The sequence below is a fragment of the Homalodisca vitripennis genome, chromosome 3, assembly GCF_021130785.1.
Source record: "Homalodisca vitripennis isolate AUS2020 chromosome 3, UT_GWSS_2.1, whole genome shotgun sequence".
Taxonomy (NCBI): domain Eukaryota; kingdom Metazoa; phylum Arthropoda; class Insecta; order Hemiptera; family Cicadellidae; genus Homalodisca; species Homalodisca vitripennis.
Window position 1 is genome coordinate 111,454,641 of NC_060209.1, and position 72,089 is coordinate 111,526,729.

The following is a 72,089-nucleotide window of genomic DNA, read 5'->3' on the forward strand; positions in this document are numbered from 1 at the left end:
CTGTGATTGTATGCGAAATGATCAAAATCAACATTCGTTTTGTAGGTTAGGTTTTAGGTAGCGAACTAGCGAGTAGTGATCCGTGTGACAGCTGGCTGGCTTGTTGACTCCACACCCAAATTGTGCTACAAGTGGATTCAGTCAGTGACTGAGCTCCTTTTAGCATGAATTGATTACGTCTATGCACTGGTTTCTGTAGTAACCATGCATCAGACTGATCACCTTTTAGCGTGAAAAGATGTAATTTGGTCCTAGGAATACAAATTCATTGTTATCTCAATTTTCATATTTTTTGGCTGATCCCCTTTTAGCATGACCCGATTCAAATATGAATTATATATATATATATATATATATATATATATATATAATATATATATATATATATATATATATATATATATAATATTTAATATTTAATAAACGATTAATTCATTATAGTAAAAAATACATTTCAATTATAAGAAAAGACACGTGTAAACACACGTAATATAAACCCTTTTATTTACTTTTCGTTTAGTTTACAATTTTGTACTTGTATTAGTGATCGTTTATATTGCTGAAGTTTCATTTTAAATCTTATTTTCTGATTTCGAAAGAAAGAAACTGCTTAATTGAAAAATTTCACTGTTAAAGGGTTGCTGACCTCTAAACAATCAGATTGTAAGTTTTTTTTCCTTTATTATCCTTTATTCCTATTATAAGTTCTTCCCTATATATATATAAATATACTTCTAACTATACTGGATAAATATTTGTAAAATATAAAAATCAACTGCTGCTCAAGATACAGAATTGCTATTGAACTTACACCTATACTGTACACCTAGTAGGAAAAATCACTAGTAGGATGTGATATAAAACTACCGATGATATAAAACTGTGATGTTTAAACTAGGATTCTCAAGGTATAAAATAGTACTTCATGATGTGTGATCTTTTATTACAGCCGAGGATATGATATGCCGTATATTATTAATGAACAGGGATGTGTTGTAAACTATTTAATATTATAACTTATCTGCAGTTATTAAAAAAAATCAAAAATGCATATTGGGGCCTCATGTATAGTTAAAATACACAAGCAATGAGTAAGAAGAGAGGCAATTTGTTTGTTTACAATGTTTGTGGTGGTTATTGAATTGAAATTGAATGTTTGATTTATGTGTTGATAAGTAATCAGAAGTGAACCGTGTTATATAAACATTCACTAATAGAATTTTAGTAACCGCAATAAAATAACTAAGGAATTGGTTAAAACCCATATTTTACAAATACTTAACCATAAGATTATAGATAAGCCTATACCCATTTAGTAACTTTTAGGTATTTTTTACAACTTTGCAGCATAATTCTGAGTATTTAATTGTAGTTGCTCTATAGCTTGTAGGTTACTATTGAAACTTGTTTTGTATGGTAAGTAACTATTTTATTATATTACATTAATAATTGTTAAGGCCTATAATTTGTTGGTTTTGGCCTACATTGCCTATAAACTATCAATTCAAACAGAAGTAAAACTGGTGATAGATTCCATCCATAGAAAGAACGAGTACTCGGACCAAGTTCCTAACTGAATCCTAACCTAATTCATCAACTTAACCCATAAAAAATATATATTTATTTAATAAAGTGAAGATAAATACTACAAATAAAGATTTTAAACAAACAAAGTCTACTTTTATGATAATAATTGTCATTTAAAGCGGCCGTTTTCAGGACTATACTCATTTAACAAGATAAGTTCTGAGCAACCCTATAGAACGTCCCATACCTTAAAAACGTATGAGTCGATTTTTATAAAACTATATACACATTTGAGACACAGTATACTATACTACAATACACCCTCATTCTTAGGCTGCGCCTATTTTCGGAGCAACGATTTTACAAGCTATGTGTTGAAAAAAATCTATGGATGGCCGTACCTCAAAAATGTAAAAGCTGATTTTGATAAAACTTTCTAAACACATTCCATACATGGTCTACTATACCGGTAGACTTTAATGAGTGGCCTACACCTGTTATTCGGTTGTTTTTATCAAATGGCTTAATGTTTTTATCCGAAAAAATAATTCGATATTACTATTTATTTAACTTAGCATTTGATTTCAACTTATTAGTTGGGATCACTTCTGGCTGATTTATACCTTACAGTTGAATCCACCACTGGGCACAGCAAAAACCGATGTGTCAGTTAAATCTGGGCAACCTTATGGATGTCCAGGAGCGGCACATCACTAACTGCAAATGTCGAGATTCTGGGGTTCTTGGGCAATTCGATAGGTCTAGTCTACTTTGGGAGATGACTGTTGGAGTTGGTGGGGTTTGTTCCCTAACCTCATAGGTTCTTGCTAGCCTCAACAAAGATGTGCCACCCCCTGCCTACTTTGACTGGAGAGGGTGGTTCAAAGCTGGCCTCTCCTTCTTCCGGGGAGACATGACTTTAAGATGTAGTGCCCTAATTCTTCCTCATGGATTTCGATAGGAGGCAGCCCTTACTCCCCAACCTTACCCATCCTGAATATCCTGTCACTCTGGAAGCAGCACAAAGGTTCTTACAGGACTAAGTGCAATTTATAAGCTTCTTGTCCTAAGAGAGCAAAAAAAAGAAAAAACTTTAGTTATATTACTTTTTATGTAAACAATAAACATCAAGAAATAACTAATATTAAGTCTTTGAAAATGGCGATGAATATGATATGTACGAGATATTTCTCTCAAGTGACGAGATTGATTAAGTGGCTTCAACATGTGGGTTTGGCTTCTGGTAACCCATGGAGAGAATTCTTTCCTCTATTTCACAAAAGCGGTTACTCATTGATATCAAGCTGGGTAAGTTATAAATATAGTAAGGTTTGATTGATATCCAAGTCTAGGCCATAGTTGGTTTTGTAATGCTAGTGTTAATTTTTGTAACTGTAATGTACAAGATTCTTAAATTTCCAACAATTACTTCTTGGTGTTTATTGCTTATATAAAAATGAATATATAACCAAGTTGAAGTCATATGTTTAAAAATTGTAACATTGAATTATTCATTCGAATAAAAACAATCAATCCATTTGATATTAAAATTTGAATAATGAATGTAGGCCGCTTATTAAAGTCTACCCTTACTAAACTACAATATAACCCAAAATGGGAAAACTTTAAATGTATTCCCATTTAAAGTTTACAAACATTTAATTCAGATTACTTAAAATTAATCTTTTCTTCTCATATTGTTTTTTCCCTAAGCTTACTATATCTTTCACACTAGGTAAAACTCTCGACTGCTTATCACTCTGATGGAAATTGAGAACTAACTCAACAACGATTTTACTGGTTATGTGCTGAAAAAACAAATCTATGGATGGCTGTACCTCTAATACGTACAAGCCGATTTTGGTACAACTTTCTATACACATTCAATACATGGTCTCCTATGTTACAATACAGCTCTCATTCTTAGGCCACGCCTATTTTCTGAGCAACAACGATTTTACTGGTTATGTGCTGAAATACCAAATCTATGGATGGCCATACCTCAGAAACGTACAAGCCAATTTTGATGCAACTTTATATACACATTCAATACATGGTCTAGTATACTACAATATAACCCTCATACTTAGGCCGCGTAATACAGTTAAGCGTTATTAACCTATTTCTATTGTCCTCCTGAACAAAACACAACAGGTATGTACCTACCTTCCTATACTGTGAAATAACAAATAATAGATAGGGATATAAAATTACTACATGTTAGCTTCATTTGATATTTTAATTATTAATTTTAGCTTATTTCATCCTTCCGAAATCTGTAATCATTTCAACTATTATTAAAAACTGTTATTTTAAATAATAAATTAAACAAATTTCAATATTAAAGAAATTGTAGTTGATAAGGTAATTGAAGAAAATCATTATAAATATAAATTTAGTTTGTTGAAACTTTTACTATTTTTGATATTATTTGAGTAAAAATATCTAAAATTATGTTGATAAAAAAAAAAAATTTTGACATTTCGTGGTTATGCTTCGTGTTAATTAAGTATAATTAATAAACGGTCAGTCTTATTACTTTCTCCTACTTTTCCGACCTTAGATCTTCAACAAGGACAATCTGGCATGGGAAAGTACTGATCAAAAATGCCCCTGGCCGTTAGTGTGGGTTTAATTCATCTTTCCAATACCTGTAATCGTATTAAATGTTATTAACTCTATAAGTGGTGATCACCGGATATTCTGTACGAAAGATTTTTGTGAATTGACGGTCCATGACTTGTGAATGCGTAGTTATTCACCAATCACATTTTTTTCCTGAACACAACTTAGCCATATGTGTTCCACTGATTCTTCTGCTTCTTCTCAGAGTCTGCATTCATCAGTCTGACTAAGACCAACATTTTTTAAGCTTAACACCTAATTTTTTTCCCAATCCTTTACAAGAACTTTGCTGTAGGAGAAAGCTACTCCGCAGCCTGACTCTGGCCCTACCATAAGGGACTCTGTACCTTTTTTGGCGAGGGTGTCTGCTTTTCATTTCCACGAATGCCCTCATAGTCCGGCACCCAACTGAGTGTAACTCTGTTTTTCTTCGCCAGTTCCACCAGAGCATTCTTGCATTCCCAAACTGCTTTCGAGTCAAACGAATAGGCATCAAGTACCTTTAGTGCAGCTTGGCTGTAAGAGAGTATTACGTATTCTGCTCCTTTTGGCCTCATTTGTAAGAATATTCTTGCGCATGATTCTACTGCCATGACTTCCGATTGAAAAACCATAGCGTGTTTTCCAAGGGCCACAGCTATGTTAACTCCTTATCCGTATATATATATATCTCAAATCGTGCCCTAGAGTCAAGGCGTGAACCATCTGTATAGAACTTCTGGATTCCTTTAATAAGGTAGGCCTCCTTTTTACTCCCTTTTTTCCTATCTTCAATAGAGAATATGTATGGTTTTTCAAAGGAGTATTTCTTAACCATTCTTTCTGATATGTTGGTTATCATTTCAGCCTCAGGAAATTCCTAGATTATTTTCATATGGCTTTCTAAGGATATAGACTTGATCACCTTTGTATCCAGAAGCTTCATTGCATTTAATGCGGCTGACTTCATCACCTTCTGCCCCAGAGGAGTGTATCCCAGGACTGTTTCAAGTGCCAAGGTTGGACAGGAGCTTATTATTCCTGTGATGTTTACGCAAGCTAGTCTCTGATGACCTCTTGCCAACTGTTTTTTGTTCTACTTTCGGCCACCACACTAATGCAGCATATGTTACCATTGGTTTTATTATGGTCTTATAGATCTAATAAATAATTTTGGGTTTCAGTTTCCATTTCAATCTAAAGAGTCTTTTATAAGCCCCAAGGGCCTTTGTCGCTTTACATATTGTGTTCTCAATATGTTGATTCCAAGTTAGCCTCACATCCAGAACTATGCCTAGATACTTGAATGCATCAGAGTGTTTTATCCTGATACTTTCCAGAACAGGTTACTAGCTGGAAATTTCTTCTCCTGGTGAAGGTAATCATACTTGTGTTTGATGGGTTAATCTGTAGACCTTCCCCTTGATACCAGTTGCTTATAAAATTTATGGCTTCGTTAGTGAGGTGCTCCAGGTGCCTTTGTTTTTCCCTTTGACCATAAGCACCAGGACCTCAGCATGGCATTGTAGACTTATTCCCCTCTTTTCTGCTTTAGTTAGAAGATCGTCAACCACCCTTGCCCACAGGAGGAAAGACGGAACCCCTACGTGGGGGCAGCATTTCCAGGCCATGATAGTGACTGATTAATTCCCGATCTTTGTTATAACTTGTCTACTTTTTAGGAGGACTACTATCTACTTGACAGCATCTGGGAAAACTCCAAACCGTTCCAGAGCTGCCTCCATGGATTGATATGCTACTCAGTCAAAAGTTCCTTCAATTTCCATAAAGACGCTGACTAGGGCTTCCTTTTCCTTGAAGGTGTCCTCCACCGCTTCCACCAAGCTGTGGAGAGTGGTAGTAGTAGTTAATTTACCTTCCACATATGTATGTTGATATAGACTGAGTGAGGTGTACCTGTAAGGTTTCGTACCTTATATGTCTATTAATGATTTTTTCCATAGTTTTCTTTTGAAGGAGGTTAGGTTTATAAGCCTCCTTCCTATAGGTTAGTACGAGTTGGGTTGAGATGGATCCCTGTCCTTTTTTCACACAAACACCACAAGTGCCGTCCTCCAGTTCTTTGGAATAAATCCTAGGGCATAACTGCTTCTAAACAGAATAGTCTAGAGTGTTTAGTAGGATATCCAACCCTTCTTGGAAAAGGGCCTGGAAAACTCCATCTGCCCCAGGTGATTTAAATGGCTTAAATTATCTTATTGCCCATTTAATCCTTTCAGATGTAAAGATTCTTTTTGGTTGTTGTCTAGATATAGTAACCTCCCACCAAGATGTATCCCCCGCTAGAGAATTAAAAATTATTATTATTAAGAGATTATATATTATTATTAAGAGATTTACCAGAAAGTGTGTCACCAACAACAGTGGAGGCAGTTCCAGTCTCCTTCTTGTTCACCGTAAGGCCTCCATTGGTCTTTACTAAGGATCCTAATGGGTTATAGTGATCAATTTGGAGAGTTATGAAGCCTGGAAATCTCTGGTAGGCTGTTTATGTTTTTGCCAACATTTCTCCAGGATCTTCTTTTATTTTTTCTAATTTCTTGTATTCATTTAGGGTATATTGATGCGGGATCCAGTAATCTGTTCTTTTTGCCATTTTAATAGTTTTCAGTTTTTGTTTTTGAGTGTTTCTAACCTCCTAGTCTACCAAGACATATCTTTCTTTAATCTGTTTTGTCTGAGGGGACAGTTTTTCTCATTAGCCTTTACGATGGCTTGCTCTACAAATTGGAGTATTGATTGCGCATACTTATGCCTTTTTACAACCTCCCCCTGGTGGTCCACCCTGTCCATCTTCTTGGGGTATTTGGAGAAGGTGCCCTCTTTCACATTTTAATTCGTACAATTGTAAAGGCCAGAACCAATTTACATATTGATACTTGTTTTGTAATTATCCCGTTCCATTGGTTTGTTTTTTTTTTCTCTACATTCGTTGCAAAATACAATCCTTCTACGTCGGTAGTCAGCTGACGACAGCAGGTGTCATGGTAAAAAGTCTACATGTCATTCAACCATTATACTCATTCTTCTTTCACAAATTCTCTTAATTTAAGTAGTATGTTGGCTTCATAAATCTGATATCATGGTATCAGAAGTTTGTAAAAAAATGTAAAAATGTTTTATTTTCCACCTGTATTTATTTATTAATTTCTTAGTATTTAGTTTAATTCTTAAAAATTATTTTTTTAGGGAATATAGAGAGCTCCGAAATGAGTGAAGAAAGACTAGTCACAGAGGTTCCGAGTAGTTTAAAACAACTGGCAAGACTAGTGGTGAGAGGATTTTACACAATAGAGGATGCATTAATCATTGACATGCTGGTTCGGAATCCCTGCATGAAAGAAGATGATATATGTGAACTATTGCGATTTGAAAGGAAACAGTTACGAGCACGTATTTCAACTCTTCGGAATGATAAATTTTTACAAGTGAGGTTACGTATGGAGACAGGAACTGATGGAAAAGCCCAAAAAGTGAACTATTACTTTATAAATTACAAGGTATGACTAGTTTTAAACCATTCAGGTATATATAAATGAATGTTTGTGTGTTTGTCCTTTATGGAATCGTAAACTATTTGACCGATCATTACGAAACTTTGTATGTATATGTGTTTTTCCACGAAGAAGGTTTCTATGCTATGTCTATTAATGTAACTCGCCTCCAGGTGCCGTTGCCAAAGATAATAGTTTTCAAAGCGCCTGCACATTATAAACTGCAATTACGAGACAGTTACGAATATTTAATAGCCAAACACTATTTGAAGGTGCTAAGTTATGATGTATATTTGTCTTGAAGATAAATTTCTGGTTGAACTTAAAGCTTGAGTGTTAGACCACTTTATAATAAAACACATGTACGTGTACAATGGCTATAAACATATACAGATTTTCTTGATTGTGGCAACAAAGCAAACTCTACATCGGCGTTGGAAATATAATTTACTTGAGCCAGAAGTGCACATACACGGGTAACGCTTACGAAAAGCGTGCGAAGCCGTGGGAAACAGCTAGTAAGTTATAAATTGGGAATAAATTGATTGTGGTGTTTATCGATGCACCTAGCTTCTACTACACTTTCCAAGTAGATTTAACATGATTTTCAATCAATGTAAGAATGTAAGTGAATTTTTATTTATATTTTTTTATAATTGACATTATATAATACCATTTTTTTTCATGTAATAAATATATTAATACTACCAGTGTTTGGAAATATATGCTACCCCCATGCTACCATCACTGTCATTGTGTACTTTATATGTTATTTGGTCAATTTGGAGCTCTAGTCTATTATAGTCTACCTGTACTTTTGGTAGTTGTTTCAACAATTATTGTTATTTCCATTGAAAAGAATACATTAAAATTAGCATCCCTTGCTAAGCTGAGCTGAATGACCGTGTTCAGCCAAATTGTATCTGTTTTATACATTTTAAATTTATATTTGTTCAGTTTAATTCAAATATACAGCTAGGCCTAGAGAATTTCAACACTGTGATATAGGACATTGCCAATTACAATATTATGTTTTAGAAAATGTGTCAGGCAATTTCTCATAATTTGATAGGGTTATATATATTTAGTGTAACTACTTATACTTATGGATGTGCATATCCATGTAAATATGGATCAGATCTCAGATCTGTACTTTTTAATTTTTGTATAAAGTTAATTTATGGACAAAATATTTTTTATAAATCAATTATCAATCTTCTACATATAAAATGGAACTTATTTAATTTTCTTTTAAATACGTTCAAGTTAGAAAGAATAACCTTAAAATTAATTGAATCTTTTTAGAACAGACAGCAAAGACATTCAATTTAGGTCATTTATGATGAAGTCAGTGATAAATTCATTTACTGTCTTCCTAATTAATACCTGCATAATAATTATATAAATCTGTGTTTGTGTTTTGCTGTTTCAATTCTTTTTTGGATGATAAATACCATCTCATTTTGAATCACATTCTACCTTTCAGAATCTGTTAAAACCATTAAAGTTCCATTTAATAAATTTTGTGAATTTGGTATTAATTGTAGTATAGAAGTTTCTAGTAAAATTGGAATGCTCATGATTCCTGCTGTAAAATAAGTAAAATAAGTTTCATCTCACAAAAATCACACATTGCAGGTAAATTTGCCTGCAAGGTTCTCTAAAGCCTGCAGTATAACTAGCCTGCACTAGTTAAATAATCTTGACAACCTTTTTCTGCAGTTGGAATACCGTGAGTTGCCCCAAAACATTAGACCATGTGATATTATTAAAGAATTGAAATAAGTAAAATACACTTGTCTTAGAATCTGATGGTCAACTACACGAGACAAAGTTATAATTGAGTAGAACAATTTGCTGAACCTAATGAGCAGGGAAGCAATGTGTTGATGATGGAAAGAGTATCATTAATAATCAATCCAAGAAAATTCGATTACTTACAAAATTAAAATAAGATTGAATAAATTATGTCTGTACCTTAGAAGTCTTGCATTTGTTTAAATTAAAATTTATGAACTGAGTCTTACAAGGGACGAGTTTTAAGCTGCTTGTGTCAAACCAGAAGTTTAGTTCTTGCATATTTTGGAATAATGTTTGTGAAGAGCTATTTTGTTCTTTTCAGATACTATGAAAATATATACAGCGTACATACAGATTTTGACTTTGGTTGTGAGTTATAGAAGATCATTAGTTTAACCTTTCGAAGATCATAGACAATAACAAGACTTCACAGAACATTCATTTATTTTTTACTTAGTCCACATTTTACATTTCAATTTCCACCTGCCAATCAAGACTAATTTTAATAAATAGAGTATAACATTTAAGTGTGAGTAACTGGTAAAACTAGTTCAGATCGTTGACTTGTATGTAGTAGCATTCTAATTATAAATGTCTTGAATAAATTGTTCTTCAAGAAATTTAAATTACGTACAAAACTTAACTTGAGTTTCTAAATTACTGTGTAGGACCAATTATTGTTTTCTCACCCATAATGAGATTTCATGCTCTCATTTTTTTTTCTCTTTGTACTATTTCAGACATTTGTAAACGTAGTGAAGTACAAATTAGATTTGATGCGGAAACGTTTGGAGACTGAAGAGCGTGATGCTACAAGCCGAGCAAGTTTTAAATGTCCTCAGTGCCATAAAACTTTTACCGACCTTGAAGTAAGTTAAAGAAGTAAGTTAAGTATATGAGATAAATAAGTTCAAGTTTACTATAATTTAATTTAAATCTTAAAATATATAATGGAAGTCCAACCATCATTGTATTACTGTGACCTTAAACCCAATTTATAACATTTAATATTATTCCATCAATATCAATAAATTAAAGAAGAGTATATTTTCAACTCTCTAAACTTTAGTGAAATTATTGGCTAATCCTAATGGATGAAAATTGTAAAGAACTAGTAACAAAATGGTTCAGAATTGTGTCTCAGTTTTGTGTAAGTAAACTAAGAGTATTTTTTATTTCTCTGCATATTAAATTTACACCTGTTTATAATTTATAATATTCCAAAACTATAAGTTATTAAAACAAGACGGTTTCCAATATTATTTATGTTTTGGACGAGGCCTTTCGAAACCAAAGGTTTCATTGTCAAGCCACTCCACCAAAAAGGTCCAAACAAGCTGAAACTTGGTCTAGAAATTGATCCTATACATGTCTAAGTACCTTGACCAATATGGCAGTCACTTAAACATTAAAAAAATTCTCAACACCATTAAATATTTATGAACCTAGAGTAAAAACAAAGTGTTCTAAAAAAATGTTTTTGAGATTTACCAAAATTTGTATAATAAACTATTGTTTAGTTTTGAGATATTGAGTATAAGTACATCCCATGAGAATAAACAATAACATTTCAGCTGTCAAAAAAATCTACCTACTTCTTCTGACTAAACCAGAATGACTATTTTATATTTTGATTGCTATGTAGTTCATTGATGTGAATCATTCACTTAAATTAGGATATGAATATAACACAGAAGTATAATAATATAATATAAGGTTATATGTACAGTGAAATATGATTTGGTTAGTTTCTTGATGATTAAATTCTTTTGATGATAATTATGTGAAGGATCAGATTTGTATGTGAAACATTTATTTTGTTAAAACTATATTGGATTGTTAACTTATGTTCACAATATAATTTATATCAATTCATTTACAGATGTTTTTGGATGAGTTATAGATAAGGTTAATGTACATAAAGATACAATTGTTTTTTAAGTGAAAACTTCTTTAGGCGCGTTGAGCGTTTTGGTAGAGGGTAAAATCCTCGGTTCGCGTCACCGACATGCTAAAGTGGTTTCCATGGAAACGTTAATAATCTTTGGAAAATTTGTTTATTCTATTTTAGTCACTTTGTGCTATTTATGATATATTAAACGCCTAATACTAAATCTACGCAATGTAATATGCTAATGATAATAGTATATCTATAGCTATGGAGAGCCAGACTAGCGCACGCGCAGTAGCCTGTGTACACGTATACACTAATACATAAACTATTTCTGACTGTATTATGTGCGCGTTGGACGCTTTTTGGATAAGTATAATTTTGTGAGTCACGTCAACAATACGTTATAGTAGCAGTACATCTGTAATTGTAAATGTGACGCGTTGTACATTAAGTATTAGAGTGTAGAATACATAAGTAAAGTTAAATTGACCACGTGGGAAGTTCAACTTGTGTGTACTGGATTTTGTTTATTTAAGTGAATTTTTAATTTGACTATTATTGTAATTATTTAATTGAAGGATTACTGTTTATTTATTGAATTTAAATTCATTGACTTCAGTATAAAAGTGAGTATGAAACATATTAATATTTTTATACAGATAAATGAATAATGAAAACAACGAATATATTTTTAAACATTGATATTAAGCGGAGACTTTAATATTAACTTCGCAGATGACAAAAATTTATCATTAATTGAATTTTTGAATGAAACATTAGGTTTGACTATGTCTAATGATCGAAAAGTCAGTACAACAAAGTATAAAACGACTATCGATGCTGTTTTTATACGATATTTAGATAAATTTCAATCAAACATTTTTATTTCTTATTTCAGTTACCATAAACCTATTGTATCTTTTTCAGAATACAATGAAATGATTGAACGAACAGATAATCTAAGTATTGTCGAAATTAATGATGACAATGATGTAAATAATGAAAATAATGTTCAAATTTGAATTCATTGAAATTTGTGTAAATATAAATACTATGTATAATTAAGATAATTGTATATTAATTATTTTTTCAACCACTTTGTATTTATATTTTGTTCATGATTTGTTCAACCCATCATATGTAACTAATAAATAAAACATAAAAAATTTCATATAATTTTTGCATATAGTTTTAATTACTCTCAACTTAATAGTTCCGTTTTCACTTCTATCGGCAGTCCCACGACTGCTATTTTCGAATATTTTTTAATCTTACTCCTGTATTATCTTGGTAAAAATATGCATCCTTTTTTTCGTTTTTGCAAGTTTAATTTATTTATATAACATTTGTACAAAACAGAAAGAAAATGTTAGTGCAAAACCCAAAAAGAACAAAATATTGTTTTTTTTTTTTAATAAGTAAGTATAACCTATTGGGTAATTGAGAATTACTTTACAATATAAAACCCTGTTTATAAAACAACAAATTTTATGTTAATGAAGTGAAGAGAAATATTTTTGCTGTCTGGATGAATAGTTCATCATTAAATTATCAACCACTGATCTTGGAGTAAGTGAAATACATGAACATATAAGTAAGCTAAGTAAAGTAATATTTAAGCTGTCTGCTCCTACGTACTATTTGAATTGTAAATCTACTTACTAATGTGTATTTTCATTTTGTTCAGGTGGTTCAGTATTGTTTGGCAATAATTACATAATATAATCTACAGTAAGATTCTGAAAGGATTAGTGACATTTAACTGAAAATTTTGTTTGGTTTTAGATTTGAATATATTGTTTGTTACTTTAAATTAAAAAAGTTTAAAAAAAGGAGAAACGTTTCTAGTTTCCCGATTCACCATCTTGCTGTACTTCGCGTTGGTTGTGCTTCTGTAACAAATGGCAAAATACTAGGTGTTAGCCGTTTCTTAAGTTTTTTACTGTTATAATCTGTGTGCAGTGAGTGTTTATCAGTGATAATAATTAGACTTTAGAATAAATAAATATCTTTTAACTGAAATCTGTTCCATAAATTATTGGCTCATGATCAGCCATAGAACTCGGGATGAGTTGGCCAGCTGGTGGTGGTTACAAAAATGTTATCTTATCGATTTGTTATATAAATATATCTATTTGATTATTTTATTACACAAGGGACACGATTTCCAGAAAGCAGTTATCCAAAGTATATTTCAAGATTTTAATTTTTTTTGTAATTGAATCATTATTGGTATAAATTTATTTTAAAACAGAAAGTTATTCAACTAAAACTTTTATGAATTCTTTTATAAATGACTGCAGCAGGGTATTGTACTGTCTGACTACGAATTGTCCTCGTGAGTGTTACAGTTAACTATTCGTATGTGACTGCTGCTAGAAACCAGGCTGTGTTGTTAGCAATAGCCGTGTTTCCATGCACGGGTTGGATTATTGTCGTGATATAGCAAATAAATTAATGTTATTTTGTAAACTTTTCCGAATAAAAAAGTTAGTGCTCTCTAAACTATTAAGCTGTTAGCTTGCTTTCTGTTAGGAATTGATTGCAATCTAAGGCTGTAAGTAGTGAACACCACTTCTTGCTATAGTTCATACAAGTATACATGATCCTGGTGCTCAGTTTTAAGATATCAATAGCAAATGGAAGCGAGTTTTTGATTGCAGTCCGCCTTATCCAAAATTGAAATTATCTGCATTAGGCTTGGTCTCATCAACTTGGGATAGTCGGGTCTGTAGTGTGTTGTATAATTGAATAATTTTCAGGCATAAAGAATATTGTAAGTTACTAAGAGTATGCTTTGTATTTTGTGCATTTCCATGTTTCATAACAGATGCACGTTATCACATTTTATTTTGTAATATAGTTTTGTATTTGCAGTCGCGTAGTGAGGATTTTGGCGCCATGGAGCGACTCAGTCGCTGGCGCCCCTTCCCCAACTTTTACTTACATGATCAATCAGTGCCGACAGTTCACCTCACTACCGTAACAAACCTTTCTTGGCCATCATTTCATCAGCAATGTAAGGCGTCTTTGACCAAACATCATTTTTTATAATAACTTACAGTCTACTATTCTTTATAAAGTTTTGTTCCTTGTAAGAGACCTAGTTTACGTGTATAGCAATATGTATTTAAATCTCAATTCAATTCCATAGGGTTTGGAATGAAAGTACAAATTTCAATATATTTAATAAATATGTATTGAAAACCCTAGTTTAAATTTGAGCACATTATCTAAAACGTGAACGTAGTAGTTAAGTAGTTACAAAACCAACTCGCATATTCCACTTCCAAAAAGCCCCCGAACGCTTCTTCTATGACTAGTTGTACTGGCCTGTCGCCTTCGTCAGTTTTTATCTTTATATAACGAAACACTGTACTCAGCTGGTCGGTTTTCGCTATATCTTGAGTTGTATCAAAGATAATAGACACATAGGGACTTTTTTCATTTCTTCCTTGATTTCTTTTTTTATCTCTTTGGAAATCAGGTTGATCAGCTAATTTTGAATCTGAGGACTAAGGTAGTTAACACTACGATTTGGTAACTTAATTAAATCTGCAAGGACCTGGTCATATCTTGCTAGCATATGTATTATCTCAAGGAAATTTCCTTTCGATTTAGTTGCATCTTCATCGTCATTACACAATCTGTGCTCTCTCAGTGGTAAGTCGTTTGTAGCTAACGTAATAATGACGTCCACCACTCGCCTTAAAACTTGTCTCCAGTAATCAGTGGCTTTTTTAATCTCCTCCAGATTCTCACTATCAACTGTTAGGCCTAACTGCCAGCGATAGTATATTTCACACGCAATTGCATGACTTTGCGAATCTTCTTCATGGTCTTTTATGTTTCGACCTAAATGTGCCCAATCAGACGTACCTTTCGAAAATCCCACATCAGTATAGGCCATATTGAAAAGCCAGCATGGCTGACAATAGCAAACATTGAGGATGTTTGAATAGCATAACCAATTACGTTTTATTCTCAATTGGTTTTCTTTATTCTTTTGAAAATACCATTTCTCGTCAAATCCCCTATTTTTATTTCTCCCTTCTGATTCTTTTGAAAATGACCCTTTAGGCTGATGAGGGCCTAATTTTATTATTTGCCGTTTTTGTTTGGCTGTAAGAGTGTTTTCAAAATTACCCTTATCAGAAGAACTTATAACAGCTGTTACATTTTCTTTAAGGTTCAACTCGCAATCAGTAACTTCAGCTTTAACTAGGCCTACCTTAGAAAAAGGTTCCTGAAGAAGGACGTGGTCTTCTGCATCTTCAGGTAAGCCTACATGAACCAAGTCCGAACCGTTTGCTCCAAGTCCTCATCGCTTGTAGGTACTTGTGAGCTACAAGTGGGTTCTTGAGAAACTGCAACTACTGAAGTGTCCCTCGAAAAGTAGGTAGATAACTTCTTTACTTTCTTAAGTTCAAGATTTTCTGCGTGACCTTTCTCTAACCTTCGTTTAAGATACTCAGCACCACTTAGTTTTTTTGACATTATATACCAAAGGTAATAAATCATTACCACACAAATCACATCACAACAAAATAAATAATAAAATCAATACTTTGCACTAACGCTAAATCTGCAATCACTACGCAAAGGTAAATTGAAGTAAGTCAATCACTTGGTGGGTCTGTACGGACGCCTTTTGTCTCAGCCAAGGTCAATGACAGACTGACTGACACAAAGACACTGTGCGGCCGTGATGCGCGTGAAAGGGGCTGCTTCCCGCAATTTTATCGTCCGCCCGCCCGCCGCCCCCCTGTCGCCCCCGCCCTGGAGCGGTCGCTCCACTCGCTCCTCTGTCGCTACGCCACTGTGTATTTGAGCATAATTTGTTTTTCTAAAACAAAATAAAATTTCCAATTATCTAGATATCACAGATTTATCATTGCCGTTATAATACAAACTTCCAAAAATGTCTTATACTTCACTTGTGTTTAACATTTTGTTGTAAAATTTATAAATTATCACAAAAAAGATGAAGTATGGAATTTATATGTATTTCATTCCAAAAGAAGAAGATATGCAGTATATATATTACTAAAACTATAATTACCAAACTGTAATGTATACACCGCTTTTTGTTTAGTAACATTAGTATAGCTCCATTTAAATGTGTTGTACAATTTTATTAAATTTAATACAAATTGCTACCTTGCATTTCTAATTTTCTCACTATAACGTAATTGCATAAGTATGATTCTCACAAATGTTCAAAATTTTTTCAAACATATTTGCAACAAATTTTTTTTTAAATAAAAAACTATTAAAAATGTTTATGATCTATTTTAAATAGAAATATTCTTCTCATTCTGAAAAAATACAATATATAACATCATATATTTGGTTCCTCTATTGGATCTTAGTGAGTTAAACTACTACTTGCAAAAAGCTGTGTACAACCTACAAAATAAAATGACCTCCACTTGTAGGGCTAAAGAGCAAGATCTCCTGCCGTGATTGACTATGATTTAAATAGCAGCACAAGTTGTTATTATGTCAGTTGCGTCATGCTCATTACAGACGTTTATGAGTTATATTGGTTCTTAGTTGCATAAGCTTTACAATTAATAATGTTGCAAGTGTGAAATAAAACCTTTGTATGTAAGCATTTCTTTATTATGGTCGAATCTTCTAATCTCTAATTGTACAAAACTATAGATATTAGTAAATATTAGCATGGAGCAAACTTAAAGACCTGAAGTATGAAACGCTGGTTGGATTCTAGGCTGATCAGCTGTTTGATTTCACAACAGGAGAGTTCCGATGCACATTTTGCCGTGAAATTGTTGAAGAGGATCAGTCCGCCCTTCCCAAGAAAGATTCAAGGCTAATGTTAGCCAAATTTAACAGTCAAATGGAACCACTGTATGAACTACTGCGCCAAGTGGAAGGCATTAGACTGGCTCCAGAGGTCCTTGAACCTGAACCTGTGGACATTAACACAATCAGAGGGTATGTAACTACAGTACAGGCTGTGGATATTAACACAATCAGAGGGTATGTAACTACAGTATAAGCTGTGGACATTAACACAATCAGAGGGTACGTAACTACAGTACAGGCTGTGGATATTAACACAATCAAAGGGTACGTAACTACAGTACAAGCTGTGGACATTAACACAATGTAAGGGTCTGTAACTACAGTAGTGGCTGTGAGTTACAAAATTGATGATAAGACAGAAACATTAAACTACTGAGACACATAATATTATCCTCATCTTCAAATGTTATCCAGTAGTTCAGTCTCAATTAACTGATTCAAAAACATTCAACGTGTTGCACGTTAATAAACAGACCAATGTCGGAATCATTGAAAGTAATAACTCACTCATGAAATGTGTTTTGTGAAAGAAAATTATTCAAGTTGCAATGATGGTTTCACTCTTTAGGTATCAAGCAGCACAGTGTCTGATAATACGATTGTCGACACACTTAACCACTGTGCCCTTCAGTAGTTCATGTGTTATATACTAGTACTAATCTAGGTATAGTACACAATGCTAACATTGACTACCAAGCCAACTATTGCATACAGCTACTGTTCCCTTCAGTAGCAAATATATTAAGAGTATTTTAAATTTAATTTTTCATATAGGATTAGGAACTACCTGGTAAAACTACAAATTTGTGAATAGAATAACCCTTTCCATAACCATTATTACTAATCATTTGTCATACACGTAATTAGTATCCTTATTCACTCATAACTACTATTTGTAATTTTGTAGGACTAAGTGCAATATCTAAGTGCTCCCGCTTTTATTCTGCCACCAGATTTGTTCCTTGAAGACTTGGGTCAGACGAACTAGATGATTATATAAGTCTCCAGTAATAAATCTTTTGTTGTTTTGTCATTTCTGATTAAACCTTTAGTTTTGGAGTGGAAACACAATTAATTCAATCAAAATCAAATACAAGGTGTTTTGGTTCTTGTTTTTTAGAATAAGATGATAAATATTTCTAATCCTCTCTCTTACTCAAATTTATAAATAGAACTTTTGAAAACAAATGAACATTGTCATTGAACAATTAAAGCACATAATACACTTATTTATGCCTTATCTCTTCAGGCCTTTTTAATCAAAGGTGAGAATTCAATTTAATTCACTTGGAATTTACTTTTTTTACAGTAAAGTACTGATAATTTTAAGTAGTTGGTATTGATAGTAGCTTAAATTATAAAAAGTTCAGGTACATCCAAGTATTAATAATATAAACACTACAGATTAGTATAGTCGAGGCAACAATATAATTTGATAAAAAAGTATGAGTAGACCATGGAATATGACAATGGAAGAAAATTGAGAAACACATAATAATGTGTTTTGGCTAATATTAATGTAATTGATTTTTAATGTTGTTAATTTGTATATACAGAATTAATAAATAATTAAAATAATTTATTTTATCAGTATGACACTCTTCTCAATAAAGTTACAAGTAATTCAAATGAAGCATTAAAGAAGTTTATATTATAAACACCTTTAAAAAACAAGTATTCTGATACTTCGATTGACATCATCATTTATTTTGGTTTATTCTTCAGTTAGACCTGAACCTGCTAGAGAATAAAAAATCTAAAACCTATATTGAACATATTTTTACAGGGTTTCCCAATGACTATGCTGGAAAAGTAGCTCTGGAGCTTTCATATCATTCATCAAAATTTGCACACTTCAGTTCTGATAAGCCAATTACAAAATTTACAGTTAATTAACCAAAATTTCAGAGAACGCAATTTCAAATTTAAAAACTCGTTTGAAAAATGAAGATTGGAGTCCTCTTTATTCAGTTCCAAACTACAGTGACAACAAGTTTTTAAATAATAGATATTAAATCTTCTCAGATATCACATATAGAAAACTGTGTGTAACAAATAAATAATTAAATTAAGCTCCCAAAGGAGAAGTCCTTATGTAAAATTGAAGTTAAACAGAGAAAGCCCTATTTTAGAAACAGAGTGCAAGACTTAAAACCAAGAGAACATTTCATCTCTTATCCTTCCAATGCTACAACCAAACTTTAAAAATAAGTTTTTTATATGACGTGTAAAATTAATGATGGTTATTGTCAAGTAATTCATTATAAAGATAGAGCTTTTTAATTTAAAAAAATATTCAATATCAGAGTTTCTGAATGAAAAGTTAGTGTTTTAGAATTGTCATAAACCTAATGCAACAATTTAAAATAAAGGTTTAATAAAGGTATCTTGATGGCAATGATGCTTTTGATTATCGAAATCATTATCTTTTTGTCGAAGTTTCATATTGTTTTCAAGTGAGCAATGTTAGTTCAATATTTTATTTTTTCTTTTAAAGTTCCGAGAAGTATAATTTTGTGTGTATTTTTTTTTAGAAATATATGTATTGTATTGTGTAGCTTATGAATTGTGTTATTCCATCTATTAAAACGTTACCAACGTTACCAATAATTGTTGAGGCTACACACATTAAAAATTTTTTTTAAATATTTATTTACGATTTTTAAAATATAAAGTGTTTATTTTTATAATTAAATAAAAAATTATTATCGAAACTTTTGTAAAATGTTAAATTCAGAAGATAAGGCTATATAGTCCTCGAAAGTAGTATTTTGTGAAGACATTACATAACAGTGTACTCTACAATATACTTTAATGTGTATTTTTATTAAAGTTTTGTTAGACGTAGTGATGTATTTTGTAGACTGGACACCAAGAAGATGGGGGCAGGGCTGAGGCCACCAGGAGAGCACTGGTCGGGAGAGGCCACAAGAGGTGGAGGGTTCGCTGTCCAAGAGGCTAGGGTGGATGTCACCATTGGAGAGGAGGAGAGGAGTCAGGAGGTGGCTAAGAAGGAGCGGCCAGTATGGATGGTGGAAAGCACTGTTATAGCTAATGATCCTCAGGTAAATAAGATTCTTGTACAATTTATTGTCGTCCTATATTTTAAATAATACATTGATTTAACTATGGGAGTTTTGAAATGTATTAAAAAAAGTATTAAAAACCAGATTGAATTAAAAAAACAATTTAAATTTTATTATTTATAGATAGTAATCTTAAAAACAAATGTTTAAATTTAATAAAATAAAATTATACAAACCCTAATTTTTTCTTTTATTGACATGGCCATCAAGACGTACATTCATGGTGTAAAAATACAATATCATCTCCCTTTTATAAACATTCACCCAAACCATGCAGTTTTGTGGTTATGAGGTCTTCTCGTTCCAGGTTTGATAATATTCTGCTAATATAAATTGTTTGGAATCTTAAAAAAAGGTAGTATATTGAAATTGGTCAGTAATTTTCTGATTTGTCGTAATCTATCATGTTATGGTAAGTCTAAAGGACCTTTAAAATAAATGTTTAAAATAAAAGGACTATCCTAATATGTTGGGGATATATTTTAACCAGCTTTAGAATACAATGAATTCTTCCATTGTTCAAATATGTTATTAATTATAAATGTTACTGGTAGTGGTACAACTTAGTCTGTACAATGTTTTACAGCTTCAAACCTGCTGACAATTTAGTTTTAATGTTGAGTGACTTGTTTAAAGTTGTGGATAAGACAGGATTGTTTCCCTATTTAATCTTGTCAGCTTCAGAAAAGGTATTAAAATAATTAGCGATTTTTAAATGATGATTTTCGGTTTTCTGATCAATTTCAAGTTTGATGCTGTCCTTTTTAGTTTTCCTGTAGCCTTTTCCATTATTTATAACTTTTGATAGAGTCTTTGTATTGTTATTAGCTCTTCTTCTAATGTAGTGAGAAGGTGTGTTACATTTACCGTCTTCTAATTTTTATCGTAGCTTTGTTATTCTATTAATTATGATAGCGTTGTCATTCCTATTCCTAGTTCTCTAAAACACCTCGATAGCTACTAGTCTTATTGTATATGTCTCAGTTATAGTAATTTTTAAGTACTTTCTACACTTGCAACATGTTTCTTTTAGATCATTATGAATGATTCAGGACTTCCATAATTATGTAACCAAATTTATTAGAATAGGATTTACAAGTAATGCAAATCTCTTAAGAAAAATATATTTAAATATCCAATAGGTGCAAATGGTTAAAATTCTTCAAAATAGTCTCCTATTGCATCATTAAACCTGCGGAGACAGTTCTGCCACACCTGAAAAGCACCCTGGAACTCCTCAACTGGAATGTCTCTCAGGAATCTTATAACGTGAGAAGATGGATGTTCTCCACTAACACCCAGTGTTTTACTTTCCCTTCAGCTCTCTTTTCAGTTATGAAAACAAAAAAAGTCACACGAGCCATGTCAGGGCTGTAAAGAGGCTGGGGCATCTCGGGATCTTATTCAATGTCAGGTAGTTGGTAACGATGAAGGCCGTGTGGCTGGAGGTGCTGTCGTAGTGGAGCTTGAAGATGTCTTTGATTTCAGGCCTGATGCGTATGACCAGGTGTTTCAGTCTCTTGAACACCTACAGGCTGTGTTGAGAGTTTGTCCTTGTGGTGCAAACTCAGAACTGACAAGTCCTCGGATGTCAAAGAAGACAATCAGCATTGTTTTGATTGGAGATTACCTCATGTGTGCTTTTTTGGGTTTGAGAGAAGATCGTGTGTCCCACTCTGAACTCTGCCTTTTAGATTTTGGATCGTACTCGAACATCCAAGATTCGTCCACAGTTAGAGTAGAGTTTAAAAAGCCTGGACATTTCTAATTAATTCCAACAATTCTTTACTGCTCAAAACTCAACTTCTTTTTGCACTTCTGTCAACAACTTTGGCACAAGCTTCACACAGACCTTTGCATTTGCAAATCCTTCGTCACTATCCCATGTACCGCAAATGTTGACAAGTTCAGGGTGTCAGCGATTACCTGGATACTTAACTGACGGTCTTAAGCACACACTGGACGTTTTCATCGGTTTGGGCTGTTGTTGGGCGTTCAGAGTGTCTGACCTCGTTGGTGACCTCCTCCCGGTCCTCCTTTAAGGCCTTTTGCCACCTACTGCATCGAGATCTCGAATTACATTCCTCCCTAAAGGTCTCTTGGCATATAAGTTTGCATTACATTCTTCTGAAGCCATAAACAAAACTTGATTGTTTACTGATGTTCCAGCTAGTGCTCCATCGCGCTGTGACACAAAAAAAAAAAACAAACTTCTTGCAAAGACAGTCCTACCACTCCTACTGCTTGGAGTAAACTGAGACGGATGCGGTGGGAAGGGCAGAATCCCCACCATATTATCTGACCGGTCCGAGCATGCTGCGATAAATAGTCTGTCAGAATAAAATCATTTGTATAACTTTCATAATACACTCTGTATATTATAGTAAAACCCTGATTATCGGAACTTCGATTATCAAAAACCTGGATTATTTGAAATGGCTTGAGAAGTAACGAAAACAGTGTCAGTAGCCTCAAATTGAGAAGCTGCATACAAAAATTTGGACTAACAGCAACCCCAATGTTATATTGACAGCACTCAAAATATTTATGGCGGGGGCTCTGTCAATGGACAATATCTCAATCGCCTCGCTGACAGGCCTATGTTCACATGAAAGAGCAATAAAAATCCCTCCTCCTCAATAATATCCGAGCTTTCACTAATTGCACACTCAGTTGTAACTGTACAGTCAGTATATGAGTCACCATCCTTTCAGTCCTACATGCCACTCCACATCGCTGCCGTCCACATCTTATCTTGAAATTTCAGTGCCGCACTTGCCAATCTTGCTGGCAGCACCACAACCTCTTTCCCCATTATCGCTCAGTGCCTGTATTGCAGTGGCAAGTTCAGTATCATGTACTCTTGCCACTTCATTTTTTTCAAGAACAAATAAGTTTATATTCAGGATTGTAAATATATTATTCTGTAAAAATATTATTCTTGTTTTGTTATGAAATAATACAATAATGTTATAATTTGAGTACACTAACTTAATAGTACTAGAATACTTAATGTCTAACTACACTAAATAATGACAGTGATAAATACTATGCGGTACAGTAACATCAAAATTCTAAAACTAAAATGAATAAGAACAATTAAAACTAATCACAGCTCATTGCTACAAACATATTTGTTAAATGCATCATTAATATATAGATTACATTTTATTTCAATTTTTCAAATGTTATTTTATATTATCTACTATAAAACAAACTCTCTAAATTTTTATACAAACTTTGGACAAGAATAGTTGAACATACTTTCAGGGAGGTCGTTGTATAGTTTTAGGCCAAATTAAGAGAAGCTTCTTCCGATTTCCAGTCTCACTTTAGGAAAGTGGCGCTTTCCGTCTTGACGGGTGCTACAGTCAGTGATCTCTTGTACTGAACTCTCGCCTATATACCGTGATTCCCCAGTAGCAAGGACCTTGTGGATTAAATGTAACCCCATTATTTGACAGACGGCTTTCATTGGAAACAGATTGACAGCATCTCTATAGGGAGACACATGATCATAACATCTGAAGCCGTATATACATCTCAGAACGCTGTGGTGCATTTTTGTTGTATCTTTCTGTCCCCTACAAAGATGCTGCTACTGTATGCAGGATAGCAATATTTACATATCGTCAGTACCAGTGAGTGGATGATCTGCAGCCTTTCGGATTCCGGAAGTAGATTTCTATATCTACACAAGCCTCTCAGCCTACCTAGGGCTCTCTGAATCGTGTAAGTAACATGGTCAGACAAAGTAAGATCACTGTCGAATACAACTCCAAGAGTCTTAATCTTCTCAGAGACTGACAAGCTCTCTTCGCCGAGCATCATTGAATCTAAAACCATTGCTCTCCGATTATTTTTTAATGTTGAGCAGATCAGAGTTGATGGCACCAATTGCCTTATGCGTCAAGCTAGGCTCATAACAAATGCAATTGGCAGTCGTAAGCATACTGATGAACATTGCAGAACTGTGAAGATGAGATGTGTCCAAGTTGAACAGTATGGGCTGCAAACGATTACCCTATGAAACACCACACTGTCATTGAGATGGCCCTGATTTTTCACTCCCCAGTTTTCTGATCTGCACTCATCCCTTCAAATAAGTTTGAAACCATGCCATATTATTATCATAAATCCATAAAATCTTAACTTGGCAATCAGCATCTCATTGTTAATAGAATCTAATGCTGTTTAGTAATTAAATATCACAACTGAGCTAAATTTCCCATCATGTTTGCATTGTAAAGGTCACTGGACAAACTCAATAGTGCTGTTTCTGTACTATAATTTTTCCTGAAGCCAAATTGCAGTCTTTTTTCTACGAAACTATTTATCTGGTGGATAGCGATATTTTCAACAATTTTTGACATGGCAGGAAGAACAGTTGTAGTAGCTACTGTGTGCTAGTGGGGCTGGTTACTTTGGGCAATGGTATCACCAATTATTTTCATTGGTTTGAAAAAAGTTGAGCATTTACTTGTCAACTTCATTACTAGATCCCATATCAACAAAACATTTGTTTATCTCATCTCTAATCTAGCTTAGAAGAAAGACTTATACGTTTTGATTTATTAGCAATGTTGCATACTTTCAGACACAACCAGAACTCTTTCGGCCAATCATGTTATAACAATTTTTCAACAATGAATTAGTTTTTTGTTTCCCAAATCAACCTGTTTAGAGTGTTTCTGACTCTTTTTGTATTCATTCCAGTCCTCAATTTGTCTTCTCTTCCAAAATTTATTTTCTAAGTTTGTTATTTTCTTTAGTGATTCCACGTATTTATTCACTTCTTCATGGAGCTTTCAGTTTACTCTCATTTTTTTCAAACAATCAGCCCATGCTCATCAAAGATCTGTTTTATGTTGCTTGTTATAAATCGATGAGGAAGGATGTAGAGCATTAATCTCAGTCATGACTCCTTGGAAGAAGGGGAACCAGCCTCTCCTGTCAAAAATAGGCAGGGGATGGCATGGCCTTATGTCTAGGCTAGCAACAGCCCTTAACACTTGGTGAGCCCCACCAACTCCATCTCCCGCAGTAAACTAGACCTATCGATCTGCCCTTGCACCTCAGAATCTTATCATTTATGGTTAGTGATGTGCTACTCTGGACATCCATAAGGTTGCCAGATTTAAGTGACACATAGGTTTTTACTGTACCAATTGTAGGTTCAACTCCCGCAGTAGACTAGACCTATGGATCTGCCCTTGCACCTCAGAATCTTATCATTTATGGTTAGTGATGTGCTACTCTGGACATCCATAAGGTTGCCAGATTTAAGTGACACATAGGTTTTTACTGTACCAATTGTAGGTTCAACTGGAAGGTGTAAACCATCCTGGAGATTCTTATTCCTTGCTGATTGTTTATAATAGAAACATAAATAATGACATCCTCAAAATGTCTTTAAATAAAGACTGTTTTATCGCTATTGTATTTCTTTAAAAGGACTCAGGAACAAAATCAATATGAAGCAATTAGCTTTTATGTTTAGATAAACCAGTCTCTACGATGTATTCAATTGTTTCATGTACTATGTTTGTGTCTATGCAATGTATTGATGAGGCTGTTGTACTGGTTACTCTAGTTACTGGAAGATTAAGCCATTTGATGCTGTGCAAGATGAGAGTATGCTGGAAGTATTGTGTATAGGTTATAATTACATCTATAGTTGGCTTTTCAAGATTACCTGGAAGTCAATATACCTGAAATACATAGAGTCAAAGGAGTTTCTTTACTTGTAATGTGATATATGATACTTCATATATTATACATTCTATACAGTTAGCTCTTCCAAATTGGATATTGATAGAACTAGATATGTATTTACAAAACTTTTTTATTGGCACTTGTTTCCAAAATCCTCAATTTCCATTGTGTGTTGTGAAGAACGTAAGTTAATTCATCATATATTGTGCAAATCCTTTCTGATGATGCGTTTAATTGTTTAAAGGCACTACATAATTATGAAATGTTGAATTCTGTACTGGAATTGTTTCCCATACATTTATGATAAAGCAAATGTTTATTTATTTGTAACTTTAAAACTAATAACTATCCCACCACTACGATATCTCCTGATTCACATTGAAAAGCTGACACAACAGGACTGAAACAAAGCCCCCACCCTTACTAGTCAATATGTGGAAGAAAATTATTGATTTAGTCCATGTATCATTCATTCCTTACAAAGTCTACAGTTACAAAATGTTTTATTGTTTGTCAGAAGGCCAAATAAAACATGTTTTACTGTACTTATTGAATGATTGTTAATACTGAGAATTTTTTTTCAGTATTATTATTAAGCTTTTTTAGATATTTCAATTACATTATTAATTTAAATTAATAAGTGAAAAACAATATATCTAATATAGATCTGTTGTTTTAGACTGAAGATCTGCTGGGTGCGAGTGCAGAGGCAGAGAAGGCTGCAGTTGCTAAACCTGGAGGGGGTAGTGGGGAAGACATCATGTCCGTACTGTTGGCTCACGAGAGGAGGGGAGGTAGTGGCACAGCAGCGGTAGGGGCTGCCACCAAGGCTATCTTACCTCAAGACAGCAACTCAGAATCCAGCGATGATGACGATGCTTTCAAAGACATAACTGTTCCTTCTCCAGGTTAGTTGAACGTGTAGATTGCTTTACAGTACACTATATAAACTTAACCATGAAATAATAGACTTTATGAAAAGTAAAGTCACCTTTGAAAGCACTGTATGGAATAATCATTTTAAAGGGAAAAAACAGGATAACTATAACAGTTACATACTTTGTTCTCTCTCACTATTTGAATGAGTACATAAAATGTAATAAATAGTATCAATTTAAAGCTTATGAAATTGTTTTCATACATGTACACTAGTCTGCCTTATGTATTCGATGTGTGGCTCCACCAATACTAATCGGGTTATTTTCTAGCCACACCTCGTATTTGCAATCATACTATAAAACTATAGACTAAACTGTACCAACAATTGTATTTAAAAAGTTAATTTTTAAAATTGTTACCTAGACAGGCATGTAAATTACCCAGGTATTTACAATTAACACTTTGTACCCTGAGCCCGAGTATAGGTCGGGCCGCGTCGGCAGCGCCTGCTACCGGCGCCCGAGTATAGCTCAGGTCGTGTTATTTATTTGTATTATTTAGCTCAGTTATCTTATTTTTGGATTCAAACATTTTGATTATGTTCATTGGTTGTCTAAGTTCGTATTTGTTGGTTTTGAGATCCCTGGGTCACGTTTTAGTAATGAAATAATATATTTTTTCGTCGTACTACAAGCGAGTCTAGACAGCTGATAGTAGGCGCCGTGGCTGATCGTCGGTACTGTCAGTTTGCTTTGTAGTGTTTCACGTTGTGTGTTGTGAGTCTTAGTGATGTCTTACTAAGTTTTCTACAAATCTTTCCGACAAATACTGAAGCAAATGTTATTATAATGTATTCTAAATGTGAATTTAACTGTTTGTAAATAATCAGAACTTTAGTTTCTTACTGAATGAAGTAAAGGCAAATGCAAGCAATGTGAGGCTATACGTGTGTTTTTTTTTGTATTTACACTCGCTTTGTTCTTTCTTCTCGACTTTCCGTTGATTTTCTTTTATATTCTTTACTTATTACTTTCGAGTTTAAATAATATGGGTGATGAAATCAAAAGTGATGCAATTCACGACCTTTTGTTTGACTCCGAATCGGAAAGTGACGATGATTTTGATACACACCTGGGACCAAATATTGATTTTATGAACGATCTAAACGAAAATGTGCGAGATCCTGTATTTGATTCAGACCATTATTGTGCTTTAAAAATTACCACACTAAGGCGAACTACCTGAACTAACAAGCTATGTAGCAAAAACTTTTTTTGTATTTTTTACATAACATTCAATAGTATGCAATAATTTTATTTTGAAAACAAACTTTATATTTGTATACATTTAAAAACAGTATGTATCTCTATCTTTAAAAAGATATATAGTATGTTTTTATAACATAATTACTGTAAAAACACAGAATTTTAAAAAGCATCATAAAATCCCCAGGGAGCCACGCTGAAACATGTATTAAGGGCCCAGGGTACAAAGTGTTAAGGGACAATATGTAAAGGTCATATATTTTAGAATTTTAATTTAAGATCCCATCTTGGAGTAAGTTGAAAATTTTTAAGAAATGTATGCCAACTCATTTTTTAGACACTTAATGTAGCTAAGGTGGGAAGGGTTGATTTAATTTGAATGTTGAGTTTATTTCCAGTTCACCTCCCTCTTCATCTATGGTTGAGAGATTCAAAACGTAAATAACATTTTGACTGGTTCTTTCTAGGTTTTGTTGTATGAATAAATGTATACATATAAGTCTCAAAAGCCTAATTTGGTCAACTTCTGTCTGTTAAATTAATTTTCTATCTAAGATATTTCAAGTGCCATTTGTTGAGTGTGTCCTAATCAAGAAAATATAAACCAACTTAGATTAAAAACTGTCTGCTTTCTGCTCTTTTAATTTACTTTCTGTCTAAAATTTTTCAAGTGCCATAGTGATAGTTTGCTTTTTCATCCCGATTAAGAAAACATATAACTTATGTACAACTGGAAAAAGTTACTGCGGTCCGAAAGAGCCAGATACAACCGATTAAATTCACTTTGCTCCAATTTATTTACGGTTTCACTTTTGAGCTTATGTTGTGGCACTGATCAAAAAAGTAAACACATATGTGGGTTTTGGTTTCGAACTTAAATTTAAAAGTGTTTATTTGCGGTCTGATATTTCTGGTGCTATAAGTAATATTGATTACAATCCCAATCAAGAAAACATACACAAGCTTAAAAAGACTACTTTAGTCGAAATGTATCTATTTCAATTGCTTGTATTCTGATTCTGATATAAGGGAAAGAGTGTGCCATCCCTTTGCTTTTTCCTTAATTGCAGTAAAATTATTAAGAGAAACAACCAGTTATGATAACCTTATGAGCAAAACAATCACAGTTTTATTTATTAATGAGGGTTTTTAGAACACTGTTTAAATATTATTTTCAATGAATTAGATGGTTTATTCATAACTGGTGCAATCTAAAATAAAAATTATATGATAACTTTGCCTTTGCAATCTGCATAACATTACAGATGAAGAGCTGTATAATTATTCTATATTTTTTTAAATTTAAATGTAAACAAATGTTTCTGCCACTTTGGTGAACTTTAGCTGAAAGTGTTAACAGCTGTCTAAGGTTAGTTAAATTTGGATTAAGTGTCATAATTATTTTCCAGAATTATTAAATATTCTGAGAAATTTTTCCAAATGTTTCTCACCTTTTCAACCTTCCTTGGACTTCTGCAAATATTTCAAAACCCAAATCAGCCCAGTTGTTCTCGAATTTTAGTAAGTTTAACAAACATCATTTCATGTTTATATATCAAGGTTTAGATACAGTTGAGTCTATGTACATGTATAATACAAACCCTTATAGTTCAGCATATGGTATACTAAAAGGTTTTGCAACATTTTATTTTAATTTAAGAAAAAACTGTTAAAAACTAAAAAAAGACATCAAGTAGTTGTTTTAATTCATGTATGCTAAACATCAAATCATCAGTTGTGAAATGTCTGAATTGTTGCGAGCATGTCAATAAGACAGAAGATACACATAGTTAGAGGGAAAGTGTCTTGGACGAAGCAGTGGATTCATTTATCATCTCTAAATGACAGCGAGTTCTGATGAAGATGACAGCACCGATAGGGATTGTCAAGGGGATGTACGTTTGAAAGTTATAACGAAATAGAAGGCACTGGCCTTTGCTTTTTTACGATTTGACCAATATTAGTCACAGCTCAAAAGTAAATATACATATTGTTTTTTACCATTCACATTGAGTTCTTATTTACACACACATGTATATGTTCTACTGTTAGTACCTTTTCATTGTAATTAGAAGACTAGTCCAGTTCGTGCATTTTAGTTTGATATATACATGTTTGTGTGTGTGTGTTAAGGGTATATTTAATTATAATATATATGGGTGCAGGGCAGATGTATGCGAGTGAGATTGCATTTTGGTTTGAGGTTAGCCATACAGTGGCAGTAGCCAGATCAGGGGATAAAGTGAATGGGCGAGCACGAGCAGTGGTGGGGAGGGCATGGCATCACAGCGATGGAGGGGTATTTTCCCCACACTGCGTGAATTCAAATCACCCAGTGTCTTTTTGTAAACAGTCTGCCTAGAGTATAATATAGTAGTATATTGTAAATATTCTTGAGATTTTTGTACATTGATTATCAATAAATTTTTCTATGGAAATCAAGAGTTTTAACTTGTGTTTCTTAACCCATGATAGCATGCTTCTTATAAAGTAAAAATGTTATTTTCACATGGTGAATCCTTCCTTTCAGTAGAGCCTCCAAAGTCAACAGTAACACTCAAAACATCAGACGGGATTACAGAATTTTGTGGCCAAAATATAGTTAATCGTATTAATTTTTTTTTAAATACGTTATTTATAATAATTAATTTGATTTCTTTAATATACAAATCTAATGTTGTATGTCAACTTTGGAGCCCTAATAGTCTGAACAAAAGTGTTTATAGATCCAATTCAGAGGATATTTCTAGTTTGACCTCTAGAATGCTCCTAAGAGGTTTTATTTTGAATAAAAGACATCATGTTAATTTTTAATAATGTATTTTGTTAATTTCTGTCTAGATCTAGAAGCTCCAGATTCAGAAGATGATGACTTGATTCCTGTTGTAACGGTTGGAGAAAAAACAGTAGCAATCACAGAAGTCAATGATCAGCTTATTCAGGAGATGTCACCACAAGAGAAAGAAACTTATATTCAAGTTTACCAGGAGTACTATTCACATGTGCTTGATTGAAGCTTTTATAATATTTTAGTTAGGATCATTCTGTAAGTCTTATTAAATATTTTACAAATAAATTTATGATTCTTCTTTCCAAATCAAAAAAATTTGGCTTGCAAAGGAAATTTAAATTACCGAACTAAAAATTTGTTCTCTTCTGTTAGCTCATACAACTTTTATATAGTGTGATTATAAAATCTCTTTTGTGTATGGGAAGTTTACAACATATATTTCACACTGTTCAAAGCTGTATCACCAAATATGAGCTAATATGAAAGATTTTTGTTTGTCGCTTTTCACTAAATATTCAACAACTTTTAAATTGTTTACAGTTACAGTAGCACCTTGATTATCCAACCTCAGATCATTCGTCTCTCTGGGTCATCAACCATGTCTATTTGCGCTTTTAGCTTACCTCAATAATTTTAGAAACCTCAATAATTATTCTTGTATGCCAATGTAACATTTGACTAATGAAGATATTCCCATCTTAAACTATGTACAGTAAAACCCAGGTTAACTGAAATGGGGGGGGGGGGAGAATAACAATTTTGTATAACAAGTTTTCATTTAATCCAAAAACAACTAAAATAACCTATTAAGATGGGTGTTTCTGGAAAATGAATTAAATATAAACCATTTCTGTACCTTATTTATACGAGTATTTGGGGATGGTGACAGGAAGGAACAGGAGATAGCAGTTGGTGAGAGGGGGGGCGAGTCATCTCGAGGACACGTTATTCACCCAGTCAGTTGCTAAAGCGATGCATCCTGACCAGAGTGTTGGCGCAGTGTTTTGCTGTTGAATATAAACTATTTTGCTCTGTAATTTCTATACGCATTATTTATTCATGGAATCGTTTCAGTAGACCTGAATTCGGTTAACTGGGGTTTTACTGTTCTTAGACTAAATTATTGTCATCAATAATAAACTTACAACAAACATACATTTATTTTTTATCCTTTTTTGGCAATAAAATATATTTATTTTACAAGCAAAACTTTACATAAAGTAGAAAAATATCACCACAACAAGTAAACTCCACACCGAAGTAACAACCTGGAATATTAATCCAAACTATCAAATATATTTAACATATATTACAGAAGAATTACATAAAATACATTACACAACACTTCAATTACTTATTAATTATAATATTTAACCACTGTATGATACTGATCATCTGAGATTGTTGTTATGAGTGCTTGTGTACATTATATTGTCTGTACAGATGGTAATCCGATTCAACACTGTACTTTTGCACTTTTAACTCGCAATGATGTTAGACACTAAAACACATAAAAATATGTTTCAACACTAATCGAACTGGATACTATTACACACTGCACTTCATATGTGGTTTGTTTTAGTTTAACTGCACTGACCATGTAAATGTAACATCTTTATTCATTAGTAATATATTAAGTAGTGTGAAATATTCAGTAACAATGTATATTAGTATAAATACATAATTATAAATATACAATTTTGATTTAAAATATATCCATATTTTTAGGTATACAATTAAACACTTAAATTTGTAAAGTAACAGCAGCTAAAACCTTGTTACAGTGTGAATGAAGTTTAAACTCTGTTCTTAAACATCTTTAATAGCATATAACAGTTATTGTACTTTTTCTTTTATAAAACTGCAGGATGAATTCTTGGGTTTTGAAAAATCTATGCTTGTCGGGAACAAAAGCAAAGAGCAGCGATTTGCCTGCTCCTTCATCATTAGATTTGCTGAATCGGAAAAGTTTTATTAATGTCTACAGACACTCAGAGTAAGTCTCATCTTGCTGGATAGTCACAAGGCCGGCATTCCCCTAACTATTAATTCTGGCAGCAGCAACTCACTGAGTGCACGGAGAACTGTTTTTGTTGACCTAGACGTGAACATGCAGATGGCAGGTTATTCTAACCAAATTAATGACATGAGAGGTTTTTATATTTGAAACAGAAAAAATACACAAGAGCCGGGGTGTATACAAAATTTAACGTTCCCTCTCACTTGCATTCAAGCGTCAGCTGATTTGCTTGTACATGGTGATTGAAAACACCATTTTCTCTGTTTCAATAAGTTAGGTATTCTACACAATAAAAAGGATTTAATAGGCACTTTGGGTTGTGTGGAATATCTTACTGTATATATCGCTGCTTTAATTTATAGGTAATCGTTCAACTATGTATCAAGAACAATTCATTTTACAAATTCTTCCTTTCATCAGGCTAATAAGATTGACAATAGTTTCCCAAAATGTGCACAAAATGATTTATATATATAAAATGCAATATGCTCTTGCTTAACACTTGTTTACTGAAGACAGATTCTTCACAGTAAAGCTAAAATATTGTAAAACAAATTTAATTTTGTTAACTTTTTTTAAAACAGTATTGACTGGAAAACCTTGATAACAGTCATGACACTGGCCTTATAAGCCTAACAACTAAGATTTACAGTCATGTTTCTCAGAGTACTGGACATAAGAAATTGGTTGATTGTAAGACAACGCACAGCTTTATCCTCATTGTGTCCTGATCACGTGATAATAGTTCCTGCAGCATTGGGGTGAACAGACTTCAAATTACCTTGGTATGATGATCATGGAAAATAAGAACAAGTTTATAATGTATTAAATGCTTTAAAAATTGTTTATTAGAGGGAGTGTTCTTAGATTGATGGTCTCACTTAGCTTTAGAGGTAAGTTGAATATATCAATATCTTTTAAGAGTAACTTAATAGAACAAAACTTGAAACTAAATCAAAACCAAAGTATGACATTTTATAATATGTTTTTTTTTTTTTTTTTTTAAATAGATTTTTAACAATCTAATGTCAACTTCAAATAGTTAACTTAATAGCTATAGCTTAATAGTTAACTTGAGGTCTCTTGATGCTCAAACTATTAGCTTTTATTCCCAGTTTCATGTTGTATTTGGATTGGACCTGTCTCATAAACCTCAAATCTCGTGCTTTCCTGGAAAAAAATAAAAACATTGTAAGAGTTTTGTGGTAACAAGTTTGATATTATCACAACAATTCTTTGTAAACTATGAAATTTAAGATACATGTATCAAATAAATATAAATAAACGTTAAAAAGTTAATTGTTTTAAAAACACAAAAACTAATAAAACAAAATTACAAATAAGGAATTGTTTATAATATACATTATTTCAATGATTATTAAACTACACTTTCTGTGGTAGTACATAATGATTTTTATAATACTAATTAACCCTGGAAGCGTCTATAAGCATTTTTGTAGGTTTTACAGGGATTGTATAAAAGATCTTTATTTAGTATATGCATAAAGTGTTATATATAATTTTTCTTGTTAAGAATCAGAAAATAAAGCTACATATTTTAAAGTAAAAATAAAAATAAATCTATTTTGTACAGTATATATTGTATTTATTATTTGACATGTGAAAAAATATATTACAACAAATATCCGCATAATAATAAAATATAAGATGTTTCAAAACTCTAAAATAGCCAAATTGTAGGAAACTGAGTTGTGGACACAAAAATTTATAGTATTGAGGGGCTTAGAAGTAAAAGTGGAAATAACTTTTACGTTTACAGAGAAAACAAGCACAATGGCCAATGTTTGCTCATTTTCAGTTGCTTAGCAACACAATTGAATAACCACAATGAAATTGACTCTTGTGTCAATGAAGTTAATGTGTTTTTCTACGTTTTTATGATGTTAGCTAATGTAGAACGGTGTATAAGTCAGTTTTTACTTTGAAATTAATAAAAAAGAAAATAAGATACAACACTTCTACTTCAGACTCAACAAAGTCAGTCATGTCAGACTCCATTGGAATGTCACAAATTTCACTTTGATCTACAAGGATCACCCATTCTGAGGTATTATATAATCAACTGTGTATGATAAAAATTTGCTCAGTTTGGATATAAAAAGCTTCTTAACAAAGAACAAAATTATTTTGTACAGACAACAATCTCTTCTAGACAGAGGTTAACAAAAACTCATTATAGGAAATCCACACAGATTGTCAACTAGAAACAGGATAAAACAAAATCAAAGACCATTAACATTAAAAACTCATAGGCAGTTGTAACAATGCTTTTAGGGGGAAAATACAAATCGATCCTATTGGTGTCAATTACACTTTGGATGTTACGTGACCGACACTAAATGGGTCGATTGATTACTTCCATGGTTAAACATAAAAAAATACTTGTCTTTGAACTTTTTCACATAACATGCAGCCATATTTTTTACATTAACAATATTTATAATTTAAAGTGAATAAAAAAATATTAATAACTTAATAAGGAATATTTTGACACAAATAAAGTATTTACATTTAAGGTCTATAGTTCTATTACAGTACTTTGCTAACATTAAAACAACTTTCAAGTTGTATATTGGCAAGTATAATAAAGATTTTTAATACTTCCATAATTGCACTGTTACTTAAAATACACTCACAATCACTACACAACACCTTATTAACTTTAAAATCATATACATTTTAACATTTCATCACTGTACATGAGGTAAAAACAAACTATTAGACGATACAAATTTTAGATGAAGCAAGCAATGGAAATAAGAATAATCAGACTAATAATGCTCAGCAAATGAAATTATTTGGTTAGTTGAGGACCTCTTAACAACATCCAGCAGAAACTCGGCAAACTAAATTTAACAGTAGATGGTAAAACACAGACCATAAATACTATATACCTCGTTATAAATCAATCAACATCACCTAACCAGTATGTAAGTCTACATCAATGAGTTTAATTAGGAAATCCAAATGAACAATGTGAGATGCATATTATAAAAAGAACTATTTGGAAAATATTTAAGCAGGGGTTTGCTAAAAGAGAACTTTCCTCCCCCACAGCTGGCAGATTTGCTGGTGATAGCAAAAGCCAAATTTAACATTCTATCTGTTCCACTATTGAAACCTGCTGGTGATTTCTATTATGGCACTATGTTTGTTCATCAGATTTTGAAATAATGTATAGAGCAACATGGAAATATCAAATTTTGTATTTAAAAAAATATCTACCTGAAATCTTTGACTTGGCACTGAAGGTAAACTTATGTCTTATTTGTATTGAATTATACTACTACTATATCAAGTAACTTAACATAACAAAACCCTAACACCCTTGTACATTTATTTTAAAATTAGATTACCAAATGACTACTTAATATATAGTTCATAAAATTATAGACCTGTAAAAGCAGCACACGGAGATAACACATTTCAAACTGTAAAATTCTCTTAACATTAAAGTCACATACAACTGTATTACTCTCAGCTAGTGATTACTATATAAATATAATTAGGTAGCTTAATTATATTTATATATTATAATTACTATATAAATAAAAACACAAATATAATATTTGTGTTTTTAGGTTAAAATGATTTTTTAAACAACTTTAAAGAAATCACGCTTTTCATTCTACAAGTTTTATGTTAATCTATTACTATGTTACCATCTCTATATGCCTTACGATGAACCCATGCAACTAGCAACCTTGAATCAACTAAAATAGCGTACTATGCGCTATTTGAAAAGTCATCTAAGGTATGGATAGCAGCATGGGGAAGCACAACAAAACTCAACCTTTCAAAAGTACTTAAAATTTTTTTTAAATCAATACATTTAATGGGCAACCTAGAACCTAGAGAAAGTTGTAGAGCTACGTTTAAAGAATTGAAAATACTTACGGTAACATCCCTTTACATAATAGAAACAATATTGGACTGCCTAAAAGAGACCTTCTTCGAAATGGTGACCTCCATGAGCATAATACAAGACATGATCAAGACTTCCCACTACCTCTTCAAAGAACAGCCTTATTTGAAAAAAAACCTACCTACGCTGGGAAGAAACTCTTTAATGCTCTGCCAGAAGAAATCAAGAATAATCAAAATAATCTCAAGAAAATGAAGACAGTAATGAAGAACTGGTTACTGCAGAGAACCATCTATACAATAGAGGAATTCTACTCTTGGAGGCAACTCAATTAAGACCACTAATACTTTTTATAATAAGACAACTAATAACTATGTATATCTTATTTTCATTGACGCTACTTGTAATCTTAAAGAATATCAATAAAGAATCTCTGATTTCTGTTATCATAATAATAATAATTTATTCTCTTTTTCGTTTTGAAAATGGGAATAGCTTTTGCAATTTTTAATTTATCAGGGAATACTCCTGAGGATAAGCTTTTGTTGGAAGTTTTAACAAGAACACGTGCAATGATATCACTAATTGATATAATGACCACTGAAGACACATTGTCTTCACCTGTTCATTTCCCTATTTTTAAATTATTTATTAGATCAATTATTTCTTGATTTGAAACTGGAGAGAAAAACATAGATTTAATAGTACAGTTTTTATTTTTGAAAGTTTTATCATATATTCCATTGTAGTCATCATTAATTGAAAGTGACAAGATTTGTTTTGAGTTTCAACAAAAAAGAATTTAACTGATCTGCAATCACAGTTTTTATCACACAGTAACTCTCCATCTACATTCTATTCAGTTTTAGACTTTTGTTCTTTTTTTTTACCTGTAATACTTGTTATTATTTCCCACATCTTATGAGAATCCTGTGACTTATTATTGAAAAATTTACTGTAATACTTTATTTTCACTTCTTTTATCAATTTATTCAATTTGCTATTAAATGTATCCGCAATTTTGCTTTAAAGTGGTAGTACTATTAACTTGGTTTTTTTAGTTTTCTATATAGTTTTTCCTTTTGTTTCAAAGCAAGACACAGGTTATTGGTGATCCATGGTTTCAGTTTTCTCTCCATTTTCTTTTACTGTTCTAGATTTATGTATTGATGAATTTTGAATACTTGACCTTAAAATGTCCAAGAAAGTAGAAAAAACGACATTTACATCTTTGATCAATAAAATACTGTTCCAACTAATCTATGCTACAAGTTTACGGAGCAGATCATAATTTATTAGTTTTTTAGTTCCATTTTTTACATTTTCCTCTATAAACAATGAAAAGCACACGGCTCTGTGATCTATTACTAATGATTCCAAAACTGCTGACTGCTTGGTTAAAATACTGTTTGTTTTGATGAAAATGTGATCAAAATATGCCCCTCTTTGACTTACAGGGTCAATACATTTATCAATATTGATTTGGGACTCTGAACCATTCATTAAAACACTACTCAAATATTCAACACATTTTTCATTTGATTTTAAATTAATATTCATGTCACCTATTAATACTAGTTTTATAGGCACTATTTTCTAACCAATGCAATAAACCATCCAAGAATACACTTTCCAAATCCTGCCATCTATATAAACACAAAATGTTAATACTTACATTATATGGTAGCATACATGTCAGTAAAAGACCCATTAATGATAAACACCAACTACTCAATAAAATCCCTCATTAATTTAAATAAAACTATGATACTACTACAACGATTTCCTCTGCCTGCAGAACCAAATAACATTGTAACCAGGTATGATGATAAAAGCCTTGTCTTTACTCTAAATCCAGGCTTCTGTTAAAACAATTATATCAAGGTTTATAACCAAACTATTTAAAAATAAAAAACTATCAAAGTTTTTATTTAAACTACAAATATGTTGATGAACCAAGATAAATTAATTGTTGTTATTACAATACACATGTTAAAATCACTACTGTAAATCAATTTTCCATTGTTTAAAATGAAACTTTAACAGAACTTGTTCAGTATGTGAACAAACTTATAATTATTGCAAGGTTATTATTAAAAATGTGTGTTTATTTTTGTATTTGACAGATGAATTAAAAATTAATTTTAAATTACGTTTCAATTCTTCTTTAACATTTAACCCTCCAAGTGATAGCGGCTCAGACCGAGCCGTTAGGGACCCCGTCTCAATCGATAACGGCTCGGTCCGAGCCGTTCGTGAAAAACGACGTAAAATAATAACTAGTATCGGAATTCAGCTATATTTTATACTAAACGGTTTAGAAAGAGTTCCTTTACTTGATACTCTATGTCGTATATTTTCAAGCAGATACAAATAAACATTATATGGAACTTGTTGATGAAAAGTACATTTTTTGGCAGTTTTCGATTTGTTTATGCTGGTGAAAAACATATTCAAAATCAATTTTCATGTAAATATAAACTACAAGTGTTATACATCTTTGTGTTCAAACTTAAATTGTGAATCTTTTGTATATAATGAATTTCAAATATGTTACTATGGAAATTGTGAAAAATAGCCTCAAAAATATAATTTTTTATTGGAAAAATTTGTTTTTTCAAGGTCATTAGTAAATAATACAATGAAAAAAATTTTCTTGGTAAATTTTTCTGTATCATTGCCATTTAGTACATATTATAGTGAACATTTTAATATATAATATGTTATATTTCAGGTATATTTGATATGTTTTATGAATTAAAACAAAAAACACTGCGCATCATCATAAAAAGGCCTATCACTGTAGAGTAATATGAGTATCACTTGGAGGGTTAAATTACTATGCAAGTTATACGGAAGAAACTGAAAAATAATTCCGATCTGGGCATTGGTTCTTTTTCTTACAAGAATTTTACTCTTACACACTGATAAGATTATTCTCAGCTGCTACCTGCTTGGTTTCTCTCAACAGGCCTCTATAGACAGTTAGGTTTTCAACAAAGTACAGTCTTACTGTTGAAGTTCCCACTATGTCTCTTGAAATCAAGTAGCCCCCTTACTCTTCTGAAGCAAAAAATTTCTTAAGTTTTTATTCACAAACTATATTAAAATTGGATCTGATGCCTTCCTGTTGTGATTTCTGCTTGGTAATCTGTGCACTGATTTTATTTCCATTTAGTTGTAGTCTATTCCAAGTTCAGTTCTTGAGCAGTTTTCTTAACTGGCTCATCAAGCTTTTCTCCCGCAATTTACTCAACACCAATGAATTTCCAAAGTGACACCTCGTTCATAGTGTTCAAATGTATTGAATCAAGTAACTATCCAATTTAAGTCTTCCTGCTACTGTTTGTTTTAAAATTTCAGTTTTGTAACTTCCTCAGTCAAATCTTTATTATCTTGACTTACTTCTAGTCCATTAACTTCAACCTGGATTTCATCTTACTGCCTGGATTGAAATTCAACTAACTTAATTCTTTTACTTGAGTTTTCAAATCATCTAAGGTATTTTTAGATGATGGACCTAAGGTCTATGGTGTTTAATTTTTGTGCAATTTTACCTAACATTTTTAATTGACTCAGTTTCCTCATTTTCATCAGACTTGAGATGAAACACTATTTGTACTAGACAGACTACCTGAAATGCTTTTACATTTGTTACAAGACCACCTTGGCTTATTCTCTTGAGATAAAGCTCTACACTTCAACACTCTGAGAAAGTTTATATTCTACAAATGTAGCACATTCACATTGAACAGCAATATTCAGGACACAGTGACCACAGGTAAACATTTTCAACAAAACACACACAGACAGAATGAACAAACTAAACAGCTCCCAACTGCAGAGCAACCTACAGTAGATTCTTACTGCTTCCAGTCTAACTGATAACTGACATAAGAAAATTATGTACTTAAATAATCGTAATTTTAAATTCATATAACAGAAAGGGCTGCATAAAACTCTTAGGTCTCAAAATCTGTAAATCCAGCATTGCCTAGTCCAACCTTTCCTCACATCTTGAATCTTCTCTTTACCTCTGTGTGTGTCACCACAGTTCAAACTATTGGAAGTAAACAACCAAAGATTTAAGTGTAGCATGACCAAAATTACCTTGCAACAGCATTCTTGTCAGTTTCGGTCCATCCAAGAGCTTTATACTGGATTAGAACGGGTTTGATACTTTTCCTGCATGCCAAAATTATACGGTTTGGATTTTGCCTGAAAAAAAAAAAAGACAAAAGGTTACATAAGTCTTGAAACAACATCCACAATGAGGTAAATTGCAAGGTGATCCAAATTAAGTTGATTTCAGAGTGCCAACATACACCCTACCAAATGACTTCTTTCCTGTCTAGAGTTCAACATTATACTTATATAATAGTTGCATGCCAAGGCTCCATAGAACCGGAAATTATATAAATAAATCAGACGATATCTTTCTCGACAGTGTAAAGTCCCTCAAGCATTTATTTTTAAAGTAAAAATTTGTTGATGTTAATTTATTTTTTTATTATTGCTTGATTTATGATTATTGTTATATTTCTAGTTTTCTTTTATATGGCTTTGTTGTTTCTATTATTATTTTTACTCATGTTTGATGTATGATATAATTGTTACTAGTTTCAATGAACGTTTTCCTTAAATTTTATAAGATTACATTATGTATTGCCATCTTGTACATTATGATCTGTTGTATAATGGTGTTTACCGTGAATAAATAAACACACAATGTTATACTTTCCACTAACACAAGCGTCACATGATACATGGGGGTTTTATGCTGTTAATTTGACTTATACAATAATAAAATATTGTTTTTAAAATTTAATAAAACACTATGAAAATTACATTAAAATAAATTTACTATTGAAAATATACAAGAAAGCTTATAAATTGGTCAAATTGAATTTACTTTCTCCAGTTTCATACCAATCTTTGAGTTTCTTAAGGTTATTTTATGACAGTTCTATTAAAGTGAAGTTTAATCCTACAAATAAAAGAAAACCAGATAATTACGTGGTTGCATAGTACATAAAAACTTCCATATGAAACTAAAGTAGATGAAAGATGTTTTTCACAAACAAGGTTGGTTTAACTGTTAGTTTTCATTTATTACCTTATTCTTACTGTACTCCTGACAAATTATAATTTTACAACAGTATCCATCACAAACAAACAAGTTTTTTAAATATTGTATTAGAATACAAGTTTTGTTTAGAAACAAAATCTTTTTTCTTAAGCAGGCCAATATTTCATTTCTATTTGTGTACTGTCTATCGTGTTATCTGTATTGTGTTCATGAGTTACTCAAGAATTGGTCTTGGGATGTTATGGTGTTTTTGGATAAGATCATGATTATCAATGATATAATGACTCATTATCAAAATGAAACTTCATGATTGATTGTGTTCACATTATCGTTACAGCTGCTTACAATTATTTTAAAGTTACATGATACTTGTTAATCTATATATATAAAAAATGAATGTTTGTATGTTTGTCCTTTATGGAATCATGAACTATTGGACCGATCATGATGAAAATTTGTACGTATATGTATTTTTCCACGGAGAAGGTTTATAAGCTATGCCCATCCCTTTCCCGATTCAGGATTCCGCCCCACTGGTTACAGAAATACCCATAAGAAATGCATTGCAGCAAACATATGTTAACGTCTTTTCAAATTTTTAATCAGCTGTTCTTTGTAAACATATATGACACTTATAGTTTTAAAGCATAGAGTAAGCTTAAGAGAAACGACAAATTTTGTTTAAACTGTTTTTGCAATCACTGTTAAACATAGACTTTACTATCCAGATAATACAATTCAAATTTGACGTAAAAATTCACCTTTAACTGCAATATTTATTTAATATAAACCATGCTCATGCTTGATCAGAAGAGTAATGCAGATATCATAATTACTATCTTACGTTGGCTACAAATATAAAGAATGTTATAAAATCAACCTTAGTTGTTTTTTTTGACAGAAGTATGGTTCTCAAAACTCCGTGTGTACATATTCTCTCTCGATCGAGACAACAAAGCAAGCTCAATCGTGGCATCGGAGATATAACTAATTTAATCTAAAATTTATTATAGTAAAAAAAAAAATTTACTAAGTAATATAAGGACTTCGGTTCTTAAGATTTGCGTGCGAAGCCGTGGGTAACAGCTAGATAGAGGCAGGAATATGGTACATACCTTCATAATACGCCCAAGAGGCTCACGATGGAACGACTATCAATTATCTCAGCAATGTTTAGAATGTGATAGAAAAAGAATAAGTGAATATAGTGTACTGTTTTCAACGGGAAATTGCGTGCGAAGCCGCGGGCAACTTTTGCAAAAAATTATTGAAATGCGCAGCAAAGCGCGCCGGGCCCGCTAGTATATATATATATAGGAATGTTTGTGTGTTTGTCCTTTATGGAATCGTACACTGTTTGACCTATCATTATGAAAATTTGAATGTATATGTACTTTTCGACAGAGAAGGTTTATATGCTATACTCATTTATAAAACTCACCACGAGGTGGCGCTGCAAAATATAAAAGTTTTCAAAGCGCCCGAACCTTATAAACTGCATTACGAGACAGTTACGTATATTAATTTGCTAAAGACTATTAGAATATATGTTTGTATATTATATGGTTGAACTTAAAGCTTGACTGTTAGACCGCTTTATAATAAAATACATGTACGTGTATAATGGCTATATACTCGTAATAAGCATACACAGATTTTCTTGATCGTGACAACAAGGCAAACTCTACATCGGTGTTGGAAATATAATGCACTTGAACCAGAAGTGCAAATACATAGCCAAGGCTTACGTAAAGCGTGCGAAGCCGCGGGAAACAGCTAGTTAAGTTATAAAGATACATAGTGTTTTAATGAAACGATAATATACTGTAAGTTTTGATTATTGTTGGGTGCCTGTATTGTTATATGGTTAAATAGCAATAGTGAAGGTTGCTGCCAGTAGTTACAATATCACTTCCGAGTCAGTGTGTCGCTTGCTGCAATTGATTTCGTGTTTCCATTTCTGTTGGTGAACTAAAGCTTACCTACTTAATCGGAGCTTGCATTGAGGTACTATCATTGAGTGGTGTTTTTCTAAATATTTTCGCCAGAAGTGCATCACCGAAGCTCGCACTTCTGGCCAGAGGTATGAATGATGATCAGTATTTTCCGTACCAAATTATCATCTAACCATTATTCAAATACCATATAAATGACCATTTAATTATTTTTGAACAATAATGTTATTCAATACATTACAAAAAGCCACAACTAATTGTAAATAACTGTAATTAAAAATTTTGAATTTGTGTAGTTTGAGTAATTCTAATTAATAATTTGGTACCTTGATTCGATTGTTATGGTGGTCGCTTACTATACTGCAACCCAAAAAATATCGTGTTTAAAAACACTTAAATTGCACCTGTACTGTCGGTAACAAATAAAAAAACTCAAGATGTATCTATCTTAGGTAACTGACAAACATTCTAAAGCATGAGATGGACATGTAGTTCGACTATACGTTGTATTTACTATGAGGAATTGAGACTTGCTGTTATTATCACTCAGAAACAGATGATTGCCGCCTTTCCAGGTGATTTTTAAGGTGTAATACCAATTCTTTCCATAAATTCAGCATGAAAGACAGCAACAGCTCTAAATATAACTTTAGCTTCTCAGATAGACTACCAAACGATTTAGTGACAATAAAACCTACCTGTAATAACGCAAAAGAGACCTATGGCCAATGACTGTTCCAGAAGGAAGGACGAGTTGAGAGTCTTCATCTTCAATGACTGGAATTTCCACTTCATCATCTAATCCACTGCTATTATTTACAAAATTGTCAGGATAACTCGAGCTGTAATCGTAATAATCTGAGTACTCTAACAATGCCTCTCCTTCATGGAGCATTTTACAATGACCTTTATCAATCATGTGCTGTTGTGCAGCTTCAGCTGAGTGAAAAGCTTTTCCACGATCATTACACCAAAGACACATGTAACCTTGAATAATTTTTTCACCTAAGTAACACAACAGCCTTTTCATGTCTGTGACATATTCAATGTCAGGCACAAAAAATGAATGAGCCAATGTCATGTGCTTTAAGTTTTTCATCATAGCCGCACTATGATGTTTACAAAATAGACAATCATTCCTTAAAATTGGATTGTTATCACTAAATTCCTCATTCCATTCATCAGAATCAACTTCTTCAATGTCAGAGTCATCTTCAGATGAACTAGATTTTGAGGCAATTCTGCATGGTACAAATTCAGTTTTCACAGTATGAGAATTATCACTTTGGGTTGAATCCTGCTGTAGCTGTTCAACATCTTTGTCTTCGTGTGATTTCTTTCCAAGTGCTAAATGTTTTTTCGATTTTAAATGATTTTCAAATGATTTTGAAGAATTAAATGATTTGTGACATACTTTACAATAAACCGAGTCATTCTTTTCATTGGCTTCGTCTTGTTCACGCTGCAATAAAACTCGGAGTTTAAAGTCTTCGGCAGGGACAGGTGGCAGATCTGCAACTTTTCTTTTAAGGTTATAACGATGCCAATCAGTTTTATAATGTTGTCGTTGGACTTCAGAGTCAAAAAATGCAACACGACAAGTAATGCACGTAAATTTTGAACTCATAATGAACTCCTTTCAAATTCACAGCTTCACGAGTAACAAAATCTCACAGCTCACTTAACCTAAACACAGAATTGCTTCACATTTCACAGATTACAACACCAGTCGGCAGTCACTAGTCACCAACACAAAAAAACGGGACTTCCCATCAGTTAATCAGCGAACACCCGAGTCCACATGACAAGTGATCGTGCTCTTTTCTTCTTCCATGGTATCTTGAGCTTTGGAATTTCCATGTACCCGAGTTATAGTATATTGTATTTTCGCTCTATAATTAATTTTTAGATTTTAAATTAATTCGCCTATGAAGTGGTATTCTGTGTTATCAGATTTACTTAGGTTATAAGAGTATGGTTTCACATTGATTATTGTTTAACATTCATTTCTCATTTGCATAGTGTTTTTGACAGTAATGACTTGGGAAATGTATAAAAAAAAGAAATGCAGTCACGGGACTGACCAACAGAAGTGATTACTTATTGTAACGGGCTGTGGATATGTATCTTGAAAAAGTTTGGTTGCTAATTATGAAATGGTTATTTTTTATACTTTAAACTAATATTCGACACTCAATTCTGTAACATAAAAAGTTGTATAATCTCTATTAATTTTATACGTATTTTTGTAATATTTTTTACATTTCACATATTACAATATTAAAACTGACTTCAAAATATTAAAGTAATAAATATTTATACTTTTGCATTGTTATCGTTTATATCTTTAAGAATACCTACCGAATTTATGTTTAACTTGTACAAAAGTTAGGTCTCTAACATAGTTATAGGACAGCCTAATTAATGCAATACGCCTTCAAGATCTAAAGTGAAATATAGATACAATATTGTGAAATACTGTTTCATTTGTGCAGTCTACTATAATTTCCAAGTCATAGTATACAAATATGTTTTAAGCGTTCCTATTTAACATTTTAAAACCAAGACTCCTTTTGTATGAACTACAAAATATATACTATATGCTACTATACGATACTATTGCCTCATACAATATCTTCTCTAGCGACAATCTGTGTGTTATTAGATACAAAAAATAAATTGATTTACTTCGGTGCTAAATCACAACTTATTATCTGTTAAAGGTATGCTAATACTATTATGTAGAATACCATCAGTTAGCGTCCTTATCAAATTTGTAACAACTTGGTTATAGATACACAGAGGTCCCCATACAAGATATTGCTACTTTCCTGAACATACCATCACTCAGTTCTAGACGCTGTATTCAGGATGTGATGTTTCTCTACCGTTTGATCAACGCTGAGTTGGACTGCCCTGACCTTCTAGAAAAAATGAACTTCAAGGCATCGTTTGGAACCAGAGCCATGAATTCTTTCACCAATGTCGCAGCTTCCTCCTCTTATGCAACAAAGGCCCAATGCTGAGGATTCAGCGGCTAGGGAACAACATTCCATCCAACCTCGACATCTTTAACACATCCAAATCTGCAATAAAAAGCCGGCTTGCATCACTGTAGCTGTTATTATTATTGGCTCGTCTCTACGCCTACCCTGCATGTGTTGTGTCTCAGTCTTTTATTTTATTATTGTTTTTCAAAACTGTTACCTACGTAATAGTTCATTTCTTGTTTTGCATCGTTCTTGTTAAGCATCTTTCTTTGTTATTGTTATAATATTTATCTATCTATTGTTACACATTACTTGTAATCTATTTATACTTTCTTGTTATGCATCCTACAATTCATATCTATTTGTTTCATTATGTATCTATTGTTTTGTTCACTGGTTGCATATTCTATTGTTTTTGTCTACTAATTAGTTTCTTTGGTCAATTATTATGCATGTAGATAAAATTGAAACTTACTTGTTAAAATGGTTATGCCGTTGAAATAATAAAAATAAAATAAAACTTCTTCAATATAGATTTCTGTTTGTCTTCTTTAATAATCTAAAATATGTATTGTAATCAAATATATAATATCTTTTAATATTCAGTATTTTATCCAGTGTGTCATGACGTTCCTGAGATTTATCTTTTGTTTATGGTTATTTCGCTGAATTTAATTATTTGTAGTATTCACATTAACTTGTTATAAAATATATTCAATGCTCTTTGTACTTCTTCTAGATATTCTACCTCTTCAAAGGTAATATTTATCTGGATCACTCGACATAACGTGTCCAGCCGGTTTCAGTTTAGAAAAAAGCTTGGGATATAATTTGTCAGTAAAGTAAAGAATATTGGTCCAAATCATTGTTACCGGTCTTTCAGGTAGCGAGCCAGTAATGCGATACTCCCAAATGCCCATAGTTTCCATTTTGTTTATACAAGTAGAGAGTGGTGTATGCAATCAAAGGCCTTACTAAGATTTCCAACAATAAATGATCAAATTACCTTGTTCAAGTTGATTGATAACGAACTCCATCAGTTGAACTATAGCCAGTGGATCTTTCTTGTTAGAAGCCATCTTATTTAGTCAAATAGTTATCACATTTGAGTTGTCATCAATTGGGTTATCAGCTGGGACAGTATGGTTATTTAAACAACTTTGGATATTGTTTGATGAATAAGTATTGGTATGTAGGTTTCTACTGATTTTATTTTGCCTTTATGTTCGTATGGTTACAACATTTTTCAAGTTTGAATTTCATTGGAAAGACATATTGTAATAATGGCAGGTAGATTAAGTAACATGAAGGAATATCTTTCTTCATTGCGGTGTTTCAGTAGCGAGGGCGACAGTCATCGATACCTGCTGATGTTTTTTTTTTTATTTTTGGAAATGTGACTGTGTACAGTTCTTCTTCCTGTGTAGTAGGATGAGGGATGAAATTAGACACAATGCCATGTAGTCTTTCTAGCTAGGTTGTCGATTGTTTGTGGTCTGGCCAGCGTTACAGAGAATGATGTCAAGTATTTTTATCAAAATAAATTTTACATTGTTTAGATATTGCAAAAGTTCGTGGGTCAAACTAGCTGTGAGTTTAAGTAGTTCACTCTTTTTGGTGTCTGCACCTTTCATGGTTTATAATCTCCCAAATAAATCTTGCGTGTTGTATGAGTTGGCAAAGGAGGTGATTGTTTTCTCGGTTCTACTACGAGTGTAGAGGTCGTACGCCTGTTTTGGCGGCTGTTCCCGCTTCGTCATCCTTCTGCTGGCAGAAAGTAAGTAGCATTTGCTTGTTCTTTAATATCCAGTGCTCTTAGAACACAGCTGTGTTATAAAAATGTTACCATGGTTCTAAATGAAGCAGATTTTTAAAAACAATTCAGGCTCTGTGAGAATTATGTATTGGTTCAAATGAACAAAGGTGAATTTTTTGTTTAGAATATTTTCTGTGCAGAGCCTTGCATTATGATCCAAGAAGTCAGTTGTAATTAAATGAACATAATAATTTTGCTTGTATCAACGTTAGAACACACAAAACCCGTCGATAAATTAGAATTTAGAGTTAGACTAGTGGTTGAGATCGATCGTTCCTAATGATATTTATAACTGGCCGAGTCTGTTTTTAAAGTACAATAAAAACAGAAAACCTATCAACTCTGTTATCACCCATGATTACGATGGGGCATTTTCCAGTGTGAACAAGGTTCTGAGCGCTAGACAAGATGTTAAAGCTTTCACTTGGTGGTCTATAACCTCCAATTATATAGATATTTGCTTTGACAATAGCCATGTATAGACGTAAGATTACTTACAAGGCAATTTGTAAAATTCATTACTTCGTTCCCCTTTGCTTCGTTAGGAAATATCACCACAACTCCTTTTCTGCAGGGGCCCGAGAGAATTTTCTGTTAGGTTATTGGCTGGCGGTCTAGTACTTATCTGGAAATCCGATCAAAATAGGAAAGTTCCAAAACTCCTCTGAGATAACGTACGTTTGTAAAGTATGTTTAATGCAAATAAGAATTAGGAATGGATTCGATGGAGGTAACTAACTTCTTAGAAACAGTATTTTATTTCTTTAAAATGTCAACTTAATGGCTTATATAAAGAAGAGATGTTTTAGATTTATTACAATTCTAAATAATATTATAATCGTTAATTAATAATTATGTATAGTAGTTGTGAGTAATGTCTGTATATTGTTTAAGAATGATTCCGGAGGTAAATTGTAAGGTTTGCCTCGTGGAAGAACAAAACAGTAATTTTTTTAAATCCTTTTATAAAGACATGATAATAGCTGAGAATTGAGTGAGAAGCTTGAAAGATATTTTATTTATTATTTTATACTCTATGCAAGATATAAACTAGTCTCAGATTTAACTAACGTCATATTATATTCTGCAGGTATGTAGATGAAAACATCTAGTCAGCTGCTATCGCTTTATTGTTAGAATTGAGAAGATTTGAAAACTCACACACACACAGTATCCCTAAATTATGGTGTATTTTAAAATTTAATAATGATTAGGCAAATAACTAAGTATTTTACACAGACCTTCCACAGGAATCGGCCAAGCCGTTCTCGCTTTCCTAAGTACAAACAAATACTGCATGGTGGTTTTGGAGAACGCAACGGTGGCTCGTACGTTCTGGAGATGGAAACTTACCCTTTCAAAGAAGAGGACATCCACGTACAAGTAACTAAAAATGAAATTCTCATCGAGGGTAAGATGGAAGAAAGACTAGGAGATGACTTCATGATGTACGTGTTCACTAAAAAGTGTCGTCCACCGAACGAGGTAGATGTAACCTCCATCGAGTACAAATTCGAAGGAGACAGGCTAATTTTATCAGCTAGGACTAATAAATAGATAAAGTTTTGTATGTAACAAATCTAAAAAAAAAATATTAGACCATTTTTGTTAGTAATAATAAATTATATCCCACAAAATACTAACTTGCCTAAGTATGTATGTTTAGCCAATGATCTACTTCTTCGGACATTGTAAAAGTTTATTAACCGACATTATTCTACCGATATGAATATTTATGACACCTTGGTGTAGTTTGTTAACTGTCTTTACTCGTTAGAGTCACAATACTCAACATATAGCTGTGAGTTAATTACGATAAACTATGATTCATTTTATTTTTTATCACAATCTAAATCATGAGATAACATACGAGTAGAGAATAACAGCTCATTTAAACCAGCTCTCGAGCTAGAGACCTACAACCTATGAGTTTTTGAAAAAAAGATTAAAAACCTATTAAGAACCAGGATTTTTGTAATTGAGCCCAAATAGCTAATAAAAGAAGACATGCATTGCTCAATACAAGATTATATATGAGGTAGCTTATTACTAATTCCACATTATGGCAATAATATAATTTTGTTAAATATACAGGGTGTAACAAAAATGTTAAGCTGGCTATGCATTTTCAGATTCTATGTAGGATTCTAAGCTATAAATAAAGAATATGTTTTCTAATTACTAATTAGTTTAACACTTATACGTCGTTGTTTTTGTGAAAATAATTTTATCTTTGTTGTTATCTTTACGATTGTTACAAAACTTGGTAAATGGGTCCACAAAAAGTAGCAGATTAGAAAAAATGTTAAATTAATTGTAATATTTGAAAAAATGGCGGCATTTAATTTTTGTTTTATGGAATATCTAATAAATCACTATTTTTACCAACATTTTATAAGGCATAAAAAGTTTTAAATAACTTTTTTTTCTAAAACACCCTATTTTTAAAACTGATTAAGACATAACTATTTTATGGAAGGTTTCGTATTACACGTACAAAATGCATGGCCCATAAATTGACAGAATCTGTACAGATATTACAGATAAACTCTGAAACTAAATATTGAACCTTTAACATCTAATAAATGTAAACATAAACGAATTAACATGTTTTTAAGATCAGTTTGAAATTGAAAGTGTTACGGAAAAAATTTATTAATGTTAAAAGTTTAATAGACAGTGTCATAATTGCATTCTAATAAAGTAACAGCTGGTTTAAATTACAGCTGTTGAAATAATGTCAAATATGGGCCATTTATTTTTCATGTATAATACAGTTGTTTTAGCTCAACTGTGTGAAACTGATTTAAACTAAAGAGTATGATCTCGTACAAGTTTGGGTAACATTAAGTACTAGATCCCACTCGTTTCATCATTGATATTAACATGCTCAATCATAAAAAAAAACTAAGGTAATTCCATTTTAGGGGATAAGGATAGGCCTAATAGCCACAGAAAGTAATTTTTGAGAAACATGAATGTTCCATTTCTAATAGGTTTGAATTTAACTTCAGTTACAAAAGTTGATGATACAACTTTTTTCATGTTTGTCTTTTTTATATCAATAAAATAGAGACAGTGTAATAAACCTTTGCAAAAAAAAATTAAAACCACTTTGTATTCAAACTACAAAATTGGTTTTGCAAAAACGACAAAAGACTGAAATTAACCATGGGTAATCGTATATTCTGAGAAAAACGGTGGCTAACGATCACACTATAAGAGATTAAGTAGATTTATATTTATTATTAAATCAGTTATTATGTTAGCTTATATCAAGTGGCAATAAAGTAAACAAATACACAAAATCTTAAGTAGTCTTCGTATTGAAATTTACTTAGGTTTACTCAAAACTGAGTTGCCGCAAAGTTTAAATAATAAAACATTCATCCCACAGGATTACAGAGGCGTTACAAATGCATAAAATCCTGGAACTTTGCCATACATGTAAATAGATTTTGGAATTCTGTGTTGTAAGTGTTGAGTCATTAGGATCTGAAGTTTACACTGTATTACATTTTCTTACTGCTGTTTGCACGTTATATGCGTATTTCCAGTAAATATTTCTGAAAATGAATTTTTTCAAACACATTCCAACTTCTTCCGATTTAATTCCCAAGGTGGTCGTGTTGATAAAGGACAGGATTAGGAGGAAATTATGATAAGTTTGCACTCCACGAAGGAAACAATATGTCTTGGTTGCAATCAATATCGACAGAGTTCAGGTTTTGAACGCGATTTTTTTATTTCGTCCCTCAAATCATCAGCGTCACACATGCTGCCTCTTAATGCTGTACAACCTTTCAGCCTTTGTTCTATGAAAGCAATTATTATATATTTTTTCTTCGGATATGTTTGTTTCAGTTTCTTCAGAAATAAATGTTTGGTTCAAATAAACCTCAATTTGTTTTATTTTGAATTTTAATTCGTCTCATTGACTACAGAAATCCATTCGCGGAAAACAGAAACTTCACGTTAAGTTTCATAAGAAATCTTCAAATATGGTTTGTTTTAGTCTAAATGTATAGTTCATGCATTTCGTCAATGCTTAAGTATTTCCATCTAAATACGTTTTTGAGCTGTCATGCAGGCTGTAGTAAGACTTATATGGCTCTTGAACGGCTTTTATGATCACTCAAATTTCTTGAGGTTGCCACTTTTACTTTTTGAGGTGTGTTGTACGCTTCCTAAATTTGCATCACCACTTAACTCTTGCAATGGAACATTTAAAAACGTTTAGAATAAAATTCAGAAATGGTTTAACATAGATATTCTGAGATATGTTGTTATTTTAAATTTTTACCTTTCCGTTTACATATATTGGACTATTCCACTCTAGTTTATGCAGGGCTTGAATATTTATTAATTTGGTTTAGATTATTGGAGGGATAAAAGTAAGTAAAATACATTTGTTTAGTTGTAAAATATTGTATATTTTATACAATAAATAATAAAAGTTAAACAAACATTAAAGAAACCTTTTTTTAAATTGTTTGTTCATTTGATGCATTTTTAAGTTTTAATTATAAACATCATATAATTATAATAAATTATAAAACAATTGTTTATTTATAAGGTCAAATTCACTGAACACTCATTTGCTGATAGAATTCCATAAAAACAATTGATTTCCTTTGTAATGCACACAGGTACTTTCCATTAAGTGCAGTAGATGAAGGATTTCCTTGTACATCCAGGAGTTTTATTGTATCTTGAATTATATTTCAAGTCTTGGAACTGTAGGAGATGAGTTTTCCCATAAAACCTGACATCTCAATAATGTGCTTCTTTTAACTTGGAATAGTCCGTGGCGATGTGTTGAAGGTCTCATTTTATGTCTGGAATTTTTCTACTAACAACCAGACATTCTTCCACACACTGACGAAGAACAATCAAATCAAGCTCTTTTGATTTTGGAATATTCAAATGTTAGGCAGCATTTGAATGTTCTAACAAAACATTAGTGATAGACAAATCTAAGGCATGAGTAAACATCCAAAGATTCCATTTGCGGCCACTAATGAAGGTTATATAGATAGAAAGGAGAAAATCAACTTTGTCTACACCTCCCATGCTAAATTTATATCTTTGGACTACTTCAAGTCTCTCAATATTAATATACGTTTCCTTGTCTTATCTAACCTCTTGCATGTATATGTTTGTCCAGCGCCAATAAAATTCGATGACATTTTTGTACAATATAGTTATCTCTTTACATTGTGAGAATAATGCTATCGTTGCTTACAACGTGTTCCAAAACACCTTTGTCTTTCTTTTTAAAATCTATCATCAGTGGAATGAAGTTTGAAAAATCTTTCAATACGAGCAGTGCCTCAACCATAAATGAACTTGCAATTGGAAACTTAAAGGAGCAAGGAGTCTATGATGTGAAACAATTATCGAAAACTTTATGGATTTTGGGCCTAGTAGTTCGTTCACACAGTTGTAATACAACAGCTGCTCCTTGCCCTTATTTACTAAGTACAGAATAAAATTTTGTTGTAGAACCTTGCTTTAACAGGAAGTCATTCACCATCCCATTTTCTCCAAAAGCATAAATATCTTTACACCCTACTTTTTAGGGTTTTTGTAATATACTGTTTGACAGTGAATTGGTCTTTTATGGTTCCCATTTGTTCAACAAAACACACATGTTGAGTTCTAGATACAGGATCTTGCACTTGTTCCAAATACAGTCATACGAAAGACACACTTTCCAAAAACTATCTGTGTTGTAGGGAGGAGTTTAAGTGTTTAAAAATGCACACTTGTAGTGTAATCGCTTCAAAGTCCTATTTGCACGAATAATACGAATCACAAACTTTGGATCACAATAAAGGCTCACACGAGGGTAGCTCATATTTCCTATAATCAAACGCATACTTTAAATTTTTTTATCTAAGTTTGCGGAAAGTGTGGAATATTTTCTGCTGCGTATAAAAATTTATAAAACTTGCAGTTTTATACCAAAATACATTAGATAAATACTTTTCAAAATACTGAGCAGGGTTCAATAACTTAAATATATTTTCTTGATGTGTGTTATAATATGTATAATGTACTGTCTCAAATTTTTCAGTAGGTCTTCATATTATACTGTTCTTTGCCACCAGACTATATTTGCAAAAATACTCATCAACAGTTTCTTTTAGTCTGGCAACCACAAGTGATATGTTCGTTACGTTCAGGTTCAAGAGGCAAGTCTCAGTTGGAGGAACTTCAATAACCATAGGCTGCTTAACTTCGGCATGATCTGATAATTCATTATGTTCTCGATTCCCAAATCATTGGCCAATGGCTGAACACCGAGTAGGATTATATCAATTAGTACTTCAGACAATTCTAGGTCTTGACTTGTATTACTTACATTTAAAGTAGGCTGAAGGTAACTTACATTCGTCTTTAGTACGATCCGCTCATCATCTGTAATTAATTTATTTTCTTCTTGACTTTTTTTAATATATGTATTCTCATAACTTTCACTATGATGTGTCACAGCCTCTGTTAACAATACCAAATTCAATTTAAAATATAATAATTTACTGAAAAAAATCATTTAGTGAGGCCTCATAGATGGGATATGTAGTTGCTTACCCAATGAAATAAATAATTACGAGTCAGAAGCACATTTCTTTTTAATAAAAGAAACGGAAATTCTTACCTGCAACACATGCCAACTCGTCATATTCTTCATCAACATCTTCAATGTCTGGTGCATTTCCATCATGCAATAACTCTAATAAATCTTCATAATTTAACAATTTTCAAGACATCTTTGTTATAAGAAACATTTGTAAACTAATATGTATCATTAGATACTAAAAAACCATCAGTATTATGTCTCGGCCAATAAGAGACTTCTCAACATCAGCTACAATAGACATGAAGAAGACGGATCTATCAAGAAACATCTAACTCTTGCACCCCTTTGAGTGGTATAGTCCGTTCACAGGGACAAGGTTTTGAGTACGCCTTAATGCTTACAAAAAAATAAAACATTTTAAAGCGGGAGTTTTTAAAATTTATAAATCCTTTTTTATACAAAAATATGTTTTAAAACAAAAATATATATATTTTAAACAAAGAAAAAATTAATAAAATGTGGCCAACCATGGAGTCAGTAGCAACTCAATGTTACCTACGTTTGTGAGAATCCGAGTACTGTAGTTGGAAATAACTCCCAGAGAGTGTGCTACTATTCCGCAGTATTTTCGAGCATCTCTTTCTGTTGGTGAAACAGCAAACTAAAATGGAAATAACTAAATACAGTTCTTTTTTAACAAATATAAATACATCGTTTCTGTAATGGGACAAAGCCACTGAAAGGGTTAAATACGCAACTTTTCATTATAATCAGACACGATAGTCAAGTAATGAATAATATCACCTTTATTTAGTGATTTTTCTGTAAACTACTTTAATCGTTTGCTTTTGCAAGTGTCCCCAGTTTCTAAAGTTTGGTACCTTACCGTTTTTACTGACCTCAGATAGTCTGACAGCTTTTGTTCTTTTTTGTACGCTGCTGCAGTACACAGGGCTCTTCTTTAAACCATAATTTCAACAACATTAGAAAATTTAAAGAAAATACTAAAATAGGTAAACAGTAAAAAACGAAACAAGACAAATCGCGATCACAGCCGTCCAACTGAGGAACTGACAGGCAGTTGTATGTAGGCTATAGTTTAAAAGATGACATGTGCGGTGGTGTTTCCATATCACTGATGACCAATAGCTTAATATGACACCACGGTTTTGGTCATCACAGACTGTACGTTGTCTGCAAAATGGATTAATAAATCCAATTAAAATATGTAAGTTTAATTCTTTACAAAAACAGCTGGCCAATAAGAAGTTTTCGGATGTAATTACAGCAGTTTCTCTTCAATTTCAATGTACAACATAACAAATAAATTAAAGCCAACTTAACCTGTTCAACGATTTACAGATTTCTTCTACATGTTAACATCTTAGTTGAATGAGTTCAATGGCCACATTGATATTTTAACATCGGTGTAGTAATTCTAATGTACATTTTAAAATCACAATTTCCACCTGGAGGTGTTTAATTCAACGAGAGATTAACACATTAAAAATGTACCAGACAACCAACACCAAACATATAAGTAGCACAAAAAATACCTCTACACACTAAATGTGGCACTGAAATAGTACAAAATATACGTAAAAATGTAGGCAAATGAAGATTTATATTGGGTTATCAGTTAACTATATGTGTAATACTTTGCAACTTAACTATTCTTTCGTCGAGTATGGCTTTGACGCGGTCATTGCCATGTTTTATTGTTTCCATAGTTTTAACGTGAATATTTAAATTTTATGAATAAATAAAAATTAATTACTACATATTCTGCCAAGAGCTAAGCTCGAGACCAGCTGGACAAATATGGCCATTTTTGTTTTAAAATTAACCAAACATTTTTGTTTAATTGATGTCTAAGTAAAGTTCTTGTTAAGATATAAAATAGACAATTAATTAATTATCTTCATGTGATTAACAGTGATAAGGAAATGCATACTTGAAACATCTGCATTATTTGTTAATTTGTATTCAAAGTAACCTCAAAAAGGAGCTGCAAGGTTTCATGGATAAAACTTGCTCTCAGCAACCAGAGGTAAAATTAATGACTGTCCTGGATGGTGATAACACCATATTTCTGTTTTATCCTCCTCGGACCCATACATCCCCTGATAATAATTTTTTGAAACTAATATGATTTTTTGGTTGCAAATAAATCAAGAAACTCATATTATTTTTTCAAAATTTTTATTTAGCCCTCAGTATGAAATCAAGCATGTCCCCTATAAGGGACATTTGGTCCCGGCCAACCTCAAAAAAATCAATGGTATACAAACTGAAACAATAAACATTTTTACAAAATAAAACAGGTTGATAATAATGGATATTGCATTAGTTCTCTACATTTCATGGAAAACTTTATAACAGTTCTTGTACTATTCAGGCACAGGAAAACCTTACATGTGCCGCACTGCATCCTAGCTTTTTTTGAATCGCAACATGGAAATCTGCAGCGGTGATCCTTGTTGTCTGGTATCATGGGCATGTGCTTCGCTGCGGTCTTCCTTTGGATGTCAAGAGGGATGTTGACGTGTTTTTTTTACGGTACTGGCAGTGGTAAAATATCCACTTTATCGATGTCCTCCTCTGGTTTTTGGTTGTGAATCAGATGGTACGCTAGATCGGTTCTGTATTCGAGGTAGTCCATTCTATCCTTCTTTGGGGTTTGTTCAGCATTATCACACCGCCTTCGCATTATCCAACCGGAAGCAACAACAAAGTCTATCATATGAAAAGTCAGACGTTCTGTCCATTTTTTTGTTCTTGCTGATAGACGGTAGTAAGAAATTATGCGATCAAAGAGGTCGACGCCACCCATTTTGGCGTTGTACTGTAAAATTATGTTCGGCCTGTCCACATCAATGTATCTCTTCTCCTGCTTTGACCAACGTCTACATTTGAATCCCTGACGATTGCAGAATTCATCCAAAACTCCTGCAAAAAAATTGTTGTTACCGAGTTATCTAAACAATATTATTTCAATAACCCCCGGTAAACCATTGAAAATACAACCACTAAAAATGTTAAACAATCATTAACAATATAGTTAATTATTGTTTATCAGTACATTACTGTTATGTCGAGTATTTCTATCATTAGTTTCAGTTTTCATTTTTCAAATTTTGCATGCCCGGCTAGGCTAAAATAACAAGGTAAACTCAAAACCAATAATCACATGTTGAAACACGTACTTTATTTAGTATGTCTAATTTTTATTAGGTCTAAATATTAACAATTACTTATTATTAGATAATACTTACGTTGAGAGGTACGTGGTAGCCTGTAATCTCGTCCGTCTGCCATCTTGCAATGCTCAAAACAAAGCAATGACTGAGCAGAAATAGTATTCTGGCTATTTCTGCATGCAAGTGAACTCTAGTGGAAACAATTGGAACTATCTGGAAATGTCTACTACATACAGACCGTTTACTGTAGCGTTTTAAAAAATTGTCCCCTATAGGGGACGCTGGGTCCGAGGAGGTTATGGACTTACCGCTTTGTCCTCCTCCATAGACTAATGGATATAGTCTCGGCTCTCTAACTAAGAGATCACGGGTTCAAATCCCGGGGAGGGCCCATCAGGAATAAAAAACATGAAATAGCTAGTGTTCAATGAAGCCGTCATAGCTTGAAGCTGAGGTTTAAAAAAGGGAAAAAGAACTTACCGCTTTATCTGAGACAATAAGTCAATGGAATGCTTAACCTAAAATTTGGCCATTGTTTACAAATATTTATGGATGCATCAAAGACCACAAGAGGCGTGCGCATTGCCTTCTATATACCTCAACAGGACATAGCAAAGATGTAAAAAATAAATAGCACATTTTTCTCGTACAACGCAAAAATATTTGCAATTAATAAAGCAATACAATTTATTAATGAAATAGACGTAAACGATATCATATTATGCACTGACTCACTGTCGCCTGTTATAGCAATTATAGAAGGAATATAGCTGGAACAAGCATTTATTCCCCACGAAGATTTTTAAACTCTCAGACAGACATATTACAAAGAAAAAATCAATAATCAACTCGTATCAACAAATAAAGCCATTTGTAAACACATTTTAGACATCACTAAGCTCAACCCATGGTTTAAACACATTAAATGAAAAAGAAATGACATAGTAAATATTAATAGAGTGGGATTTGGACATGCTAACATCAACAGTAAATTATACAAAATAAAGAAATATTTTACTCCCCTCTGCTTTAAATGCAACATGGGAACTGAGGAAACATTAGATCACATCATCATAGATTGTCCTCAATATGAACATGCCAGAATACAGTTAAACATAATAAAACAGACATTCCAAGATAAAACACATCCAAAGGACATTTTGAAAACAAACAACATAACCATTTATAGAAGATTATGTAACTTTTTGTACATAATACAAAAACAGTTATAAAATAAAAGAACATATATGTTTATCCAGTCACCGGGATTCTTCATCCGTGGTCGTCCCCTTTCGGGTTAGAAATGTCATACCGACCCATGACGAGAAGACTCCTTTCAACCTCTATCATACTTTTAACTTTCCTACATCCCACTTTTTACTAACATTATACTGTAACATGAACATAAATGCATGCAACTAATATCTAAATGTAACAGTTTCAAATGTAAAACTACAACAATAATGAACTTCAACCACAGAAGAAAAAGTAATCGTATAAACTTAATGAACATCGCGGCTAAATGACAAAGTCATAGCCTTAAAGAAAAAAACTTACTGCTTTTTATTTTGTGTTTGTCTGCGTCTGCGAGTTGAACTGTTTAGACAATTTTAGTGATAATTCGGATTCACTGGGTCAGCATTTTTGTATAGCTTTATTAATTAATAATGTTTAAAAATATGAGGCTTATTTTGGTAAGGTCATTTTTCTTATTCTTTATTAGACCTATGTCTTGAAGCATTATAACTTGAATTCATATATTTGTATCGGGTAAATACATTGTAGCCATTTCTTATTATTTGTTGTTTATTTCAAAAGTGAAATACATAAAGCTGCAATATAATAAGAGGCCACCGTCACAGTAGAATTATATTTATGATTATCTAAACTACAGAAACAAAAATGTTGATATGAATTATAGATATTTTAATGTATAATATAACTCAGCGGAAATTATAAGATTAAAGGCCGAGGTGGCAAATCACGAATTTGCCGTTATCGATGTATTCTGCTCATCCTCCTGAACAAAAAATATATATGGTTTTAGGGGGTGCAAATAACAAATAACATGATTTTAGAGGGTGTGTGTGTGTGTGTGTATATATATATATATATATATATATATATATATAATATATATATATATATATATATATATATATATAAATAGTTAAGTTCTTAATGTTCTGTTTGTGTGCTGTGTCTGGATAGCCTATCTGTAAATATTATCTGCGAGTGGGACTGATAGCGTATCTGTTATCTGAGCGCTATGGGGCAGAAGTCGGAGATAACGTGTACTGTAGGTTGAATCGAGTGAGTGCGTGACAATCATGGATCAACCATCCACTAGTTCGACCAATCGTAGTGAATTGGTGTGTCGGAGTGTTTTGTCGGGCATATTAAGAGTTTACGTTTCGACCGAAACGAGATTATTTAGTTTCTGTACATTCAGTGGAACACACTAATAGTAAGTGTTCTCTATTAATGTCCATTTATATACGTATTCATATTAGGGGTATTCATGATTTATTAAGTTTTGTACACAGTACATAATTGCCTTTCCACAACAATTCAATGGTACTTTGGGATTATACCGACCACACCAGTATGAAGAACACAAAAATATAAATTTATAGAAACAAACATAATAAAACGAAAAAACAACTGTTTAATTACAAACTTACAAGCATTTCCAGGTATTGTGATCGGTATTGTCGTCGCTGTTATCTTATCTTTCTCGAGAATCCCGGTTACGGCAGGCCGCGCGGCATCACATGATTTGCATGGTACATAATTGCCTTTCCATTACAATGCAATTTATATTTCTGATCAGCCTCTCTAGAATTTGATATTTTACTGATAGGTACTATCTCGAGGGATGTTTTTCTTTCGTCGACATCAGCGCGGGCTTCTGCAGAAGCCCGCGCTGATGGCCGGAGGCACTCGCATTTTGGGTGGCGGAGTGTGATTAAGAATAAAAACAAGTTTTGAGTGTTATTTCAATAAAGAGTTTAGTTTTAGTTTGGTAATGTTTGTTTTTGTTAATTTTTGTGTTTGGAGAAATGTAGAGGTAAAACACAACAAAGCGACGCATCAGCTGAACGGGCGGCGAGACTCTGGAATCACGTTATCTACTAGACCGCTCGACTTTGACCTCTGTCTGGGGATGGGGAGGGGTTTGCGATAAGACAATTCCTGTTTTATGTTGACGAAATATTGTTCTACGCTAATCTAGTAATCAGTAGAAGCAAAATGTAAAGTAACGATTCATGTCTGGGTGTGGTCGGTATAATCCCAAAGTACCAATTCAATTTATATTTCTGATCAGCCCCTCTAGAATTTGATATTTTATTGATAGTTACTATCTCGAGGGATGTTTTTCTTTCGTTGACATGATGGCCAGAGGCACTCGTCTCAACTCAATAACAACTAATTAATTTGTAGCTTGAAATTTAAGAAAAATTGTTAAATTGTTCATTAGGATCAAAATTCTGCTCATTTCAGTATTATTTTTCATTTACGTTTGCAAAGATGGCGCCGCATCTGATGACGTCATCACGAGGTTGAATCATGGTCACAAAAGGTCACGTGATGCCCGATGTGGATGTAGAACATGGAAATATTGCTCTGCACTTGAACAGTTGTTCCATTTTTGATGTTCAGAACTTCGTTATTTCTCATTTCCAACCCATCAATCCTTATATTGTTTTGTTTTGTAGGATGATTCCAATAAGTTAATAACACGAAACTCGTATTTTGCCGCTCCGGCCGTTAATATGACAATTACCAATTCAGCTATTTAAAATCTAAAATATTAATAATCTATTGATGAATAAAACATTATTTATGTTTATGTATCTATAAAATAACGAACAAAACAGTTTATTTAGTTACTTTTTACTGTTTTTAAAGATAAATGTGTGTGATAGGCTAGTGAAGTGATTATTCTTTTTTTGAATTAATTTGGAACAATATTATTATTTAATACATTATAAAGAGCTGATAAACATTAATTGTAAATAACTGTAATTAAAATGTTTTTTTATTTGATAGTTTAAATATTTATAATTTGGTACCCTAATACGATTGCAGTGGTGGCCTCTTACTATACTGCAGCCATGTATAAAACTAAATTTTTAAAACCAACAAAAAACCAATTAAATTTTAAAAAGTTCGAAAGGGAAGACTTTAATAAGAGGCCTACACTCGTTTCTCAGTTGTTTTTACAATTCGTTAAATTATCCAACTTCGATATGGAAACATTGTACACAATAAGAGTTAAATTACAGTAACAAGAAGAATCAAATTTTAAAAACGTCATTTAACACTGACATTACAAAACCAACTATGGCCAAGACATTGATATCAAAGGAACCTTATAATATTTATAACTTGCCCAGCTTGATATCAATGAGTAACCACTTTTGTGAAATGGAGGAAAGAATTTTCCCTATGGGTTACAAGGATCCAAACCCACATGTTGAAGCCACTTAAACAAATCTCGTCACTTGTAAGAAATATTTAAAATATTTTTCTCATATTCATCGCCATTTTCAGTCTTAAAATATTAGTTACTTCTTGCTGTTTATTGATTACATTAAAATTACTATATAACTAATAAGTTGAAGTCATATGTTAAGTTAAATAAATTGTAATATCAAATTATTCCTTCTGATAAAAATATCGAACCATTCGATAAAAACAACCGAATAACTAAGTGTAGGCGCATTAAAGTCTACTCATTCAAAAATTAAAACTTGTAAAATGAACTATTAGTTCAAGGGCTAATAGTAATGACTAGCCAATAGCATAGCACAGGCTGTGGCAGCACATATTTTGGTATCAGGGGTGTTAGTCGCCTAACCGGCAAAATACGAGTTTCCCGTTATTAACCTATTGCTATTGTTCTCCTGAATATAAAAATATATTTATGGTTTAGGGGGGGTGGAAATCGCAAATAACTTTTTTTTAAATTGAAATTTAGGCCTAAATGTAAATTTGTGGTTATATCTGTGTACTGTGCTTCTTGTTATAGTCTAGATGCTTTTCAGCGTTATCTGATCCAGATGGTTTATCTGAATGTTCTGTGATCAGAACAGTTTAGTTAAGCACCATCTATCGGTCCGTGCAGTCTCTTCAATAATGGTGTTTACTCATATTACTCAATAAGATGAATTACTCAGTTAATTAGTTTTAGAAGTTATTAGGAAATTAATTTATTCCTTTCTAATTGGTAACCGTGTTTTTCCAGAGTGAGCGTATAAGTTCATTGTGTAATCATGTGTAATTTTAAAATTAAAAAAGTTTATTTGATCGGAAGTTACCACATGGTATGTAAGTACATAAGAAATTATGGTTATAATAATTTTGCTTTTTATTAAACTTTTGTTTGGTTTTTCTACATTATTCATTGATTTGTTGAAAGTTTGATTCAATTTTTATGTATTATTTTAAATTTATTTTTATCCACACCGAAAATGAGATTTGCGCTATTAAGCTATTGTCCTTCTCAACAAAACAATATAAAGTTTTAGGGTACATTTAAATGACAAATAATGAATTTTAGAACATTCAAAGTGGAACTGCTTTTCTTGCAATACAGAAGGAAGTTATGATTAGGTGAGTTTACAATATCTTAAGTTTCGTTTCCTATAAAGCAGTAATGGCTGGAGGCATTCGTGATGAGACCATTAAAATTTTATATTTTACTGATATATGCTACTTCGAGGGATGTTTTTCGTATGTTGCTATAGGTACTGACGGCTGGAGGCACTTGTGTCAGGCTGATGTGAACTTTTATGCCTAAAAAGTTGTATTAACAAAAACTGTCCCTATTTGGGTCAATATTATTCTTATTTTACGTATCCGAAGATGGCGTAATGGCTAATATCAACAGCAACCAATTTGAGGTTGACTTACTATCATAACAAGACCATGTGATGCCCGTAGAACAATAAAATATTACTTTGCATGAGAAAAGTAGTTCCATATAACTTTGTATATAAGTATGTCTATAACTTTGTTATTTGTCATTTCCACCCATTAGAACCCTTTATTGTTTTGTTGAGGAGGACGATAGCAGTAGTTTAATAATGCGAAACTCGTATTTTGCTGGATCATCTGTTTACTTCACAATTACCCTTTTTTTTATTGCGAGGGACAAAAATCATCCTTAGAGATGTACCAATCAGTAAAATATAAAATTCTAAAATGTATGATGATCAGCCAGTTCTTTCAAAATAATGAATGTGAAGATGAAGTGTCAGAAAGCCTTCATATAGAATGTATCTCTGAGGATATTTTTTCTGCCAGCAGTGCGGGGTGAAGGAACCACCATGGGCCTTACTGGTGGCCAGGAGAATATTTGATCTATTCTTTCCCATAATCAGATCACGTTGAGCAATTTAGCACGAGAAAGTACTAATTTCAAATGGCCCTGGCCATCATCGTGGGCTTTGTTGGTGTCTTCAGTGCTATCCCGCACTGGTGGCACAAATGGGCAAAAAAGATCCAAGAGCTATCTCTTACCTAATTACCTAAATTCAAACTCTGACCACGTTCTCTATTCTTGATGGGTATTGCATCGATTAATTAAGATAAATATAAATTTACACTTTTACGAGTCTATTGAACATTTGTCTTAAGAGTCGCCATCACGCACAAGATTGATTTGACTGTTTCCCTCATTCAAGTGATAACTTGTGGACTCTGAACCTTCTTATTGCTTGGCAACATTAAAAATAATTTTCTAGAATTTAATTTTCATGTTTCTTTCTTATTAAAAATTACTGTATCGTCCATACTAAAATATGAAAGAAATTTAAGTTGACACAGTAAATGCTCAGAATTACCTGTACTACCGAAAAACAATTATATACTGGCAAGAGGTTCATAGCTCAAAACTAATGTTTGAGATATATTTCTTTGTGTATTTTATATGTTTCATTTTCAAATTATCATTACTTGAACAAATGAGAAACATTCTAAAGATTAAAGTTGATTATTTCTGTAATTCTTATCTTTAAATTCTATATCTTTACATTTTTGCCTCTTCTAGTGTTTAGTTATGATGGCAAAGAACTATCTTTCTGTGAAGAACTATAACATATGACTGTAGATTTTATCACATTGTTTTCATATACTGTATTATGTTTTAATTATAATTTAAAAAAGTAACATTAAAGAAATTAAATTATATTATTATTTCTTGAAGTTTTATGGAAGTCTTATACTGATTTAAATTTTAGTAATTTATTACACTTGCAATATGAAAAATACGTCAGTGATCATAAACCAAACACGCAATTTGATCTTGTATTACTATTCTAGTAAGTCAATTCCGTGACTGAAAGCTCTGCTTTTGGTAGCAGCCACGTTGCTAAGTAGTTGCAAATTAAGTGTTCTGAACAAAATCGCTTCAGAAGAAGAATGAACCACAAACTATTCCTTCTGACGATTATGGTTCAACACATGTAGTGAAGTGCTTTTATGTGTGAACTGCACAAAGGCAGTTGCCGAAGTAGTACTTGTTATGTTGCGGGGAGTACATTGAGCGTTGAGCGCCGACTGGTGTTTTTGGTAATGGTTAGGAACCATTTCTTCCATTCCATAAGTCATTGACTCCTCTCGAAATGGAAATACAGTGCTTAGAGACAAGACTGCTCTATCATATGTACTGTACTCCATGTTTCGTTCTTACTAGATCTCTTAAGGTAGGAGTCGACCACAAATTTCAGCGAACTAACCTACAACACGGTTGTCAGATTACAGAAAACTTTGATATGGCATGAAAGCACAAGAAATTGTTACCTTGATAACGTATACATACGCCACTAAAACAACATTGTACTTCATATCAAAAGTACTAGGAAAGCTAGTATTATACTTATTGTAATTACTGTATTGTAGTTAGTGTAATTGTATTGTAATTATTCCTTTTACGAATGATAAACAAATTGTGCGAAAACTCCATTCTGAAATACCAAGAAGAATCACAGCACCTCATCATCATCATCATCATCTGACGTTTCCGTTATCACGGGTCGTTGTACACAGCCTCCTCCACTTTTGTCTGTCATTCCAGGTCTCCTCTTCCTCCACCTACATTTTCTGTAGTCCCCTTCTCTCTATGTCTTTCCACACTTGGTCCTCCCATCTTCCTCTCGGTCTTCCTCTTGGTCTTCTTCCTCTTTCCTCCTTCTCCAGTGCTATTCTAGGCATTCTATTATCTCCCATCCTCTTCACATGCCCCATCCACTGTATTCTTCTTCTTTCCATTGTCTCTTGCAGTGAAACTACCTTCAATCTTTCTCTGGTTATTTCGTTCCTTATTCTATCTCTTCTTGTAGTCTTCTCTATCCCTCTTAAAAATCTCATTTCTGCAGCTTGCAATCTGCTTAAATCATTTTTAGTCCACGTCCACGTCTCTGCTCCATATAATAAAATTGGTTGGAAATAAGATTTATACAGCACACAGCACCTGTTCAGTCCTAATAAATTTAGAAAAATGAGGATCTTACAGCCTACTGTTTATGTTGAACTATATGGAGGCCTTTGAGTCAATTAGTCATGAGCTTTAATTGCTTAAGATGAATTTTTTTGGATTTGATATGAGATCAGTCAATTGGGTCAAATAATACTTGTGGGATAGAATGCAGGTTATGAAGGTGGGAAGTGACACTTCTATTGCTCTTATTAGAGCAAGAGATGTGCCTCAGGGAAGCTGCCTGGGACCAGTGCTATTCAATCTATTTACATGTGACTTCCCCAGTTGTATGCAGAACTGAATGGATTCACTTTCTTATTACGCAGATGATCCATCTGCACCTGTCTACATTAGCCTTCCTCGACTAACCAGTATTTCTTGGCCTTTCATAAACAGTATAACACGTCCACAGAGCAGGTGGTGGTTGAAATCAAAATATCAACACAATTTAACAATATTATTTCATAGTAAAGTGGTCTACAGGATATTTTTTATAAAACATTTAATTCTTTTATACTGTTTCATTTTTAGGCACCTGGATTGGTGGTTATGGTAGTAAGAACAATTTGTAGAGCATCTTCAACTTGCTCAAAATTTGATGTAAACTTACTCCATAAAATAAAAGACAGCCACAAAATACTAGTTATGGCAGGAGCTGGATTAAGCACCCCAAGTGGAATTCCAGATTTCAGGTATGATATAATTTTAATTAATATTTACATTACTTATGATTATGAAAGAGTGTGAGTATTTATATTTGAGTGAAAGACCACGATCACATTGTGGGCCATGATACTGAAGCTGATTTCATCACTACCTTTACATAAATATAAAATATTTTTGATATTAGTGTGTTGATTATAAATGTAGCAAAAATTATTTAGTGATATCTTAATTTTTTACTGTTTCTGTTTTACTTAAAAATAACTATTATTAATATAAAGTAGCCTTTAAAAATTTTCTTTATATGCACTAATATATTTTAATAATAGAATAAAAAAAGCTTTAACGTGACACATTTACAAGACATAATATGAGCAGTAAACTCTACTGGAAAACAAGAGAGTTAATATAATACACTTTTACCAATTTTATTAACAATTATGTTCCAAGTTTAAATAACATAAAAGTTGTTGAAATTCCATTTTACCTTCCTGGAACCACTGGATAAATTCAACAAATATTTTTATTAATGAAGTGTTTATAAGGCAAAATTCTGTTAACAGTTAACACTTTGAAATCAATTTTGGTAACATATTGATATTCTTAATTTGAGGAATTAGAATAAAAATATTGTATCCCACTAGAATTCAACTATTAAACAACAATAACAATTTATTTTGTAAATGTAAGTTACATTAAAATGTAATTTAAATAATATAATAGTAATTAATTAGTGAAAAAAATTCGTTATTTAATACTAAAACAAATTATTAAAACCCATCGTTAATGTATTGTTGTAATGTTTTGGTATTAATATTTGGTGTGGTGATGATAGGGATTAAATATATATAAGCATCCTGGATTTTTTCTGAAAAAAAAAAATATTTGTTGCTATACTGCCTAACCCTGCAGAGTTTAAAGCAAAATTGTGATTGTTACTGTAATCTTTGTTCAATTTAAAACGTAAAAATACAAAAATGCAATTTGAAAAGATCTTTTTAGTTAATTGCACATATCGATACGATTTTCTCTAAAGTGTTAGTTAGAGCAAATTTTTGGTATAAGGCCTATAACTTTGGTCTTAAAATGAAAAACCAAGATATAGCTTGAACATCCTTGAAAACAGTTTTGGTTTGTTGAGGTACCAAAAACCATTTTTAAACACCCTTTATACCTAAAACATAGCAATAAAAAATGTAATAATGTACGTTCTTATAGCTTTTATCTGGTGGATTAGGGAATATCAGAGGAGTTCTTTAATGAAATCTCCCCAACAATGGTACAACGGTATTTGTACAGGGGCACGTAAATCTACCGCTGATTCAAGGGTTGCTTGGAAATCATCCAAGTTATTTAACAATATAGAAAATTCCCCTATGTCACCTATAGTAAAATAAGATTACACTAGAATTTGATTTCTGTATAACATGATGTCTATTAAGTAAGTCTCTCATATTCATTTGAAAATTTAGTACGTAAAGTTTAAATAAATTGTTGAAACACTATTATCTGAAATTGCTATTTCTGTTTTAGGTCACCAGAATCTGGATTGTACAGTAATCTACAGAAATACAAACTTCCTTACCCTGAAGCCATTTTTGACTTACACTTTTATGCAAGCAACCCAGCTCCGTTCTTGGATTTAGCAAAAACAATATACCCTGGGGCAGGAAATATCAAGCCAAACATTGGCCACTATTTTGTGCGTCTCCTGGAAACTAAAGGGAAATTGCTCAGGATGTATACTCAAAATATTGATGGCTTAGAACGATGTAATTAAAAAAGTAGTGTGAGTTTAAATATTACTCATCATTCATTAACATAAAAGTACAAATGTTTCTCAGATATTATTACAGGTTTTATGTACAATTCTACTGCATTATAAATTTAACATAGTGAGCATTAATACTTATTATATTTCTAAATACAGTACGTTTCATTTTTAGCGTTATAATAATGCAATGTTGTATATTGAAATTCGTTTATAATTTCTGGAACTAATACAAATTCTGCTTAACACATTCACTACCAATACATAAGATGTCATGTGCTAAAGAAAATTTTAGACTTTTTTATACATGCTTTAAATTATTTTATTTCATCTCTAAAACCAGTTTTTAACAATTTTACAGAATAGGAAAAAAATTAATAAACACATCCTCAGCAGACAATATTAGTTTTTAATGCTGTATGCTGTAGTTTTTAATGAGGATGCATTAGTGTGATTTAGAAATAATAGCAATATAATGTGAAGTGATTAGCCAAATTGATTTTGTTAACCCAGCATATACGAGGTGTTGATAGAAAATAACCGAATTAGTATTGGTGGAGCCACACATCGAACGCTATAAGGCTGAATAGTGCACAGCTGGTCAAGTGACTCCCCCTCCTCATGTTTCTTCGAGCTTCTGTATTTATTTCGCATGTAGGGCCAGTTATAAGCAGTTAAACTTTAGTCTCTGTGTCAGAACAATTTTGAGTATCCAGAAAGAACAGAATATGAACATCAAATTTCGTTTCAAACTTGGAAAATCTGCAAGTGAAACATTAGTAATGTTACAACAACTGTATGGTGACAACTGTTTATTATGATCACAAGTGTTTTAATGGTTTAAATTATTTAAAATATGGCCGCGAATACACAAGTGATGGCACACAGATTGGCAGACCATCATCAGAAACTGATGCTAACTTTAAAAAGATCGGTAACCTTGTTCAACTATGTTACCGATAATTAGTAGTCAGATTTACTGCATTAGCATGAACAGAGAAAAAAAAAGGATCAATTTATGGAAAAATAAGTTTTGAATCATCCACCAGGTCAATGCTCCAGCTCACAAAGCTTGTCAGTGAAGACGTTTTTAGCCAAACACAATATCCTCATCTTATTTTTTCCTCTAAATCAAGTCAGCTTTGAAAGGAATGAGATTTGAGATTCTTGAAGTAGTAAAAGAAAAAGTGATGGAAGTCATGAACAGGGTTACGAAAAATGATCAGCTACAGGCAGAATAAGTGAAAGAGCCAGACGAAACACTAGGAGTAAGAGTTACATGACTGGCCGTTCTATATTTTGTCTTATTGTGTTTATTGTGTGGCTCCACTAATACAAATCCAGTTCTTTTTTAGCCACAATTTGCACACTACGTATGTTTACACACTTTTTATCTATGTTCACTATAGGTTATGCCAAACTTTGAACTATATGTAGTACTCAGCAAAACACTTTTGAAGACACAAAGCTGGTCGGTTTGGGCAAGTATTACACTCAAATGTTGGTGTCCCTTCTTATTGCATTACATTTGGCACTTTTTCTGGATTGAATTCCTTTAAAGGCATCTTTGTTGATAAGTGCTTCACTTTCTGCTAGGTTCAAGAACCGATTTTACAATGTACAATATAAATTCAATAATTGTCTTTTTTCCGTAATAACATAGTTATTGTAAAAAATAAGAATACAAATTTGTAAATATGAAGTAGCAGCCCCAAATAAACCGCCGTTTTCTTATAGCACTTATAGTAGTGAGGGTATGCTCTCTTTCACACACTAACATGTACAGCAGGTCGATCAGCATTTACCCATGGCAGTTATATGGTCTTACAAGCGCTTGCTCATTTCCTATAGCTTTACAAAATATGTGCCGCAATTGAGTTTCACCCCAAATACGAAATGCGTGCTGTAATTAGGGTTTTTAAAACAAAATTATATTTAGCGACAGCTATTTATAGAAACTTTTTGCAGTGAATGGGCCAAATGTTATGGTTGAAGGAAGTGTATGTGATTGTGTTAGTTTGGTTAAAGTGGACTAACAATTATCAACAACAAAGAAAGGAATGCCAGACTGTTAGTGGTGAGTGAGGAATTTATTGACAAGATCATTGGACATTTTCAACCATCTACCGCTGATGGTGCAGTTTAGCAGTTATTGCAAGATAACCGAATCAAGCAATGTCGAGCATGGCTGCTGCTTGGATGGGGGACTGCTGAGTGATCCTGTCCTTGCCAGCAACTCACCTGCCCAGCCATTGATGGTGGTTCAGAATTCACCTTTATACCGTTGTTTTTAAGGTTAAGTGTTGGAGAGGGCTTCTTAGCTCTGACTTCACCTGGTAAAATAAGACATCTAATTTTTACTTTAGTACCCTACAACCCAGGCTCTGAGTGATTATTATCTCTTATGCACATGAAAAAGTGGTTTGGCTCTCGATAACAGTATAGCATTTCAATGACGACGATAAACTCAATGTCACTGGCTGGCTAAAGGCAGTCAGAATTTTTTGAATAAGGCATTTCTAACTTAATTAAAAGACATGATAATTGCTTAAATCTTAATGGAAATTTTATATATATATATATATATATATATATATATATATATATATATATATATATATTTAAAATAAAAATGTCCTAGATATATAGAAACTGTTTTTGTAGAGTCATTACAGCATCTGATTATCCTTAATTCAGATGGTTGTAAGCCAAGGCCTGGAAAA

The 72,089-nt window shown here is 32.5% G+C and overlaps 3 protein-coding genes across 3 annotated transcripts in view; 2 read left to right on the forward strand and 1 right to left on the reverse strand.

Moving 5' to 3' along the window:
• Window positions 1-1,079: 1,079 nt before the first annotated feature.
• LOC124357307 (general transcription factor IIE subunit 1) lies at window positions 1,080-31,193 on the forward strand. Its single transcript, XM_046808976.1, has 7 exons — window positions 1,080-1,416; window positions 7,342-7,652; window positions 10,187-10,315; window positions 17,075-17,301; window positions 20,036-20,237; window positions 26,653-26,881; window positions 30,959-31,193. The coding sequence occupies exons 2-7, from the start codon at window positions 7,362-7,364 to the stop codon at window positions 31,129-31,131; spliced, it is 1,251 nt and encodes a 416-aa protein (XP_046664932.1). The 5' UTR covers window positions 1,080-1,416; window positions 7,342-7,361; the 3' UTR covers window positions 31,132-31,193.
• An 851-nt stretch (window positions 31,194-32,044) lies between these two features.
• LOC124357308 (zinc finger protein 622) lies at window positions 32,045-45,683 on the reverse strand. The gene is made up of 3 exons (XM_046808977.1): window positions 44,557-45,683; window positions 40,925-41,032; window positions 32,045-34,098 (listed from the first exon to the last, which is right to left on the reverse strand). The coding sequence occupies exons 1-3, from the start codon at window positions 45,483-45,485 to the stop codon at window positions 33,990-33,992; spliced, it is 1,146 nt and encodes a 381-aa protein (XP_046664933.1). The 5' UTR covers window positions 45,486-45,683; the 3' UTR covers window positions 32,045-33,989.
• A 14,313-nt stretch (window positions 45,684-59,996) lies between these two features.
• LOC124357309 (NAD-dependent protein deacetylase sirtuin-3, mitochondrial-like) overlaps window positions 59,997-72,089 on the forward strand; it is a 14,803-nt gene continuing 2,710 nt past the window's right edge. Inside the window, exons 1-3 of the mRNA XM_046808978.1 lie at window positions 59,997-60,141; window positions 67,464-67,624; window positions 69,129-69,367. Coding sequence (XP_046664934.1) covers window positions 60,115-60,141; window positions 67,464-67,624; window positions 69,129-69,367 — 427 coding nt within the window. The 5' untranslated portion in view covers window positions 59,997-60,114. The remainder of the gene's footprint in view (window positions 60,142-67,463; window positions 67,625-69,128; window positions 69,368-72,089) is intronic.

Excerpts from the sequence above, each read along its gene's own strand:
- LOC124357308 (XM_046808977.1), bottom strand. The coding sequence starts at position 45,485 with ATGAGTTCAAAATTTACGTGCATTACTTGTCGTGTTGCATTTTTTGAC. Across the intron at positions 41,033-44,556 it reads TCTCTTTTGCGTTATTACAG|GCAAAATCCAAACCGTATAA; the intron begins GTAGGTTTTATT and ends TTTTTTTTTCAG. Across the intron at positions 34,099-40,924 it reads GACAAGAATGCTGTTGCAAG|GAAAGCACGAGATTTGAGGT; the intron begins GTAATTTTGGTC and ends ATTTTTTTCCAG.
- LOC124357307 (XM_046808976.1), top strand. The coding sequence starts at position 7,362 with ATGAGTGAAGAAAGACTAGTCACAGAGGTTCCGAGTAGTTTAAAACAA. Across the intron at positions 10,316-17,074 it reads AAACTTTTACCGACCTTGAA|GCTGATCAGCTGTTTGATTT; the intron begins GTAAGTTAAAGA and ends GTTGGATTCTAG. Across the intron at positions 17,302-20,035 it reads GACATTAACACAATCAGAGG|ACTGGACACCAAGAAGATGG; the intron begins GTATGTAACTAC and ends TGTATTTTGTAG.